Consider the following 72089-nt stretch of genomic DNA (forward strand, 5'->3'; position numbering starts at 1 on the left):
TGGACAGGTGATACTCATTGTTTGGAAAGTAGATGGTGATGGTAGAGTTTGAGAACAATCTGTGCTACGGACTGATGTTGAGTTAGCTTACTTCCATTAGCTTAATGGAATTATTTTCACACTGTATGCTATATATGTAAGAATTAACAGATTTCTTAATAGAAAAAAGCCTTTGGGTGGTTACAGGATTGGCTGCAAGAGGGAGGCAGATGGTTAGCATAATCCTTGCTGCTCAAAACAATTAAGTTTAACAAAGATCCCAGTTAATTAGCAATACTTCCAATGTAATACTGCTGGATCAAGCAGGGCGGGGGGCGCGCGGGGGGATAAGGAAGCAAGAGCAACAACAAAATCCTCCAAAAACGAAGCTTATGGAGGCAGTACTTAGCACAATCCAAACCCAACATCCATCAGGATGTGTGAGTTTGGAATAGGGAAGTCTTGGACTGTCCCAGCTGAGCTAAAGTTATGCCAGCATAACTCCAACATCCTGGCTCAGCTAGTGATATCCTTCATCCAAACACAGCTGGAACTTAGTTGATTCATCTAGGGCTTAGCTGGCATAACTTAAGCTTGGTGGCATGGGGGCATGGTGGGGGCAGGATGGGAGCAAGGAGAAGCTCACGTCATTTCTAACCACCTTTCAGCTTGGTCACATGACCTAGTTACCCAGAAAAACCTACACTGGCGAAAAGGGTGGGGTCAGTGAAAGACTATTTTCCCGTCTGCCGACTCAGCTGGCAATAACCCCATGCCCAAATGGAATCTGGAGTAGGGGTAAATTACACTGGCTTAATTTAAGATGGAATAAATTCAGCTGGCTTCCTGTACTTAGAGTTGCTGAGTTAGCACCCCTTTTATTGCACCAGGCAATTTGTCATCCTTTTTTTTGCTCAGATTCATCTTGGAAAGTTACTCTGTTGATGGCCATTCGGTGAACCACACAGGAGTTCAATGGGGGGAATTAAAAAACAACAACAATCAAAAACAGACAAAAAAAAATCCAATTTAATTCAGAAATTATGTGAATATGCTCTCATTGTGCTCATGAGAGAATGTGGCAGGGCTGCTTCTTATGGCATGAATTCAAACTTCAGGGGTAAAGAGCACCGTCCTTTTTTGTCTGTAAAGACAGCATGGCTAGAATGAAAAGTAGTCTACATCACCTTGTTCCCATCACCTTATTTCATCTCCATCATGGCTGAAGAAGGAAGAGATAGGCCTCCCCCCCCGCCCCAAGTACTGCAATCCCTTTAACACACACCTCTGAAAGTATTTTTTTTTAAAAAAATTGAGACCTATATGCTTGTCACCTATAGGTTGACCCTCAGGCAGCTTCCTTATTCTGTCTCATGATAGGGCTGGCTCCAGAATTGCATATGAACTGCATGAGAGCCAAAAGCTGAGTAACATGTTCTATTTGCCTTGAGGATGTCACGGAAAATTGTATTCTTGTAGCGTGCTTCCAGGTTCCTTGTCATAATATTTAACATCTACCATTGTGTGAGTTGTCTACATCAGAGAAAGCATTTTTGATACTGTTTCACAGCAATGATAGCATAAAAAGGCTTTGTCAGGTGCAGGGATTGTATCTAAATTAGGTTGTTACTTAGAATAAATGTGGTATGAAACCTTGCTCAAAATGGAGGATAGATTTTGAGAATGGAAGTTGGGTGAAGTCAAGCCTTGAAAGGTTTGTGCTCGGAAGCAAACTTTCAAGCCACCTTGGCCTAAGGTCAGGATGTGGTTTAGGTGTAACTCTACATAAGGCATAGAGTGGAGGCGAGATGTGAGCCAACCAAGGATGCGGTTATGAACTGATGAGAGTCTGACGTCAGCAAGCTAATGTCAAGGCCTTCTGACCTTCTGAATTGCCTGTTATCTTGATGTTCCCAAATACAGCTGGATTGGTTCTCAGAAATGAGACTAATTTGGTTTATTTTTGGCAGTTATTGTACTTTAACATTCTAGATTTGTGGTTTTGCCCTCTAGGAAGGGCAGTCAGGCCCATATTCAATTAGCTTCACTTGAACCTGCATTGGTGACTCCTCCTCAGCTGAGAAAGGGAGGGGGGAAACCACTGTTGCATTTGATAATGTATGAACAGATTTGACCAAGTTAATAGAATATTTCCTGAAACTTTAGCGTAAAATGATAACCATTTCTTATTTTTAACTGAGTTCCATAATTTCTGTTTGCTAAGTGGATAATATCTCTCCAAGAACACACTCAACCAAACCTTCAATCTTAGAAGCTTTATTTAGAATATTATCTTTTAAATGCTAAGCTTGATTTTATCTTGTCAATTATTTCTGTTTCTTGGGGTATTTAATGCTCACTTTTTATTTGTAATGAAAACATTAATTGCTGTATTAGTTCATTCCTTTACATGTGTAAGCTTCATCCTTCTTTCATATTATTCCTTGATTTTTCATCCTTGAAAATGTACAGACCATTGAAAAGTGTTTGAAGTAGTGTGGGGGCTTCCTTTTCTGTGAGTGGCACCCATGTGGGTGGGGGACATTGAAGGACAAACAAAACGGCACATTTATTATGTTAATACAATTAACATGTCTGGTTTTGTTATATAAATAGCAGCAGTAGGGAGGCCTGAGTAGCATCAGTCTTGCTCATTCCCTCCCCATCTCATTTCCCACCCCTCACAAAATCACCTTTAGAAATTTACTATTTGCATTTCAGAGGAAGCCTCCATTGGTTCCAAGACCAAAAATTAATTCTGAAACCTTTTTTTTTTTTGAGGGGGAGGGTGGTGCAGACTAATTTATGAAAAATAAGACACAATTAAAATTAGGCAAATTTGCTAAAAATTGCATGATTCACATGGGTTGAAGAGTTTGGATTTCCTTTGGCAGATTTTGGATTGTCTGGGTGTAAACCCTGCTACTGCCAACTGCATTGATTGATGGGAATTACTGAAGAACAACTGAGTGAACACAGCTTCTCACATACGGTATAGTCAGCTTTGAAATTGCCAAAGCAGTGGTTTGTATCCACTCAACAGAAGCTCTGCTTCCCATGTACACCTTCCTTCTGCAGACCCTGAACATCACCTCTGGAGAGTTGGGGTGGGCTGGGGGAATCCTCTGGAACAGAGTTGCATGCGGTGCAAACTACTGCAGGATGGAAAGGGAACAACTGAAAAGTAAGGGCACCCTCCTCTTCTTGAGTGAGTGGAAGTGTCTTCTACAAGAGCACCCAAGGCATCATATGTGGTTTCATTTTTTAAGGACTATACAGTCGTGGCAACTTTTTCAAACCTCCTGGTAATTAGTGAAATGTTATCAGCACATTCCACACTCTCACTATTTACATTTTCAGCAAAGAGATCTGGCAACTAGACCCAAAGCAAACCTAACTTTGTGCCTGACACCTATCATTTCCTTGGAAATAACTTTTATTGATTTTAAAAGGAAAATTACTTCCATATCAGGTTTTTTATTGTTGTTGTTCAAATACTCATCTGTATTGAACGAAAGTCAAGAATCCAGTGATATAATGCATGAATGTTCACATGACTTCTGGAAGGGAAATCTGATTGCCTCAAACTGATGTTTCATATAAATAATTTCTCTGGGAAAAGTTGAGTTGCGGAAAAGTCAACAGTAAATCAGTTTGATTTCCACGTGTCCTGATTTTGTGCTTTACATGGAGGAGAGGGTCTCCTCACATTACTACCAAGTTATGCGCTAGCCATGAGAAGCAGTCCAAATCCACAAAGGCTGGGTTCTGAGCCTAAATGAACTCTTATTCTCTCTTCAATGATAAACACTCACTCCGAGCATATCTCATTGGCCTAAACAAGAAAACATCTGTTTGGACTCATGGGCTGCTAGTGGGCCAATTTATGCATCAGAGGGGCTAAGCTAGAATGCGCACCAGCCCTCTCCTTGTTTTTAAGCAACCAAACATTACCCTTGCAGACATTAGGATGCACCATGGAGAGTAGCTGCCATGAGAACAAATGAACTGAGCACACAGTCATAAACAAATGTTAACTGTAAGCTATGTGGGGCCAAAGCAAATGTTCTTTTAAGAGTGTGACGGCAGTCAAAAATTGTTTATGTGTGGTTGGGGCGTCACATCTCTGCAAAATGGTTCAAATGCCTCTTCTCCTGCAGGTCTGTTGGATCACTTGGGAAGTCTCCATGCCAACAACATGAATAGGATTTGTTTCTCCCTCAGCTAAAGCATGAGAATTTTATTCACCATTTCATCTCTCCTGTGTACACGGATTAATAAATCTGCCTCTTATACATTAAACTATTGACTACATGTGGCATGTAACACAATGGAATACAGAGTGATTTTATTTATATTCTAATGGAAGAATCTTTCTAAATGTGTAAATGATTTGCATGGCAAGTTAATAATGAACAACTGAAATATTCAGTTACTTCCCCCCTCTAAAAAGCATCTTGTTTGTCATACCCATGTCTTGTAACCCTATTGATGATCCCTTGACATGCTATCTGAGGGAGGGGGAGCTAGGAGTGGGTTGCCTTGTTTTGATATTACAGTGATACCTAGGGTTACAGACACTTCAGGTTACAGACTCCGCTAACCCAGAAATAGTACCTTGGGTTAAAAACTTTGCTTCAGGATGAGAACAGAAATCGTGCAGTGACGCAGCAACAGCAGGAGGAGGCCCCATTAGCTAAAGTGGTGCTTCAGGTTAAGAACAGTTTCAGGTTAAGAGCGGACCTCCAGAATGAATTAAGTTCTTGACCCGAGGTACCACTGTACTGTTGGTCTTTAATTACCAGGTTACAGCCTAATCTAAGGTGGCTCACAGCAGCCACAGTAATGGCCACACAGTGAGAAGGGCCACGACTCAGTGAGAGAACATCTGCTTTGCCTACAGAAGGTCTCAGGTTCCGTCTCCAACATGGCCTTCTGCATGCATGTGCTCTGGGGTGCCGTTTTCAGAAGGGAACATTGCACAGTTTAGCCTCAAATATTAACTTTTACATCTCTTGTGTCTATAGCACAACATTGCTAAGCATTTTAGAAGTGACCTTATGAGGATGACCTGACACAGTTCCTGAAACATTCAGAGAACAAGCACAGCTTTATTATGTCTTCTTCTCGGAATTCATTTCCCGCCTTCAAAATCCAGTGGGCTTTTCCATTGCTGCTGGGGAATCTCTTCCTTACTCTTTCTAGGCAGGATGTTTCAAAAATAAAGATCAGTGTTTGTTTTTAAATAATTGGTGAGATAAGTGTACTTTTATTGATCCCTCGGGGGCGCTGAATCATATGTTCTGAATGGGTTTGCCAGACAATAAGACAGATATTCCTCCCTATTCTTTCACTTCTTAACTGCTTTTTATTCTGGTTATAAACTAGGACAGGAGGGGCCCAAGGAACAAGAAGTTAAATGGTCTTGTGGTTGTTGTGGCAAGGACTGCCAGAATGGATGCTTTTCAAACACAAGTCAAATGATCATGAGCAGAAGCAAGCAAGCGATGCCTTTTAGTTTCAGAAATGAGGGAATTTTGTAGGCGGTTGCTTATCAGGGTGACATTTTAAAACAGATCTTTCTGTCATTGTTTCAAATCATCGGGAGAAGAGTGTTGCATACATTATTTGCTGCCCTCTAAAAGGGGGTTACTTTCCATGCGAGTACCAAAGTTTGTATAATCTACATATTTGATATGTGCTAAAGACAGTTCATTAATTTCCGTGGGCCTGCTCTGAGTAGGACTAGCATTAGAAACAACCCCGTGTCTTGGATCCTAAAATTTTGCGCCATGAACAGTGAAAGGAAAGTTACTTTTAAGAAAGGGGTGATCAGAAAGTGTATTTCCACAAGTGCTTGCCTCCTTCCACAAATGGGAGATCCTGTCAACCAGCCTTGGGAGGGCCTTCTTGGCAGTGGCCCCCTCCCTGTGGAACACCCTCCCATCAGATGGCAAGGAGATACACAACTTTTAGAACACATCTGAAGGCAGCTCTGTATTGGGAGGTTTTTAATGTTTGGTGTTTTACAATGTTTTTATATGCACCGTAAGCCACCCAGAGTGGCAGGGGTATAATAACTATTATTATTATTATTATTATTATTATTATTATTATTATTATTATTATTATCTTCTGGAAACCACTGCCATTTGGTTCCTCCTTTCCTCATGCTTTCCCCATGCTGGTTGGCTGTTATAAGAATTTTTCAGCATTAAAAATTGGTGCCTGAGTTTGCTTATTTTCCTTCTTCCCAATTACCTCTTTTAGCTTAGCATGAGGTCAGAGACTTGGTTGTTACTGATTTTATGCGCGCTATTCTAACAGCCCTTTTGACTGAAGGGCGGGGTAAATATCCATAATGAACAAACAATGGTGGCATATGCAGTGGTTTGTTGCAATCATAACCCTGATTCTTGGATTCTCTCATTCCTTTCCCAACTTCTTCCTGGCATGGTTCAGAGTGACATCATGGTAAATCGTGGTTTAGTGTCATGGGAATCAACTTGCCTGACCTCCAGGCTCACGTTCTCTTGTTGCACCCACACTTTCATTGCACAAGGAGAAGACTTAAAGCTTCTGCTTTCACTTTAGAAATAACCACAGTTCCATCTGTTGTCTGAAGTCAGCAGACTATTTATGGTGTTAGTTAAGACAAACCAGGATCAAACTTTTGATTCATAGCCTGGTTTGTTAGCACCCAATGGATTGTGCCCTTGACATATCAACTCTTGCATTGGGATTTATAACCTTCCTCTTTAGATGTTTTACCTCCCACCACCATATAAAAACATTCACAATAAATATTTTAGGATTGATTATATTGCTTTAAGATGATGAATCTCCACTTTGGACCTACAGAAAATGGAAAATTTGGTAATACTGTATATTAGAAGATTGATGGTAGATTTCAGCTGCCAATCCTTCCTTTTCTTTAAGCAGTTTTGAAAATGTTCCTTTATTGAAGTCTTGAAGCAATTAACATTGCTATAATATCCCCAATGCTTTTTTATTATTTTAAAAAGCCTTTCCCTCTTACCATCTTGTAGAACAAAAAAACAAGGATCAGAAGTCATTTCCTATGGAAAAAACAGAGGGGAACGTTGGAGCTTAGAAGTATTTAATAGCTATGGCTGCATTCAACATGTAGTGTTATGTAGCATATTATTGTACCATACCATTCCAGAGACTGTTCTGGGCTGGGTTGGCCTGACCATGAAGGCTAGGTGACACAATTGCCCCAGGCAGCAGAACTGGCCTCCAAGGAGCTCGCCACTGTGGCAGGCATCTTCTCTGCACCTGCCTTCCTCCTCCTCTGTGCCCAACCAATGCCACCTAGCCCCACCTCACTTCACTGTCCCACACTGTGGAGGAAATAGTGATGGTGGTGGGAGTTGCAGAGGAAGAGCTGGGGAGGGGGGGCAGCAGTTTCTGTTTCGCCTGAGGTAGCAAAATGTCCTGGGCCGGCCCTGGCTCTGGGCACCGCCTGCACTCAGAAGAACTCTGAGGTGCCTTTTTAAGACTTACAAATGAGTCTAGGCTGAATGTGCTTACAATGAAGTCTGATTAAATACTAATAAAATGCTGACAGCTTTCATAGACCGCACACCACTTCATGCATCTGGAAAAATGTATACCATAGTGCATTTGCTGATTTTTAAGGTGTCACAAGTGTCTTTGGGTGAGATTCACCCAATGGCACCCATCAGTTTCCACTGTGCACGGACTTTCACTTGCATGCCCCTGTGCCCCCACCAAATTGGCTCTGGAGGTCAGGAGAACCCCCAGAACAGCACACGGATGAGGAATCATTCCACTCGACAAGCTTAAATGCTTGCTCAGAGAGAATGTTCATCATAGGGTGACGTTGAATCCCACCCATTGTTTCCTTTCCAGTAGACTAACATGGCTATCCCTGAGGAAGTAACTCTGGATAGTATCAGTCACACACTTCTATATTTTCAGGCAAGAAATTCCTAGGAAGTCCCAGCCAGAATTTAGCTGATGCATGCCTCCGCCTATTAGAAAATAATTCACGGGGTTCTGCAACCAGTTGCTGGGAATCACAAGTGGGGAGAGTGCTGGTGAATTCGAGTTTGGCTTTCTGGCTTGCTATAGCAGCTAGTTGCTCACTGGCAGAACAAGATGCTGGAGCAGAATGACCCTTGGCCTGATCCAGCAGGGACTATTCTTATGTTCTTAATCTTCTACCACATACCTTGCATGCCTAGTTTTTGCTTTTTTAAAGATCAAGTGTCATGTGATTCAAAAATGTGGCAATGCATTATAGGTGGAAAGAGTTAGGAGAACAGGGGCAAACCAGTAATTGTTAAATATGAGTGAGTTTTATTCATTAAAAACACGTTATATATGCATGTCTGCATGGCCTTGAATAACATTTATCATTGGATTAAGATTGATCAAGCTCAAGGCCTCAGGAGGAACAACATGGCCAAGTTGGCCAAACAACATGATTCTTTCTAGCATGACATCACCTGGCCCACGAAGACGAGTGATGCTGATGTGGGAAGTGACTGAGACATACAGTATAGTTGATGGGTATGGTTGTTCCTTAGAGATGCTGGAGGAATTATGTGGGACTGGACCATGAGGAAGTATCACCCACACTGCTCAAGGACGTTTAATGCACAAAACAGCATAGCAAAACATAGACGATAATTGAATTGATGCTGCAAGCATTGCATTGACATGCCACCTGTTCACTTTCAGCCGTCAGTCTTCTTTGAGCAATTTATGTCTTTAGTCCCACTCATGCGGGTTTATTTTGGACAAAGCTTTCTTTCAGTTAGTGACTGCACTGATCTATTCAGAAGCAGCAGACTTACTTTAGAAATCCAGGTTCATAGTATTCATTCCACTTCCCCAATAAATCACTTGCAAAAAGTAATTAGCTTAGCTGTTAGCAATTTAATGCTCCAGGCAATGTACCGTGCGCCTAGTATAAAACTCCCTTGCTCTTGATGAAATAGTGCAATCACTGCCTTTCTTTGATTACAAACTGATGCATGCTTAGGAGCAAGGTATATTAACTCCATGGGGCTGACTTCCGAGTAGGCATGTTTAGTACTGCTACATTCAACTACAGATTCTGTTGGGAATTAGCTTTTTTCAACTAAAAAGGACTCTCTGTTCCTTGCTTTAGTCTGCCTTATCTCATCTGTCTTTCAGCTGCTGAGTCTTTCCCCATCACCACTGGTTTATAATGCTTATATCAGAGCCCATGATTAATTGCTAACATCTCTTATTCACTTGGAATGTGATCTACCAAGCATTACAACTGAACAATCCCTAGTTTCTTTAGATGGAGTTTCCATGGGGACAGTTCTCAGTCAATTAAGATATTTGCTGACCAGCAGTTTGCCTTACTAGTTGTTGATGTTCAAAGCTGCCCTGAGAAGGTAACGTAAGAGCATTGTTGGATCAGAATGAAAGTCCACCTAGACTAGTATTTTGTCATAGTGACTAACAAGATAACCATAGGAAGCCCACATGAGTCCAGTAGCAGCCTTCCACTATAATCCCAGTTACGTGGTATTCAGAGGCATTCTTCCTCTGATGATGGAGATAGCATATAGCTATCATGCCTAGCAGCCAATAAAACTATCCAAGATGGCATCTGTCACTATAGCTTATGGTAGTAGAGTTTAACTCTGCATTGTGCAGAGTTTTCATTATCTTCTTTTTCATTGGGTGGTGACTGGTTTTAATATTAACACAGGGGGGGACACCTACCCAATGCTTTCATACACCTATATCCTGCCCCCTTGCTCACTTTTCCTAAGCTACCCCCACAAATTTTCTTCAGGTGGGAGGGTAAAATAGCATGATTGGGTTGAGGGCATCCTTTAGGCATCAGCTGGTGCTTAGGCCTAGTGGACCTGGGTAGGGGTGTTCCTGAGGGCCAGGCATGCACACTGCAGGGGAGTGCTTGACAGTGCCCCCTGGACCCTGGCTGGGGTCATTCTCAAATATTATCTAGCAGTGATTGAGTCATTTCCTCCTCATCTTTACACAGGGAGCTGCATGCCCAGATGTCTGTAGGGCAGTTTTTCCCTACTAGAGTCCTCACTTGCCCATACTTCTTGGAATTTGGTTAAAGATTGGTCTGCAGTTCCTCTAATTTGTTATTTTTTAATACATATAATCTCCAGTTATGTCTCTGAGTCTTGTTTCAGGATGGGTAACTGGTTTAAAGATACTGAAAGTGTATGCGTGTGTGTGTGTGTGTCCACTACAATGCTGCTCTCCTTCCCAGACCATATGCAGACATTATATGCAAGTACAATGGTTAGAAGAAAATAACAAAGATATCATACTGGATGGCACCCAGAGTCCAGGAATGTTGTTTCTTTTACTGGGGATAGAAATGCAGTGCATGACAGGCTACAGCTTATCATATATTATGGAACTTTAAAGTAGTAATCCCCTTTGTTGGAGTTTTATTATATCAAATTAGGCATTGGGGCGCTAAGTGAGTTCTCACTTGTGGATGCTGTGTTTGGCTGCCTGCCAACAGTCTGGGCACACTCTAACTTGCAAAAAGAAAAGAAAAGCAAAACCTTGGTTTTGAGAGGGATAGCCAAGAGAGAGATTCTATGCCACTGGAAATCTGCCCATCTCCCATTGATCGAGTTGTTGGAGGCACTGTGGTCATTTGCTAAAGAGTATCTGTTCTCTTGCAGCCAAAAGGATAAGTAGAAAATATTGGCACAATTTACCGAATGTTTCAAGGGAAAACCTAACACCTCCCTTCTTCTATTTCCCTTGTTTTACCTGCTATTGTTTTGCTTGTTATTATTTCTCTTAACTTCAGGACCAGGTTTTGAGTGTAAGGCACCTAAGATATTTGTGTGTCCGTGACCTTTAGGCTAGACTTGCAGCTTCCACAACACTCAGTGAATAAATCCGTCAATATTTTATTATAAAACCAAGTTTGCATAGGAAAAGGCATATATAGTAATGATACTTTGCAGACTAGATGTTCTATCTCTGGAAAATTGCTGTTTAAGGGAAATAGAAATTGGCAAGAATTTCCCCTCACCTACTCACCCTTCCAAGTATGTTTTAAAGACAAAAATGAAGCTAGATGTTTAATTTCTGAGATGGAGATAAAACATTCTGCGTGGATTTTATATTTGCATTGTACAGATTTATGCATGATGTCTGTTCCAACATTCCATGAAACCCTTCCAGTAAAACACAGGATGTTCATTCTAATTCTGTTGTTTGCTGATTTATTTAAGTAAACAGACTTAGATGTTTTCTAATACTATTAAGCTGTAAAGATTAATAGTCTCTAAAGCAAGGTTAAGGCTAGGGTTGCTATACGAAACTCCATAGTGTATTATTTATTAAGATTCATGTATGGTTTGCTTTGGAATATCATTGTATTATTGTAACCATTTCGCCTTTTCCCTGTTCCAGTATGTAACACTGTCTTCTCACAAGGGATTCCAGAAGAGTAATGTTTAATTTAGAAGGTATGGACCTCAGCGTGGAAGGTTGGCTACTAAATTCCATGCCTAATTGAATTGGGTTCCAAAAAGTGATTTATTTATTTTTCGGATAGAGCAAGTATCTCCAGTCTTTTCAGACCCAGCAGCCACTTTGAACCCAATCATGCATTTGGGAACCCATATCTTAACCTTCTATCATATATTGGCATGATAGTACTGCTCTTGTTGAGACCCACCTTGGTTCAGGTCATGACCCCCTAACAGGTCCCAACACACCAGTGGATTAGAGAAGTTAAAGGATAGAGACACTTTCCTTCACCTTCTCTTTGGCAAGAGTGATTCATATTTCCCCATAAGCTTACAAAGTGCGTGCATATGTTCTCTAGAGGATTTGTAGATCCCATTGCAATTTTTCTAGGGTGGAGACATTCTTGCTGGGAGAGATACAAGCCAGGTGTAATGCAGCAACAGCTCCATTTCCCTGGATGCCAGACTTTGGTAGTGTATTGTAGTAAAGACCGTGTTCTTTGTTCTTGTTCAATTTACATAAATGAATGAATCAGAGACAGAGCTAAGCAAAACACATGGAAAATAATTTAAAATACATCAAGACGCAACACTGGAAAAGAGACAAAGGAGAACTATTGCATTTGGGGTCTGATAACTTTTTCAAGGCTGATGTTGCCTGATTGGGGCTTGCCTGCTCCCTTGTACTCAATGTTATATTTTAATAAACATATTTGATTAACTTGTATCTTTATTAATATATAGGCATTATGAAAAGACCATTACAGTGGTACCTCGGGTTACAGACGCTTCAGGTTACAGACTCTGCTAACCCGGAAGTAGTACCTCGGGTTAAGAAGTTTGCTTCAGGATGAGAACAGAAATTGCACAGCGGCGGCAGCAGCGGGAGGCCCCATTAGCTAACGGATCTCCAGAACGAATTAAGTTATTAACCCAAGGTACCACTGTACTAGGATCCAAAGAGCTACACTGGTTCCCAGTATGTTTCCGAGCACAATTCAAAGTGTTGGTGTTGACCTTTAAAGCCTTAAATGGCCTCGGTCCAGTATACCTGAAGGAGCGTCTCCACCCCATTGTTCTGCCCGGACACTGAGGTACAGCGCCGAGGGCCTTCTGGCGGTTCCCTTGCTGCGAGAAGCCAAGTTACAGGGAACCAGGCAGAGGGCCTTCTCGGTAGTGCCACCCGCCCTGTGGAACGCCCTCCCACCAGATGTCAAAGAGAAAAGTAAATACCAAACTTTTAGAAGACATCTGAAGGCAGCCCTTTTTAAGGAAGCTTTTAATGTTTAATAGGTTATTGTATTTTAGTGTTTTATTGGAAGCCTCCCAGAGTGGCTGGGGAAACCCAGCCAGATGGGTGGGGTATAAATAATAAATTATTATTATTATTACAACCAGGTGTGGGCATACCTAGTTGCATTCTTTCCATCCCCTACCCTGTACTGCTTGAACAGGAGATCCTAATGCCATATCATACAAATGATTTTGAACTTCCCTTCAGCCTTAACAGCCTTCAAAAATTCCTTCCGTATGGAACAGGGGGAACTGCTTTCTAGTGATTCAGACCATTGGCCCATCTAGCTCAGTTTTGTACGTGTTTTGTATGCAACGGCTCTCCAAGATTTTGGACATGATAGCCTCCCAGCCCCACCTGGAGATGAGATGAAACCTGGGACCTTCTGCATGGAAAGCAGATTAATGCTCTACTCCTGAGCTATAGCCCTGCTCCCAGAGGTAATGTCTTAGATCTCAGTATTTCAGCCCCCAAATATCTCTCTCTCTCTCTCTCTCTCTCTCTCTCTCTCTCTCTCTCTCTCTCACACACACACACACACACACAATCTGCTCAGGCTAACTGATCTAGAAAAAAGGCTACCAGGAAAGCTGTCTACCACTATGGGAACTGGGAAGCATAAAACAGGATGCAATCATATGCACATCAACATAGATCTTGCTGAATGCATTGGGGCTGATTTTCAATTAAATAAACATCGGATTGGGCTGTTGAAGGGCTAGCCTGTTTAGGGAAGTCTTTAATGTTCAATGTTCTATTGCTTTATTATTATTAGTATTAGTATTATTAGTATTATTATCATTACTAATATCTGTTGGAAGCCGCCCAGAGTGGCTGGGGATACCCAGCCAGGTGGGTGGGGTATAAATAATAAATTGTTATTATTATTGTTGTTGTTGTTCTTGTTGTTCTTGTTGTTGCTGTTGTTTAGTCATGTCCGACTCTTTGTGCCCCCATGGACCAGAGCATGCCAGGCACTCCTGTCTTCATTATTATTATTATTAGCCACATAATCCAGAGAGAAAACCCCCACTGAACATAGTGAGGCTTTCTTCTGAGTAAGCTTGCTCAGGCCCACACAGCCAACCCAGTAATCCAGTCTTGTTTCATAAACAAGTAGCCCAAGGATGTTATTAGAAAAACCAGTATTGGGTCTGTGAGAAACCTTGGCATGAACGGGGCTGATTTCCCCCTTTCATTGGAGTTTTATGTTATTCTTTGCAGAACGCACATATTCCCTGCACGACTTGACAAGTCAAGTAACAGTTGGTGCTTTATGGACTTTTTCTTTTTTTTTTTGGCTTGGTTTTTATGACATTCTAGAGCTTCAGTGCTATTGTTGTCATGTTTTGCCAATAGTTTGGAATACGAAAGAGAGAGAGAGGAAAACATTCAAAATTAACATATGCGGCTTGTTAATAATGTTTGCATGTGGATGCTGGCTAGTGATTTGCGCTATGAAATGTTAGATGTATGGTCCAAGTTTATATCTGTCATAAGGTAAAAATATCTTCCTTGGGTGTTTTTTCCCCCTACCAGAGAAATCTGGATGCAATAAACACAAAGGTGCTTTACATTTTCTGATTTTAAAGGGCCAGCTCTGTGATCTACAATATGACACATCATTGAGAGAGGTTCTCAAGTGCAGCCTGTAACCACTTCAAGTTACATTCAACATTTGCTTGTTATATCTTCATGACAGCAAAACTTAGGCCTTTACAACTTTTCATTTGTTTTAGAACATACCGTATTTTTCCATCTATAAGATGCCCCCATGTATAGGAGGCCCCTATTTTGGTTTGAATCTTTGCGACGGGGTGAGCTCTTGTTGCTCGGTCCCTGCTCCTGCCAACCTAGCAGTTCGAAAGCACGTCGAAATGCAAGTAGATAAATAGGTACCGCTCCGGCGGGAAGGTAAACGGCGTTTCCATGCACTGCTCTGGTTCGCCAGAAGCGGCTTAGTCATGTTGGCCACATGACCCGGAAGCTGTTTGCCGGCTCCCTCGGCCAATAAAGCGAGATGAACGCCACAACCCCAGAGTCGGCCATGACTGGACCTAATGGTCAGGGGTCCCTTTACCTTTATATGATATTGAACGACAGAATAATTTGGCCACAATAAGGAAATATTGTCCATGGTATGATTATTTTCCACCTAGTCATTTTGAAACGTTGGCACCCTATTTGCAAAAATTGACAATTCCAAAATACAGATGTGCTTTCACTTATGCAAGATTATATACTGCCTTCAGCTGTACTTGAGGGTCAATTTCAAAACATTTTGCTGGAAAAAAAATGGTGATGTTTATGTGGAGATGTCAGTATTGAATCAGTAGGTCATGTGCTTCTAGCTTGCACTCTTTACAAAGATTTGAGGAGTGAGATTATTACCCCTCTACTACTATCCATACCAGGTCAACTGAACTGTTGCTACTGTGTCCTTTCTTCTAGCAGATCAAGATAATCAGATGACAGCAAAAACTGCAAAAAAAGCAGGGGCAATTAGAATAAGATCTATTATTTGATTACTGATGTAAACCTTCAGAATGTATTTAGTATAGTTAAGTTTTTACCTCTTCTGTCTCAGATGTCCACTTTCACCCCAACCTTCTCAGGCGTTTAGCTCACACCTCCCTCTCCTCAACTGACTGTGAAAAGTCATATATTTATGGAGAGAGAGAGAATCATTTTTAGATTTCCCATTACAGAGAATGGGGAGGAAACATTTTAAATAGATCTAAAAATCATTTTTAATAGATCTAAAAATCATTTTTAATAGATCTAATTTGGTCCCACAGCTCATGATGAATGGAAAAGACACAGTAGAGCACCAAAACAGATCGGGCTGCTTCTCCAAGCTGCAGATATAGATACCAGTCAAATCTCTTGACACAATGCTGTCTTTTGGGGGAAATAGCAAATGTTCTTTACCGTATATTTAAACGTATCAACTCTGACTCAGTTCTGCGGGTGATGTATTGACTTGAATATCAAAGCAATTGAATCACTGCATAATATGTATTTTGTAATATTTGGAATGTAACTGCTGACTCAGCTTGCCACCGAGCCTTCCAGAAGTTGTGGAGCTGCTGTCAAAGTGATGTACAGGTATACTTTGATATGCCTTACCTCATCCTGCCTGGGGATATCAGATTGTAAATTAGTTTCCAATCAAGAACATAAAAAGTGGCAAGGATACTAGGAACAGCTGGATCCGTGACTAGTTTCATGTTTGAGACAAGGAATGTAAAATCATAAGAAGAGCCCTGCTGGATTGAACCAAAGGCCTATCTGGTTCAGCGTCCTTTTTCCACTGTGGTTAATTAGATGCCTATGGGAAGCCTCCATGCAGGACCTGAGTTCAATAGCCCTCTCTCACTCATGATCCCCAGAGAAACCTTTCCTCTCAGGGGAGTTGCTCTGACCACCTGATCATTCTAGTTGCCCCTTCCTGCACCCTTTCCATCCTGGTTTCTGATTTGATCCTGGAATGTCCCGCTTCTCCTTAGGACGTCCCTATTTTCATCAGAGAAAATGTTGGAGGGTATGGTAGGAAGCCCCTATTGTCATTGGAGAAATCTTGCAGGGTGTGGAGTTATTCAACCCCCAGGCCATCTGGAGGCAGTCCTCTGTGGGAAAGTTTTAAAAAATGTTTAATGTTTCATTATATGCTGGAAGCCACCCAGAGTGGCTGAGGTGCGGTATAAACAGTAAACTTATTATTATTATGGAATAGGACATCCCTATTGTATTGGAGAAATATTGGAGGGTATGTACTTGTGGTTGAACCATAAGTAAACTCACCTCCAAGGAGCTGTAGTCAAAGGATAATGGGTAGCATCATATATAGCGATGCACTATACTTGTCAACTGACAAATATGCTATATAAGTGTGCTGAGTTTTTGGCTAAATAATGTATGCTGGCTAAGATTTATGCCAGAAGTTGAAAGCGACAGGCAAAGGTGGGAATTTTCTTGCCATCATACTCAGGATCGTGGATTAGATGGATTACTGTTCAGATCCATTGAGGACTGCTCTTATTCTTTTAACAGTGTCTCCCTCCTATTCAAATGGGCTCCAGGTGCTATAGCAGACACTGTCAATCAAAATCTCTGTGCCATCAAAATACACACACCTCTGCTCTCTTTTCATTCTTCCGCGTCCCTCTTTCAATATGACTCGTTTTCATTCAGTGAATGATGGAGCTCTCACTGAACAGTTGCAAACAACACACCTGTCACATTTTAGAAAGCTGATAGGTGCACTAATTGACTATTTTGACAACTCTGTGAATACAGCCGCTGTGATATTGTCAAGGAATTGCTGGTAGCATCTTGCTAAAGCACAAAAATTAGTCCCTTCAAATTAAGCAGGGATCATGACCAAGTCAGGAAGGAAGGGTCAAGGAGACTGTAGGTCAAAGGCGAGGAACGTTTTTTTAAAACTCTGAGGGCCAAATTCCATTTTAGGCAACGTTCTGGGCACCACATGCCAGGAGATAGTAGGACAAGAGAGGAAAAAATGGGTGAAGCATTGATTGTGAGTTTAACCTCTGTAGGCTCATACATTCCTCTCTATCCTCCATGCAGGCAAGCAAGAGGCATTATCAGAGTTCAAGGACACATTCCAGCCAGGTAAAAACACTCCAAGAGAGTACAAAACAAGGCCAGTGAGCAATGTGGCTCAGGAGGGTATGTGGCCTGAGAGGAGTCCGGAGAGACTGATAAAGAAGCCTGGAGGGCTACATTTGACATTCAGGCCTGAGTTTCCCCACCCCGGTGTAGATTGTGGTTAAAAGCCCTTATATAATAATGATCTAGGGATGACTTGTGGGCTAGCAAAGCAGCAAAGTGCTTTGTTTATCTGCTTGTTATTTCTAGGATTTTACTGCCAATTAATAATTGTTTTAATATGCTATTTATTGTTGAATTTCTTTGTTTTGTGTGATGTGTACCAAACTCTAAGATTTATATAAGGGGAGGGTATAAGGACACTGGTGGCACTGTGGTCTAAACCACAGAGCCTAGGACTTGCCGATCAGAAGGTCGGCAGTTTGAAACCCCACAATGGGGTGAGCTCCTGTTGCTCGGTCCCTGCTCCTGCCAACCTAGCAGTTCGAAAGGACGTCAAAGTGCAAGTAGATAAATAGGTACCACTCCGGCGGGAAGGTAAACGGTGTTTCTGTGAGCTGCTCTGGTTCATCAGAAGTGGCTTAGTCGTGCTGGCCACATGACCTGGAAGCTGTACGCCGGCTCCCTTGCCCAATAAAGCGAGATGAGCGCCGTAACCCCAGAGTCATCCGCGACTGGACCTAATGGTCAGGGGTCCCTTTACCTTTATAAACATTTTACTAGGTAGATATCTTAGGCTACCTACACAGTTTTTGGGGAGGGAGGCTTGGGGACAGGGTACCAGTGGGACCCTTGTCCCCTTGCTTTCCTCCTCTGCTTCTGGTCTCAGCCCATGTCTTTTCTGCTGTGCTTCTGTACATTCTCAAATATTTCTATCCTTTTCTCCCTCCTCATCTTCTGCTTCCTTTCACCTGCTGGCAGCAGAGACTAGTCCACTGGGGCTACTGGGGTGTAGGCCTCCCACAGAAGATGTCAAGCATTTCCTCCTCATAATCTTAAAATCACACACTCTTTCCTGTCCCGCACATATTTTATATTTTCTTGAAGCTCTGGAAGCGCTTTTTGTCAATCTCTTGTTCTCTGACCAATCAGCTCTCTGCACTACTCAGCCAGTTATAATCCCAAAAGCATAGCTATGGCATATATACGTTGGTTCCAAGCATGATCAGAACTGTTTCCCTGATGGCCAGAGAAGCAGCAGAGAGTGTTTCTTACGATGATGAGCTTTTTTGTTTGTTTAGCAGTCATAATCCCCTTACTTCCAATTTAAACCTGCTGGTTTGGTTCTTTCCCTCTGAAGCAACAGAAAACAGATTTGCTCCATCAACCATCTGACAGCCCTTGAATATTGCTTTTGTGGCACCTCTTAATGATCTTTTGTCCAATCTACACATATTCAAGTAATTTAACTCCATTGATTTTAATGGAACTAAATTAGAGAATGACTAACATGAATGATCACTCTATCATTTTTCTTCTTCTAACAATAAGAATAAGCAACCAAAGTTGACTGTACTGAGCAAAAATCCATGTTTAAATCCAAGTATACAGTGATGGTATACAGCCATTATAGCTCCGTAATATAACTTTAATGGGGTAAGTCAATATGATACAATAATTTTTATTGCATTAGGTATCAAAAGCCATAACATTTTGATAAGAAATATTCATATTGGACTCTCAATACTTGATAAAAGGGAGAAAAATATATACTTTGCTTTCATGGAAGGGTTAATAACAAATATTTACCAAAGTCCACTGCTGTCTTGAGTCTCCTCAGATCCGCATATTTTAATGTTTTTGCATGTCCAAACCTATATTTTTTATTAATAATTAATTGCTTAATGTAGAAAAACTAAGGAACTGACATAAAAACAATAAAAATACAAAATCTATTTAGATTTAATTAGTTTAGATGTACTTAAAAAATAAAAATCAAAGCTTAAATTCTCATCATTTTAGGAATGCCTTCTGCTGAATACTTTGCAATGAGGATACAAGAATTTGATGGTGAACAGGAGAATATGGATTAATATGAGTGGATAGTATTCAATTAAGTTTTGCTCAGAGTGGATTCACTGAAATTAATGAACAGGACTAAGTTAGCTCCATTAATTTCAATGTGTCTGCTCTGAGGAAAAGATAATTGAATACCACCCAAAGTGTTCAGATGGGAAGGTGGTAAACTTTTTCTATCCGCCTATGGAGAAGGATAATTTTTGTTTTATATGGCTATGGATGCACAAAAGCTGAAGAGCTGGTGGCAAAAGCCACAGTGTGTCGCAAATTTACAGCCTTGACAGCAATGACTGTTGTGGGGACCCATCTTAACATTTGTGGTGATGGCAGCTGGAGGCTGTTGGATATCTGCAGATTAGATTTCGTAAAGGACAGCATAAGCTTTTTTGAGGTCTTTCTTTCCAATATGCAATAGTCATTACAATGCAGATGCCTTTATGCCACAGGAAAAATAAACTGATACACATTCGTTCTGCTCTCCAAAATGCCATTTAAATAAATGAGGATGGTTAGAAAAAGGAACTTCCAGGCTGGTGTAGGTAGGCGTCATTTTCCTTTCATCACATCATGCCATCCCCACATTCCATCTCCTAACAGTGACAATGAGAGAGCAAAGAACCACCCTAGCTATTTTTACAGCATGAAAGAAGCAAAAAAATACCCTGATTCTCTGAATCCTACTGCAGGCAGAAGGCAAGTGAATTATCTGATTATGTTTATATAAGGTTTGAATTTCTTACCAAGTTTCCAGTGACTATGGAACTGTCGGCACCTGCCAACTAAGTGTTCAGGGTGTCACAATCACTTTGTCTCACAAATGTCAAATGCTTCAGAGCACAGAGAATTGGACAAACTCAATGGTTTTATTGCCAGCTTGCAAAAATTAACCTTTATAGCTCCAACCTGACCTCAAAATGTTATAGACATCTGTGAATATAATATATATATATTGCACTTTAGATAGATAGATAGATAGATAGATGATAGATAGATAGATATAGATAGATAGATAGATAGATAGATAGATAGATAGATGATAGGTAGATGATGATGATAGATAGATAGATGATAGATAGATAGATAGATAGATAGATACGGTAGATAGATATGATATCAGACATACACACAAATTTGAAATGGTATGAGCTGATTTTCTTTATTTCTAAAATAATTATAATAATAATGTTATGTCTGCTTGATAGCAGCCATTCATTGGAACTGGGGATCTACTTATGGAAAAGAGGAATGATCCCAAATCATTTCTCAGTCTACAAACCATTTCATCAACAAGGAAAAGTGGGTTCTGTGGCTGCTTTTTGTAAGAAAAATTATTAGGTTTTAGTGTGTATTTGGCAAGAAAAAAGCACACATATATTTTCAGCCAATAGCTATCTCAAGTCTTATTTTTTCCCTCCTTTTTGTGCTATGATTGGACTGTTAATGTCTCCGTGGACCTGGCTGGGAAATAGTAAAAATCAAAACTTGGTGAAGAATACATATATCAACATAAACCTTCTGTATTTATTAAGCAAGTAAATTTCCATTGTATTAGCTGTCCTCACATTTTAGTAGCGAAGAAGAGGACGGGTGGCCATTTTGTGTGTGTGTGTCTCCCGGATCTCATTTACAACGTAAACCTGGATGCGTCTACTTTGAAGCAATTTCGCTGTGATCAGTGGGACTTACTTCCCAAGTGTGCATTTGGCTGCAGCTTTAACCGTTTCCACATTGGTTGCTAGTGTTACATTGCAAAATGCAAAATTTATAATGGTGCTTTAAAGAAAGAACACAGGAACTTATTGGAGTTGGAAGTGTACTCCCAGCAGGCTCAGACGTATTCAAGGTAACAGCTTATCAGGCTGGTGAGGTAATGGGATTAACTGATGTTGCCCTCACCAGTCTCCCAGAGCTGTTTTCTTCCTTCAGCCAGTCAGGTTCAGACCCATGTGCAGTGTGTTTGACTAAGGAACATCACTATGGATTGAGTTCATGTAGCCCTGAAGCACAGAAACTTCAGGACTCATGATCTGAGGGAACATGATGCAGCTACTCAAGCTAAGCAGGCTTGGTTCTGGCCAGAGCTTGGATGGGAGACAGCCCGGGAACTCCTATGTACACCACACTCAGTTTCATGATGGGAGAAAGGAAGGATCTATAGGTACTAAAAAAAGATTACAGTGGTACCTCTGGATGCGAACGGGATCCGTTCCGGAGCCCCGTTCACAATGTGAAGCGACTGCAACCTGCATCTGCGCGTCTGCATGTGCGCGGGTCACAATTCATTGCTTCTGCGCATGCGTGTGACATCATTTTGAGTGTCTGTGCATGCGCGAACGGTAGAACCCGGAAGTAACGCGTTCCATTACTTCCGGATCACCGCGGAGCGCAACCTGAAGCAACTTTAACCCAAGGTATGACTGTACTGAAATAAGGAAAGGAAAGAATATGTTTGCAGAAGTATACAAGAGAAAATGAATACATTGCAATAATTTGCTGGATGGCGGCAGTGGTGAGTATAATAAAGGAGAAGACAGTTAGTGCAAGCTTACTGCTCCCCTTGGCAGAAATGATTGGGCTGCCCCATTGTTGTTGGCATTGTGTAAGAAGTAGTGGGGGTCATGGTCCCATCTCCAAATTTTCTCCAACTAAAGCGTCTTTTCCTGCTGCGTAAGCAGGAAGAGCAGATGTGGGGAAACCTTGGCCTTACAGGTATTGCTCAACTGCAACTCCCATCAGCCCCAGCAAGCATGACTTGTGGCCAAGGATGATGGGAGATGTAGTGTGGCAATATCTGGAGGGTGAAAGATTCCTCACACCTGATCTAGACTGAAAAGCAGGGGCTGCAGTTGGAGAGGTTGTGAGCAGAATATATCCCACTTGCCCTCTGTACTTTGTTATCCTAAGGTTCTGGGATGGAGGAAATTCTTTGAGGGCTTTCCAGAATAGCCTTTTGCCTCCTCTGTAGCCCTGTCCTGCATACTAGGTTAGGTTGGCTCTTGGGGGAAAGGGTTAGCTGAAAGGCCACATAAAATTTGTCATAAAAGGATTTACAGGTTGACAGCAACATATGGTTTAGTGAGTCATGTATTCATATGCCATAATTTACCAGGCAGAAGACTGAACCACTGATCATTATAAGATGGATGTGGCGGAAGTTATCCAAGGGACTGAATATGAATCTGAAGGTTGGTCAGATGGCCTGAAAATGCAAATGTTGTTTGTGGAACTGAAAAGCGGCATTCAGTTCAATGCCAACAAAAATACAGTAATGTAAGCCCACAAAAGCTTTATGGCAATATAAGCATATGTGAGGCTTATTTATAGCAAAGGCTGAGGTGGTATCAGGCCACACACACCCAACCGACTCTAAACCTTCAAAGCAAGGAAATAACAACTTACACTGAAAGCTTTCCCTGCCTTCTGCATCTTGCATACATCACACAGTGCTCTGTGGACTTTCATTCCCAGATATTGAAAATCAATATATGCACAGTGCTTCTCTGACTCACAATGAACATCCACATTCAAGGCTGTTCTGTGTACTGAAACATTTGCTCTTTGGCACTCTCCTGTCTTAATGCTACTGAAAATTGCTACTTACATTATTTACAAAGCTTGGAGAGTGTGACCGGAAAATGAGAGAGTCGAGTAAATTATAAACCAGTCATTATAATACAGGGAGCAGTATATCACTCTTCAGCAGAGATGGAAGATCTGTGCTCACAAAGGGCTTTAGGTGCATACATTTATTATTTTTTTGCAGACCTTTTTATTTTTTGCAGCAAACAAATGTACGTTGATAGACATATAATTTTAAAGGAATTGAACGGAAGACTTTTACTCCCCACCCATCCTTCTCATCATAGCAAAGTCCATCTGTTAAGTTGGCTAGCTACACTAAAGTTGGGTTAGGCTTCTGAAAAACTCCACAAGGCACTTTTTAGCAAAGAGATATTAGCAAAGAACAATATCAAGTGATTCCTTTCGACTGCCCTAAACATGAATCTAGGCATCCAGGAAATTCTCATTTTATTTTACCATAAATGGTATTTATTCTTTTAACCAAACCAAAAACCAACACATCGAATTTATGTTATTTTCATTAATACATTCATTTTGTGCACATGTTATCCTAGCATATGCATTTATGTAAACATTGTTTGCAAAATTTGGAGAAGTATGATTTTCAAAGGATGGCTGAGCATTAGTTCACTTTCAGAAAGTGTAAATTAGTCAATTCTCCTTTAAACGCAAACTGAATTTCTTCTGTGACTCCTTGTATCTGTGACTCCTTCTGGGGCTTATAAACCCTGGGGCTTTGCAGCTTCTTACATCCCCCCTCTTTCCCACATGAAAACTGTTTGAGCTGATTGGGCTATTTGTCCAGCATTTGGTCTAGGAAATTCTTCCTTCCATTCTCCACAACCACCTGAGTGCATTTTTAAGACCAGTCTTTTAATATTTCCACAGCTGTACGCTGAATTTAAAACACACAGATAAAAGCATACTGATCTGAAGTTCTACTTAATTTAAATTGACTCTATTCTTCTTTCTGCTTAGAAGTGGCATGCTCTGAATATCATTTGAAAAAGAGAACTGACTATATGGTCCACTCTGGTCTTTAGACGTGGTTCTGACTCATGTCTGCTTTGGCTGAATGAGTATAACAAACTGTGGCCAAGTTTGATTTCATAAAACCCAATCATTATGGCAAAGCTGGAGATATGACTTAGAATAAGATGATCATTTCTCACATGCCCTTTGATACTTTCGCATCATGGCTATTTATCCAAGAGTGTTCTCTAATTCAAAGGTAGTCAAACATCTAAGTTCTAGATCAGCGTTAAGCAGAGCTAATGGTCCTATAAGCTACTAGCATGAGTTTGATCAAACTGCGGGAGGCAGTGGAGGACAGAAGTGCCTGGCGTGCTCTGGTCCATGGGGTCACGAAGAGTCGGACACGACTAAACGACTAAACAACAACAACAACAACAACAATGCTCCTATGGTCCATCGACTTGCAACTATTATGAATCACCATCAAATGCCCAATTTTGCCTCTGTTTTTGCTTCAGGTGACATCTGAGGGCAGGATAAGGATCTTCAACCAACCAATTTTGCAGGTCCTATTGGAACTTTTCTGGCTTATGTTGAAACCCTTCAAACACAAACTTCTTTAGGTGAATTTCAGTGGCTGTTTTTATTTTTATTACATAAAATGTATATCCTGCCTTTCCTCCTAATGAGCCCAGGGCAGCACACATTTCAGCAATAAAAATACAGCTAAACATAAAATGAGCACATACCTTTTTATATACGTTTGAACAAGAAACAACAAAAACATCTGAAGGAAATAAGAGACAGAACCAAATCAGTCATCTGGATAGACCCACTGAAAGATATAAGTTTCAGCAGGCATCTGAAATAAGACACTGATGGGACTTGCCTGATGCAAATAGGCAAGGGTCTCTGAAGCAGAGGTGCTGCCATCCTAAAGCAATGACTCCTTGCAGATGTAGAATGGACCTTGTGTGGCACTTACAGAAGTGCAAGTTCTGCAGATCAAAGTGATCAAAGGGGCACATATAGGCTAAGGCCATCCCTTCAGTAAACTGGTCCCAAGACGTTAAGGGCTTTACATGCCAACAATGGTACATTTGAACTCAGCCTGGTAGTGAACTGGCAGCCTGTTCAGATCTTTGAGCACAGGTCTAGTATGCTGATAGACTTTCACTCCTGTCAGTCATTGTCCTGCAGCATCTTTCACTAACTGGAGTTTCCCAACCAAGCTCAAAGGAAGTCTCATGTAGAGTGCATTGCAGTAGTCCTGTCACAAAGTTAACGACAACTAAACCACTGCGATCAACCCATCTGCAGTCCAGGAATGGTCGCGCTTGTCTTTCCATCTGAAATGTTCTCCTAGCTGCTGAGGCCACTTAGACCTCCAGTAATTAAAGTGAATTTTCTAAAGCTGCACAGCAAACTGATTACCTTAGGTTGCTTTTCCAGTGGAAGGATATGGTAATGAATCTTTGAAGTAACACCAGTGGGCACCTGCAACATTTATTCCTTGCAATAAGCCAGACCGCTAGGCAGGGTCAACGGATGATTTTGCTCATTCCATGGCTGGACTGTAGTAGCACAATAATGCCTGCGTGACATTTGGGATACAAACATGAAAGGAGAACAAATCATTATTAAAAAAGTTACACGATATTCTGTCTTGGCTGTCACCTGATTTGATTATGACTAACCAAACCTCTTGACAGTACAATATACTTCACAGGAAACTAGGAATACAGCAAGGAATTTTGCTATGCCAAAGAAAGGAAAGGAAAATAGAAATATACATTGGTAGCCAAACGCTTGTGATTTGGAGTTCTCCATATAATATTAGCCAGCTTTCCTTTTCCAATCCAAATGTCAGCTTCCAAATTCTCTGCTATCTACATTTTTGGGATAAACTTCAGGCCCAGAAGCATATTGGTGAGTCCGTGGAATTTCTTTCTTTCTACCTTGACATTTTAGAAGGCATTTCCAAGTAATGAGCATAACAGATTTTGTATCTTTGTTAAGTTGTGTACCTTTTCTAGAAGTTGCAATGTGTTTTTCATATTGTGTGCGTGCACCCGTGCATGCACACACATTCTTTTGAATGCTACAAAGAACTAAAGCAGAGCGTGCATCTAATTCTAGAGTATCAAAGCATGCCTGCATGTGACTTTTTCAGTGGTTGCCCGGGCTCATTGACCTGGGTTATACATTCATGTTCATCACTTGAGGACTGACTGCAGGGACTTGCATGTGCAAATAGGCCATTGCTGACATAACACGATAGGTCAAGCTTTCACATCACCTCACTTCTTAGAATCATAGAATTGTAGAGTTGGAAGGTAAGTCTGGAGCCAAGTGAGGATTCCCAGGTAAGATCGTCCCTCTATTGTGTGGCCAGGTAATCCCTCCCCCACCTGGCCTGGTCTCCTTGGCAACGCTTCCCCCAGGTGGGATTGGACAACTGACTGGGGTAGGCGGAGACCTCCAGGTGTCCCACCTGAGGGAAGGCAAAGCCAAGCCTATGCTGAATGGGGCCGCTCCAGAACCAGGGGCTGCACGCGTCCATGCAAAGGGCGCCCCCCCCCGTTTTATGCGGGGAGTGGTCATTGCTGATATAACACGATAGGTCAAGCTTTCACATCGCCTCACTTCTTAGAATAATAGAATTGTAGAGTTGGAAGGTACACTGAGGGTCATCCAATTCACTCCCCTGCTCAAATGCATTTTTACCTTAGGAAGTCAGCTCACTCATACTTCACAGTCATCAAGTAGAAAGAGACCAAGTGACACGCATGCAAATGTGAACCAGTATGAGGTTAAAAAAGAGCTGAGCATCTGGAGCCACAGTCAACACATTTAACAGTTTTCTAGTGCACCTTCTGGGCATTCCATAAAGCCATAGGGGAGACCCTAATTTGACCAGGAAATGATTTTTAAAAAATAATCTGCATTATCCCAATCCAGCCAGAAAGCCCATCAACAATTTAGTGGATGGTACTAAATTTCTGTTAAAACAGAGTTTGTGAAGAGCTCCAAAAGGACTTCTCCAAACTGAGTGAAAGGGCAGCAACCTAGCAAATGCAATTCAATGTAAATAAGTGCACAGTGTATGTTTGGGCAAAAAAATTCTGCATTTCAAACAAAAAATTATGGCAGTGATTGACAGGAATGAGATCTTTGGGTCATAGCAGATATAATTATAGATGAAGACCCTGTTCACACTTCTGCTTTCAACCACTACCTTCCCCTGGGAAAACCCACTGTTGGAGCAAACAGCAACCAGGTTTTCTGCAGGTTTTAGCTCTGAGGAATGGGTTTTCTGGGTGAGAGTGGTGGGACAAAGGCAAAACTGCTCAGACCTGTGCCTAGGAAGCACAGGACAAGCAGAAGTGTGAACAAGCCCAAAGATGCTGACCCAATGTTCAGCGGCTGGCTTTGAAAAAAGCAGATTTCATGCTAGGTATCATTAGGAAAGGGACTGAAAATAAAACTGTTGATATCATAAGCCTCATTCCGTGCCCAGTATCCATGAGATGCCTTTGCCCGGTGGCGCTGTGCTCCATAGATTGCAGCAAAATACAAGCCAAGGTTTTGCTTAGTATCCTCTCTGTGTGATAGGCTCATGGGAAAAAGCTGCCCCATGAGCCCTTGCAAAGGGGAGGGGGGACTCTATCTAAGGCTGCTTCCCTTGGAGCTCAGGGCCATTTCGCCTTGAGTTAAGAGGATTGATTCTTTCCCCATGTCTTTCTTCTAACATGTAGCTAGACACATTTTGCACAGTGTCAAAAAAAAAAGAAAGAAAGAAGTGAAGTGTGAAATAGGTTTTTATATAGTTGGGCATATTGGATTTATAAGGCACTATGTAGTTTCCATAATAGACCTACATGGGGGGGGGGAATTAAAAAGTAAGAAGAGGAACACTTTTTCCTTTCATATCTTCATAACTTTATAACTGATTATGGAATTAATTATTTGACTAGACTCATATTGAACTCTAATCAAACAGCCTGTGTTTGTATACAATAGTTACACACCAGTGCAAAGCAAACACAGAAGATTACACAGTTGTCCCATGGTGCCTCATCTCACATTATGCATGTTAAAATTTCCTTTGTTTTGAGATGTTCAGATTGTCACAATTTGGGACAGTATTGTGAGCAGTTCTGCTTGCAAGCCTCTGGGAAAAAAATCAAATCCCTCAAACCATACCTGCTCTCTTGCTTTAGCTGTGTTCTGTGCTCTCTCTTTTTTAATCCACAGGAGCACCCCCACTGTTCAGCCCAGACACGGAGGTCCAGCTCCGAGGGCCTTCTAGCAGTTCCCTCACTGCAAGAAGTGAAGTTACAGGGAAGCAGGCAGAGGGCCTTCTTGGTAGTGGCACCCACCCTGTGGAATGCCCTTCGGTCAGATGTCAAACAGATAAACAACTACACAACTTTCCAAAAACATCTGAAGGCAGCCCTGTATTGAGAAGTTTTTATGTTTGATGTTTTGCTGTGTTGGAAGCCGCACAGAGTGGCTGGAGCAACCAAGTCAGATTGCCAGGGTATAAGTAATATACAGGGTGAGTCCTTTAAAAGAGGCCCTGTGGATATAGAGTTACACATGTTCCATGGGGCCTCTTTTAAAAGACTCACTCCTTATTACTATTAGTAGTAGTACAGTGGTACCTTGGGTTACGTACGCTTCAGGTTACATACGCTTCAGGTTACAGACTCCGCTAACCCAGAAATAATACCTCGGGTTAAGAACTTTGCTTCAGGATGAGAACAGAAATCATGCTCCGGCGGCACGGCAGCAGCGGGAAGCCCCATTAGCTAAAGTGGTGCTTCAGGTTAAGAACAGTTTCAGGTTAAGTACGGACCTCCAGAACGAACTAAGTACTTAACCTGAGGTACCACTGTATAACAAGCCAATGATAGTCCCAGATAAGGGTGTTAGATTGCTGACAAGCAAATTAATGATGGCATAAGTTTTCATGGAGTAGATGCCATAAAGAACAAGGCATGAAGTATTATCCTCAAATGACAGGGTAATCCATCTCCAAACAACTTACTGCTTTTAATTTCTGGTTGGCTTCTGGTGTTATTTTTCTCTTTTTTTGTTTTTACGGCAAGTTATTTCACTGTATGTTGAATTTTTTTTGGTTTTACTGTTTGCCACCTCAGGCATCTAGCGTGGAAAGGTCACTTTTTATAATAAGTAAATAAAATAAATAGTTTGGGTATGACTAATTTAAAGAACAGCAGTGAAAGTATTTGCCCCCAAACTGTGGTCCTTGATGAGAATTCCTTAGGTGTCCTTTAAGATGAGAATACCAATAGTTGTCCTGTAAGGCAGCCCAATGACATTTTTGATAACGACTTCCAACTGGTAGGCTCTCCTTCGTCATTAACACAATAAATCTCCTTAGACATTGAGTGGTTAACTTAAACAAAAAGGAGGTTTTGATGGAACACCCGTTGTTTGTTTTGCTAAACAATCTCTACTTCATACAAAGAATTAATTTTTATCCAGTTAAAATAAATTCAGTGTCCACAAGGAGTCATGAGGTTTCTGGTCTTGGTTTCTTCTTACCTTAATCCCACCCTGATGTAATACAGTTGGCTACATTGGTGTAAGTGAGAACAGGGTCGGCCTGGTTTTTTGGGTTTTTTTAAAGACTCATATCAAAATAGAAAGTAGTTCAAATGGAAAAGTTCATGTCCTGTTACTGAGTTGCTTGTGAGTCACTGCAGAAACCAATTTAGCAGCTATTGCCAAGAGTACTCTGACCTGGGAGTTAACCCATTACATCCTTTGCTAGCTCTTTTTAAAACATGGTCTCGCCGAAATACAAAATCTTGCAGAAATACACAATTTGCTAAACCAAATTTTAGTGTGGCAGGTCCTGCCCTGTGGAACTCCTTACCAGTAGAGATCCAGTCTGAGTCATCCCTGCCTTCTTTTATGTCTACTGAAAATTCGTTTGTTCAGATAGGCCTTTTTCTTATTTGTTTTAGCAAGCAGTCTTTACTGTTTTTTAAAATGATTTTATCATAACATACATAATTGCCCCGTTTTAAGCAGGCCAATGCCAGTTTGATTCCCGGGTGTCTCGTTTTTTCATCTGTCACTCTGCTGTGAGTCCTCATGCTGGACTCTCACCTTGACACTCACCTTGTCACTTGTGAACAGGATCACACCAGAGTGCCGAAGGTCCAGCACTCTGGCATGACCCTCTGATGAGACCAGCATGCCTTTCTGTCTAGCTGTCAAGCATTGGGGAATTCTTTCCCTCCCTCGATGGCAGCAAGAAGCAGAGAAATAACAAAGAGTTCTTACTAATGAGTTTATTCAAATATCACAGAGAGAGACAAAGAATGCCGTCTGTCTCTCTTAATGGCGTTGCTCCAACTGAGCTCCTTTCCCCTCCCTTCCTAGCAACAACACTTCCCCTTATGGTGGCCAACAGGGGCGAATTGTCTCTGAGTCCTAATCTCTTGCCCTCTCAACGATTGCTGAAATCTTGGAGAAGGGGGGTCGGGAATACTCTTCAGTGACAACGTATCAGCTGGCTGCTCTGTCTCAGTCCCTCCATCTCTTCTCCCAACTCTTCTATTCGCCTGTCTCTGAGCTTTGACCTTCTTCAAACTAGTGCTGTAATTCAATACTGCCTTCCTCTTCTCTGGAAGCTTCAGGAGAAGGAGGGGGGAAGCGATCTCCACCATTCTTCCTCCATCTCATCACCTTCAGTCCAGTCCCTGACACTAGCTTTGGAGTTCTGGGCTCAAGAGTAGGGTTGCGCCACAGTGCTAAAGGTCCATCATTCTGGTGCAACCCTCTGACAAGCCCAGAGCATCAGTGCTGTGTTCTCTCTCGCTCTCACCCTGCTTTTTTCAGGGTGAGAACATGGCGCACTTCACATGACTTGCCTGGGAGCGACGTATGCCCTGATTTCAGGTAAGAAAAAGTTGGACAGTATGTCATAGTGACTTTATTTTATTTTATTAGTGTTATATGGCACCTTGCTGTGTTTTTATGAATCTGTGGTCTGTTGTTGTTTAGTTGTGTCCGACTCTTTGTGACCCCATGGACCAAAGCACGCCACGCTATGGTCTATAAATATTTAAATGAATGAACCATGGTTTGCTCCCCTCTCATACTTGATGCATGCCATTCTAGCATTCTGCAGTATGCACACTGCTATGTAGAGGGGGACTGGGGGTTTGGATGGGGCCAGCAGATATGAAAGTACTTTTAAAGGCAGTCTCCTCCATAGCCATTTTTAAGACAATTCATTAAGTGCATTAGAATAATATCAGGAATAACTCTCATTTGATAGAATAATCAAACACTTGCAAGTTATTTTATGACCACCCAAAGAACACTATTCTAGGAGAAAATGACTTATAATGTCTTCTGTTTCCAGTAGACTCTTGAATATTGCTCCATTGAATTCAGGGGAACAAAAGAGAAATCTTTGAAGTGTTCAGCAGCTAATTCTACGGTGCGGTGGGCCAGTTCATTCTTTTCTTTTAGTAATCACTTCAGACAGCTTTGGAAAATTATCAGTGTCATATGGAGCGCAGATGAAAATACCATTTTCTTGCTCTTGCTTTCTCAAATAAAATCATCAAGATATAGTGTCTGCATTTGCTTTGATTCCCCCCCCCTTCAAAAGCACTCCATCCTAAACACATTTACTTGGAAGTAAACCCTAGTGATTTCAAGAGAGCACAGATGGACTTCCCTGTGTAAGTATATTTGTCTAGGCTGGATGCCAGGGTTTTTTAGGTTCAGCAGAATCAAATGGAAAAAGTCTAAATTGTATCACTTAAGGCAGCAAGTATGGGATCAAATCATGGCGGAACGTTTCCCCACCTAGAAACCACCAGCAACAAACTTCATGCATGTTTAAAATTCAAAAGTTCGGAAGAAACGGGGGAACTCTCCAGTGTGCTGTGCTGACCAGCAGCATGAAGCAGCACCATCAGCAAAAAGGTATAGTAAGTGATGTTCAGTTCCAAGCATCACATCTATGGAACATAAGAGCTGCTCTACAGTGGCGTAGCATGGGTTGTCAGCACCCGGGGCAAGGCAAGTAAATTGCGCCCCCTAACCCGTGGATTTTAGCACTCGAGTGCGAGCGCCCCCCCAGATGTTGCGCCCGGCCCCCCTGCACCCCCCACGCTACGCCACTGGGGCTGGGGGCAAGCGAAGGAGCCAAGGACCCCCCCAAAGGCTCAGCAGGAATTTATTAAATTTATTATTTGCGGAGCCCCCGTGGGCCGAGGCAGCCGAAGCCCCCTCCCCTCGGGCGCCTCCCCGCCCCTCCTCTCCTTGGGCTGTAGGTGGAGCTCCAGATCCGGGCTTGGCGAGCGCCTCTCCTCCTCCCGGCCAGGTCCGGGGGCTTTCAGCCGTGCTCCGTCCTCGCCCCCCCCCCGCGGCTGAGACTTGAGCTGAGAGCCGGAGCCAGCGGCGCCCCCTTCTGCCGGGAGACCCTCGCCCGCCCGCCGGCTTCCTCTCGGAGGGTTTTGGGAAGCGCAGGGCGCGGCGAGGCCCCTCGGAGCTCTCCTCCCTCCCAGTCGGCAGAAGCAGCCGCTGCCTGTGGCTGGGCCGAGGGGATGGCGGCGGCGTCGGGGTGCGGAGGCTGCCCGTGCCCGGCCAGGCGTCGGTGGCGGCGTCAGCGCTGCTACAGCGGCTGCTCCTCCTGCAAGCAGTGAGTGGAGCGCAGCCGCAGCGGCGGCGGGGGGCGCGCATGCGCTAGGGCGCAAGGCTGGCGGTGGCGGTGGGGAGCCCGGCGGAAGAAGGAACTTGTCCCTTCCCTCTGGACTCGCGCCCCCCAGATGTTGCACCCGGTGCGGCCGGCATCCCTGGCACCCCCCACGCTACGCCACTGCTGCTCTACAAGGGCTCCTGTTGCTCCTGAAAATGGCAGGCTAGCACTTCATGGAGCCTGCGTTCAAAGAAGCAGATCATATAGCAGTGTGGGAAGCTGGTTTAAGTTTCTGGCTTGTTCCAAATTTGGTAACCATAGTTTCATGATTTGGACAAAAAGGAAAACGGTGGTTAAGTGAAGATTTCCTGGTTTTATCACTGCATGTCTCACAGGGGGAAGCAAGGGGACTGCATGCCCATCTGAAAGGCTCCTTCATTCCTATTAAGTTGTGATATTATATTCCAGAGACTCATAAGCAGTTCATGACAGCATCCGTTATCCCTTCATATAACTTATCTGCATCAAGTAATCTGAGAGCTAGTGAAAATTAAGGCTGCCTTTTTAGGAATCGCTTTAAGTTAACATTCTTGCTCATTTTATTTGTGCAGAGGAGAAATCAGGTCCAAATGCTCTTAGTTGCTTAGAGCCTGGTGCTGATAACACTAAGGTTGTAGGTTTGATCCCCTTCTGGGACAGCTGCATATTCCTGCATTGCAGGGGTTTGGACTAGTCACATGATGATCCTCAAGGCCCCTTCCAACTCTACAGTTCCATGATTCTGTTATTCCACGTTGATTTTCAAAAGCTTTTCAGGTTTTCGTAGCATGAATAAATGAATGAACTGGGATGGCGAGGGGAGCTTCCAAAGTATGTCAAAATGAAACGACAATAACACTGTTACTTGCTCTTCGCATTAGGAATTCCAGGGGCATTTAAATGGCTTTGGGTGAGAGAGTCCTGTAGACCTATGATATCTATATAATATTTGCTTCACTTACCTGCTTTCATATAAGCAAGTTGAGCACTTTGGAAGGAAATAGGCACTCCTAAAGCAAGGAGTCAACCTGTTGTCATTCCTTCACCACATTCCAGAGAAGCCCTCCCTGCACCATAAGGTATTTTGCCAGCCAATTCTGCTAGTATATGATTCTTTTTTAATAAATACCAAATTGTATCAAACCAGTTTAACCACCCCACCCCCTTTCAGTAGCTGGAGGGTGTCACCTTTCTGAACTCAGATGTCCTAGATCTCAGAGCTGGAGAAAGGTTCACAGCCAGCCATCAGGAGAACATTTCCTTGTCATTAGCTTTCATTCATCATCAACTGCTCAACCTGGAATCTTTGCAATCCATCTTCTTAACAAATAGATGGCCATTCAGCATCTGCAACAATAGGAATTAATCTTGCATTCAGTGCAGATTGTAACTCATCTATGTTTAAATGCTCACAGATGTCAAAATTTTGAGGTAAAAAAAAAAGGTCTCTGGCAGTTAAATATAAAGATTAACCTTTATCATTTTCATGTCAGCAACCTTGTGTCATGAAATTCTGTTGATATATTATTATGTTTATTTCATTCATGGTTCAAATCTAACGCTGGAGTCTGATATGTTCTTTCTGCATCACAGACATTTTCTCCTCACTTGGCCCATTTCATATAATTATTCTGATCCCCCCCCCCTTTCCTTTTTGGCAAGTTTTAATCACAATGTTTCTGCTATAGCTTCTTTCACGGTGCATCTCTATTATAACTAATCTTGCAAATTCCTTTGATGCTCTCCTAGTTATGTTTGCATTTGCTTCTTCTATGTTAGTAAATATCAATAAAAGAGAAGCAGCAATAAGAGATTCCCAAGCAAAGAAAGTCTAGTTCAGATATGCGTCCAATTCTGGACACACATGTCTTCTGCTACCACAGTTCACTTGATTCCATCCTCTTTCAAAAATGGAGAAAGATCACAGAAGTCAGGTTTACACACCCAGATTGTCTCATGGATCACCTTTACCACAGTAATGGGTGTATGGTTAGGAGCTGATGGCTTCTGGGGTTAGTTTTATGTAGCATGTTCATCACACATTACAATCAGCACATTCATCCATTCTATTTATATCCTATCCAGGGCAACAGACACACCAACAATAAATAATGTGTGTGTGTGTGTGTGTGTGTGTGTGTGTACGCAATCAAAAACCAGTTTCTCAGTGTTGCCAAGAACAGTGTCTCTCAGCAATCCAGTGTGTGGTTGTGTAAACCAGAATGCTTTTAAATTTATCCTGAAAGAGCTGCTAAACTTTTAAAATGAAAGAGGAGAGCTCACGTTGAATACCAGTGGGGCACAGCATGCAACATGTTCTCAGCTTCTATGGAGGATGATATTATGTTTTTTTTAAGAATGAATTATTCCTTCCACCAGCCTCCAATGAAAATAAATTGGTGGAAAAGGCTATGGTGTGTGCTTGTGCCCATAACAGTTGCTTTGGTGTGCAAATGTGCCCATAGGTCTAAAAAGACTGGCAGCCTCATATAGGCATATTCTGATTAAATCCATGGAATGTATTTTCAAGGGGCAGGGGCAGTTATGCATAGTCTCTTCTCTCCCTTCAAACCATGCTTAGTGGAAAAGTTATGTTGTCTGTTTCTTATTGTCTACTGGTTTGTAATAAATAATTAGGAGTATGGCCTGCAATAAGTCTAAAAGATAGTGTGTCAGTTGCTGTCAGTTGCTGATTAGGAAAAAAATGCTGATTGAAAAGAAATATATGTTTAGTGCCGATTCCATAGCTTTGACCCCAACTTTGTGGCACTTTGCCTAGCATGTGAAATCTAGCCCAATGATAAATCACCAGAATTTGTACTATTTGACTTTGTTAAAGCAACAGTCTGTTAAAAGCTAAGACCACCAACTGGGTTTTTGTTGCTGCATGCGTCTCCCATAACTAAACCACCATAGCTTTTAAAAGCAAAGTTATTACTGGTATTATGGAGTCCATTATTCAGCAAGAATAGAAGTTGTGGTGTTCATTACCCAACAATCTGTCCTTGATTTTCAGTACTACCTTATCTAGTTTCTCCGACACATGTTTTGCCAAACCCTATTGGAAACATATTGAGCTGATCTCACATGGTATGAATTTTATAATAAACATTTCCCAGGGGGTGGGGGCCAGAATGCAGTGCTAAAATAAAGTGTTATGCAACTGTGCTAATGTGCTTGGCGGTGGGGGTGATATTGCTTGAACATGGTATAGCTAGACGTGGAAAGGATGAAGAAAGCCAGTAAAGGGCTTTGAGGGCTTTGGGTAAAATGTAAAAATGGAAGAGCCTCTTTTGAATGAGGCTGTTATCCAACATCTTACGCTCTGACCCAGGTGTAGTCAACATGGTAGTTTCCAGATGTTGTTGGACTACAACTCCTATCATCCCTGACCATTCACCATGCTAGCTGCAACTGACGGGAGTTGGAGTCTAGCAAGATCTGGGAGTCCATTGTGTTGGCCAGCCCTAGACTGATCAGTAAAACTATATTTATGTCAAATGACCAAGGACTGGAATCTGATCCACCAAAATCCATACCTGGCCACATTCTCTCTCACTGTCCCATCTCTGTTCCCGACCCACCAGATTCCTCCAGGCTCTGACCCTAATGCCCAGTCTGCTGAATCTGATTTGGTGCCACACCTGACCCCCTCAGGGAGCCAGTATTTTTGTAAATAAAAAATAGCAACCCTCTCTCTGGATCATGAAGATGCATGGCTTGATGACCACTCATCACCTTTCCTGACTTGTCTCCCAAGCTATAATGGACCTCCTTTGTATCTTCAACTTTGGCCACCAGCTACCTGCTTACTCAGCTAGCCTCTCCTCCTTGGTTACACTATCCCTGCTAATAATTTATAAGTGGCTGAATCAGCATACATTGTGGGTTGAAAACATTTGATGTTGCCTGAGGCTGTTGAATCTTTCTCAGCTCATGCCAAACTTGTGATTTATTCACTTGTGTTAACACATCAGGAACCAAAGTGTGTTTAATGCCATCACCCAAGACAAACACTGTTTAAATGGGCTCAAACAAAGGAATGAATTTATGGAAAGTGGACTGTTTTCATCAGCCTGTTGCTGCTATAAATATCCAGTCTTGTACTTCAAAACACCAGTCCCAGATCTCTTGCGGCAGCATTTCACCAAATTCACTAGCAACAGCAGTGAGTTGAGGGAAGGACACTAACTGTCCCTTAGTCACTTGGCGATGTCCAAATGCATTTGTGGAAAAACAGCACGGCTTCATCCTGAGATGAAGATTCTCTCCTCTCTAAGCAACTTTGACACAGCTGAAATATCAGGGGGAACTTCAACCCCTTAAGTTTGGCAACCACTGACAAGAATATGCCACCAGCCAATCTTTCCCCAATTTTCTAGGATTTCTCTATTTATCAAGGTGGTCCATTCTAACCTTACTCATACAGAAGAAACTTCAGCAGCAACAAACACCCCGGGCTTCCTACGGAGAGCTCACGTACAGTGTATTCCCAAACAAATGTTCAAGAGCTGCAAGACTTATTTGAGGGCAAACTAACAGTGCTGCATATAAGGTCTTTGTGGGGTTGTTTCTTGGGCAGCAAGATTATAAGATCAGATGTAATCAGATATAAATGGGGGGGGGGGATACTGGTACCTGAAATATTGAGGCAAGTGAATTTGAAGGACAGAAGGATGTGTAGGTAGAGTCATAAAGAAAGACTTCTCCACTACATCACAGAAAAAGATGCTTCACATTTATCCTCCCAGCAAATTCTATCTTTTACTATTGATGACAGGACAGCCAGAGTAGTCACCATGATGCCTTCAGTCAGGTGTAACAGATGGTGGTTGATGAGTGAAAACTGGTGTAATATATTAGATGCACCAAGACTTCCTGCATTTTAATTGGCATACCTCCTGTATTGTTATACCAGTATGGCTCTTCCTTGTTCTATTGCTAGATCTTCCCAAAGCCTTGCTGATAATGAACACTGCTGAGGTAACTGAAATCTCCCATCACATCGACTCCCATGCTCCCCTGCAGAGTATGAGTCTGGAATCCAATACAAACATGATGCTTTAGCTGTCAATAAAACATACAAATGATTCTTTTGTTCGTCCTATTAAGAAAGAGAAAGAACAATTAAGTCAATGAGTCTGAGTTCTTTCCTTACACATTAAATCAGCGAAAGTCTTCCTGGTTGCTAATGTCTCCCTTCCTTAGACTGGGGAAAATCTGACAACACTGCTGAATATCCACTCATTTAATGAAGCACCACAGCCGTAGCTAATGATGTACTCCTAATCACATCAGGGTAGACTTTGAGCCAATTCTACTTTGCTTATTTTTGTACACCAAGCATGTGGGAGATATTACTCTGGACCATATTTTCAAGCGTGCACGTAAAATATGCATGTCAAAGTATTATGTGTAAACATTGCTGTTTCTACTTCCAAGGAGCATTTGCTTGCTTAAAAGCTAGGCACACAAAGAACATATGGCACATCAGTAGCTGCTCTGTTAGCACAAATGGTGCTTGCGTAAATACAACCAGAGCTTATACAAATGCAATGTACACACTGTCCTCATGAATGCCCTGCCATCTTCACTTTCACTTGCACTCTCGGCTTGCGACTGAACATTACATGTTTGTTTTTGTTTTCCTTCACCATAAATGGATTTACAAGCCATCATTGATTCAGTTTGGAGAAAATATGTCAACACGATTCTTTGAGTGACACGACGAGCTAATGATACTAATTAAAGAAGAATTTGCCCAAGCCACATAGAGAGTGATGAAATGTAACCACTTCTTAAGATTTGACTCCATTACGCTGTTTATCCAGCATAACGGTTTGCTCCTGGGTAAACGGATTGCTCCTTTAGTGCCAAAAGTCAAACATACCTGAGGCCTCAAGATGAGGAAAACAAATATTTTCAAACAGTGGCTGCACCCATGCTCTCTTGGGTTTCTTATTCGCACAAGATGGATGCTAGGTTTGATAGGGCCATGGGTTCTCTGGGAAATACCCTTGGAGCCAGGGCCAGATTTAGGTTTGATGGGGCCCTAAGCTACTGAATGTAATGGGGCCCTTTATATGTCCAGCTGTCCTTTGTCAACAACAAATTGTCGCTGTTTTTTGTGTTGAATATATGCTATGTGGTAATTTATGGACCCAATAGGTATCTAAAGCCATTTGCACATAACAAATAGGAGCCTGCACAACACAAAACACCGTTGCTGTATGTAGGTTTTATTTTATTTGTTTTTTATCTTATATTTTGGAAATGTGCATCCAGGTTTTTTCCCTTTAATTTTTTTGGGGGAGGCCCAAGAGAGTGGGGCTCTAAGCTACAGCTTGTTTAGCTTATACATAAATCCAGCACTGCTTGGAGCTTATGTTGATAGGCACCGACGGTGGGCAGCAGAGGGATCAGGTGGGGGTATCACCTTTCTTAGCCCCAAGGCCTCTGGGTCCTGCTCTCCATGTGTACATAGACAGTAGCAGACCTTGGGGTCTCAAATTTCAGTGGCACCCTATGCAATGCCAAAATTCAGAGCCCCTGCGTCTCAGATTCCATTCGACATCGTAGTTGCGGTGCCCCCCCCCCAGACTCCATGCCCCATGCAACTAAACTGATTTCACGCCCCTAAATCCACCTCTAATACAGAGGCAGAGCCCAAATGCAGTGAACAAAAGGAAGGTGCAGTGGCTGAAAATTTGCCTACCTTGGGGCTTCTCTTTATAGTGCAATAGCTAGGCAGATGCTACCATTACATACCCTCCAACATGCTGATGCCAGAAACTGGGATGCACATCTCCCCCCCCCCCATCACAATACGTTTGGCATCAGCTTGGTTGCAGGAGTTGCCAGAAGAAGGTGTGCAATGTGCCATCCAACCATCTTTGGGACTGCATTCTAGATTTGTGTAGGGTTTACTGCTTAGCCTTTTCTTCTTCCAAATACATCCTGCCTTGCAGTACATCTCTGAAAGTTTTCCTTCTCCTAGATGGGCTATATTCTCAGGCTGATGGGCCCCATCTGCCCCTCACTTCCCTCTACAGCATCCGTAGAAACTGTCTTGATCATTGGCGTCACTATTGGTCTCATCCACTCAATCTTCCTTCCATTCAGTCTGTCTTCACATGTAAGGGAAGTCTCTAACTCACCAAGGGTTTGAGATCCATTGGCTACCCTTACCTGGTCAAAGCCATTTCCCAGGGTGTGGCCACTATCACATGCTGACAGCTTCTGGAAGCCACAGGTGAAAGCTGATTGCAGGGATGGGCAAACTATCTCAGAAGGATCATGACGTGGCCACGACCAGAGGTGCTACCTCTACACCAACAACCCTAACACCCCATAAGCAGTATGTAAATTAAGAAATATTTGATAATAAGAAGTCTGCAATTGTTCTGTGCATACCTTTTGGTATTGTGAATTGCTTTGGGATGCCTCATGGGAAGCAATTCATTAATGAAATCACCACCATCATCACATGCTTATCTTTGAAAACCCAGCACATTTCTTCATAGCTTACCCACATCAGGCATCCCCAAACTCAGCCCTCCAGATGTTTTGGGACTACAACTCCCATCATCCCTAGCTAACAGGACCAGTGGTCAGGGGTGAAGGGAACTGTCGTCCCAAAACATTTTTTTAAAGCCAGGGATGAGGAACCTTTTTCTGCCAAAAAGCAATTATTTCCTCATGGCCCATCTTCCAGGAGCTGCCTGCCAGTAGTGGGCGGGGCCAGAGGCAAAGAGGGTGGAGCAACAGGTGTGACCCTAACCTTGTACAGTTGGCTATGCTGAAGCTATGCAAAAGTCTGAAGTTTCCACGTGTCTTCATGCATTCCAGTCAGACAAAAGCAATTTTGGTTGGGTGTAGAGCAGGGTAAATGAGAAAAGTGACCTGGTGAGGGGGTGTTGTCTAGGGAGAGTACCAAGGGGTTCTTAGCTCTTGTTTTAACCCATAAAGCTGATCTATTAGCCTACTGATATTCCGATCTCTTCCCATACTTTGGTTTAGGCACAGACAAAGAGATGCCGTGGAGGTCTGAAAAGTTGCGACATCAGTGGTGTGTTGTTCCTAAGAATGGACTTAGGCAAGGCAGAACCAAACCATAAATGCTTAAAACCCTGCCGTCGTCTTTCACTGAAAAGGTGTACATCATCACCTGCCCTATGACAATGTGGTTTAGTCTAAGCTAACCACACCTAGTCACAGCAGTTTGGAAATACTGGGAAGTGGACAAACCAGCTGCAATGATGAGCTTTGCAGTAGTCAAAAGCTTCTTTGGTGGCTCCTAACATCTGAACTGGAGGTCTGGATGCATATATTGAGCTGGCAATTTAGGTTCCTGTTTGTTTGCTTTTTTAAAAAATGCTAGTTCCTTTAGGGCAGGAATGTGAGACCTGTGCCCTCCAGATACAGTGGTACCTCGGGTTACAAACACTTTGGGTTAAAAACACTTTGGGTTACAAACTCTGCTAACCCAGAAGTAGTACCTTGAGTTGAGAAATTTGCCCCAGGATGAGAACAAAAATTGTGCGGCAGCAGCAGTGGGCGGCCCCATTAGCAAAAGCGCGCCTCAGGTTAAGAACGGTTTCGGGTCAAGAATGGACTTCCGGAACGAATTAAGTTCATAACCTGAGGTACCACTGTATTGGTAGACTCCAGCTCCCATCAGGGCTAGACAACATGGCCAATGATCAGGGATGATAGGACTTTCAGTCCAAAAACATCTGGAGAGAGAGTGGAGGGAGGCAGCTTTACCGGTATAGAACCTCAATATTTCCTGGTGAGCCAACAAATGACCAGACAGAAGTGATTCAGTGTGATATGTTAATCACAGGAGGTTGCATTTGACTAACTGCTATTCAAAGTGCAGTCACTTAATTTAATGGACCTAAGGTAGTCATGTTCATTAATTACTATGGGTCTACTCTGAATAAAGCTTAGTTGACTACAACCCAGGGTAGATATGTATGTTTGTGTGTTTATTAAACTTACTAGTTCCTTGTCACCCAAAGGTTCTCCCAGGAACTAACAATGAAAAAAAGTGCATAAACAAATTGTACCAAATGTTAACATGAAGATCAACTGACATATAGGCCCAGCAGTTTCAGATTACTGTTCATGGCACGCCAGATGAATACTGTACATATAATCAAAATATTCTCCCCAAGACCATTCCTATGCAATTCTGTTTCAGTGTTAGCTAGTAGAGTTGGGAGTCCAGGCTCTGAAATCCATGGAAACTTCTTACTTTCAGGACATCTCAACATGTGGCCACATACAAATGACTCAATGTGATGTATGAATCCATCAAATGGCAGACAGGTTGCATATTGGCTAGTTGTATTTGATTTCTCCTATTAAGGTTCATAGCAACAGCAGTAGCACCAGAGATCCTTAGTGGTAGTGGCACCAGCACCTGCAAACTTAGATCTCATGTCCTAATTACAGTGGTGCCCCGCAAGATGAACGCCTTGCGAGACAAAAAACTCGCAAGACGAAAGGTTTTTTCGTTTTTGAGTTGCTTCGCAAGACGAATTTCCCTATGGGCTTGCTTCACAAAACGAAGCTTGCCCCCGCACCCCAGACCTCTTTTGAAGCAAGGGGCGGCGGGGAGAAGATCGCTTCTCCCCGTTGCCAGCCCCGCAATCTCCGGGGACAGAGGGGAAGGTGCGCGCCAGTGTGGTGTAGTGGTTAAGAGCGGTAGTCACGTAATCTGGGAAACCGGGTTCGTGTCTCCGCTCCTCCACATGCAGCTGCTGGGTGACCTTGGGCCAGTCACACTTCTGTGAAGTCTCTCAGCCCCACTCACCTCACAGAGTGTTTGTTGTGGGGGAGGAAGGGAAAAGAGAATGTTAGCCGCTTTGAGACTCCTGAAGGGGAGTGAAAGGTGGGATATCAAATCCAAACTCTTCTCTTCTTCTTCTTCTTCCCCGGACCCCTTTTGAACCAAGGGGCGGCAACGGGGAGAAGCGATTCTCCCCGCTGCCCCTTCCCTTGCTTTAAAACAGGTCCGGGGACAGAGGGGAAGGCCCGCGGCGCTTCCCCTCTGTCCCCGGACGGTCTCCATAGGAACGCATTGATTGATTTTCAATGCATTCCTATGGGGAACCGTGCTTCGCAAGACGAAAAACTCGCAAGAAGAAAAAACTTGCGGAACGAATTAATTTCGTCTTGCGAGGCACCACTGTAAATACAACAGGTTTTCCTTTTTTCATGTGTGAGGGGAAATATTTGCAAACTACTGAATGTTAACTTCATAGTGACCAACGCCTTCTCCCCCCCCCCCAATTTTATAATGGAGGATGTCCCTTGAAAGAAGAGTCTGATTTAGAAAAGCATGCTTCTGTGGGTGATCCCCAGCGATTACAAATGACCCTAGTTCAAATCCAGGCAGCTCTTAGTTCCACATCCTTTTAAGATCTTGAAGCCTCCTGATTTCTGCCTTGCAGAAATACTTAAATCATACAACAGGCAATTAGACACAGTTAAGTGGGCTGTAGAAAGACAAAAGCTTCCAGCGATGCAGAGCCATCTCTCGAGAAGTGCAGAGAGTAATGCTTTCCAATTGAAATAAATGGCATCCCATAATCTCCATGGTCCTCAGCCTTGGGCCGGCAGCCATATTCAGCATATAAGATTTGAACTGGTTGGGGGATCAAATTTCAAAGGAATGGCTTAAGGGGAGATATAAAGTTCTGGCAATAAAGACAGGTTTAATCAGCAAGGGATGAAACATTCACTCTCATATTTTATTTGGCAGAGGTGTTGAGATATTGTGCAATATCATTTCCAGGGCTTCATCGTTAGATTAGTTGAGTAGCGTGATATTTACAATAAAAAAATGTAATTGCTGGGGGTTAAAAAGGCTCAGCTTGCAGAAAAAATTCTCCCTAGAAGTAATTTGGTTAATGTTCATATTATTGCTGTATTTTGGAAGTGTGCCTGACAGTTTTAGTCATGGACTATTTTATTGTAATAACATTTAGCTTTTGAACTTTTTATTGCAGAAGTGAAAACAGTAGCTTCCTGTGGTGAATGGCAAGAATGATACCTTTGCCCTTTCTCTTTCTCAGCTCCCATATAGCTTTGGTTCCCAAGGTACCACAGAAACCCAAAATCACCGTTCTCATCTCTCTCATCAACACAGTTCCCAGAACAGCCACTTTCTGTCTTCATAGCTCTTCTGGGTGTCCACGCATTGCTGCTCTACTCTACTAACTCAGCTCATGCCAAGCAACCAGGCCATAGGACTGTGGCTGGAATTTGAACTACACTCAAATGTATAACTTCTAGGTTTTATAATGGTTCAAAGATGCCATCTTTCTTCTTTCACTAGTGTTTTCTATGGATACAATATAGGAAGTCAGGAAACAGTTGTGTAGGCTTGGAATACCTGTGGCCTTGCCCTTCACTAGGACCCCATCTGCATTGTATATTTAAAGCAGTATTACACCACTTTAAATAGTTATGGCTTCCCCCAAAGAATTCTGGGAAATATAGTTTGTTGAGGGCACGCAGAGTTGTAAGGAGGCTCTATTCCCCTCACAGAGCCACGATTCTGAGTGCCTTGACACCCAATCTTTCTTTCCAGGGAATTTTGGTAATTACAGCTCTCTGTGGGAAATAGGGGGTATCCTAACAGCTCTCAGCACCCCTCAACAAACTATACTTCCTAGGATTCTTTGCAGGAACTCAAGACGGTTTAAAAAGGTATAATATGGTTTTTAAGGTATAGAGTAGATGGGGCCTATGACAAGTAACAGAAAGGCTAGAGATTCTCAGAGGCCTATGGCAATGGTGTCTTTTTTGACATATTCTTAGAATGCAATGGCCTGGTGTGGATGGAACAGTAAACCATATTGTAGCAATATGTACACAAGTCTGCTCCCTCCATTTACTTACCTCTTCCCATAGAGATTGAGAAAGAAACTTCTGTTTTCAGCTAAAGTTTTGACATTATGTCCAACCTAGAAACTGTGGTTAGTTTTAACTATGGTTTCTCTGAACAAGGCAGGATCAGAAATCATGTTTTGATATTTGACAATCCATTGTTTAATAATCACATTTTGCCCTGATTTGAAACAAGAGAGAGAACAAGCTATGATTAGTTGAAAATGGAAGTAGATTTTTCCAGCCTCCTCCCATGCCAGTGTAGAAGAGGGGTTGAGCACACAAGTCTCAGGCTTGTTCATGTAACACTATACTATGGTTTAGCACAGTGTTCAGACATGGTCCTCTTTTCCAGCTTCGCCAGTTATGTGCAGCAGGGCATTGGTCACAGTAACTTTCCTTTGCCCTTGAAATTATACCTATGAATGTGTCATAGCATTGCCAAATCAGTCATGTCTAATTTTTTTAGATGGATTTAGCTTCAGGTACAATCTAATGTTAGGTAGACTGGTAACCTTCAAGTGATTTGTTTTCCTTCCTTCTTCCCACTTCCCTGTTCCTCCTTTGAACTGAAATGTCACCTTACTTGCCTTTAATTTCTTTGTCTAGAATTAATAAACAAATAAGATGCTACACAGGTGCCCACACAAAACAAATGTTAAGGTTTTGCTAGGAAATGTGTAAGGAATATATGAACATTTCCTTCTGCTCACCACTCACTGATGATGAATAGAGGGATTATGACTTCATTTTGTACTACAAAAGAGAAGTGTTCTAAGGTTCCATGGCTAAACCATGGTTTAAAATGGGCATTTAGCACAACATTGGTCCAAAGATAGATGAAATGCTTGTATTCATTCCTTAGCTTAAATTAACGTGCCAAACCCGACTCTGCCGAAAGAGCCCAGGAATAACTGTATTGCATTTGTTGCTGGTAATGTTATCCTATTGCAGGGTAATTGATTTCTGGTGTGCAGGGAGATGAAACCTCAAAAACATTACCCTTGCATTAAAAGGCCAGTATAACACAGCTAAGCTATACAACTTGTAAAAACTAGTTCAGACTTGGAGTTAAATTATTTTGAAAGGCACCCACAAAATATAAAACCAATTTTAAAGTTCCTTAGCCTAACTTTTGATACTAATCAACTCCATACTTACTGATTTACTGTGGATAGTGAAAGCAGCAGCTGAAACCCCTTGACTTTTGTCAAATCCCATTTGTTAGCTTATTGTGAAGAATGGACTTTCATTTCAAAGTGCATTAAAGCAGCCTATGTTCTTTCAGTAATTAGGTTGGGAGGAAAGCAGACAGGGCACTTTACTTCCAAGTTTCAATTGTCCAGAATCTTTCTGGAAGTCATATGGAAGACTCTGACCCTGAGCTTCTTTGTCTTTTCTGACTTAAGGCTTATTCACATGTAGAGATGGGGCAGAAATTCAATTCAGTTCACATTTAAAGGTGAAAACTACTTACTTCACACTTTCTGGAACAGTACACAAAAGGAAACAGCCGTCCTTTGAAATTCATTCCCCCCCCCCCAAATTTTGCAATGCAGTTCTCCAACCAGTTACAAAAATGCATATACTAGGGTAAAGTCTGCAGAAAAATGCATTCAGCTAGGGCAAATTGCTTTGCAAAAATGTGCATATTAGAATAAATATGCACTAAAAAGCTGATGGCTTCTTTTTAAAAAATCTTACTTCACTCTGCTTTCTAATTCATCACAATAGTCTTCTGGGGTGGGGTGGGGTTGCACTGCATAGCTTGCTTTCTCTGATGACTGGTTTGTTGTTGTTGTTGTTTTGTCACCCAGAGGTTTTTAAGACCCAATGATCAATTAATGCAGACAAAAACTATAGTACTCCCTTCGAAAAACTCAGGCTCCAATAAATCTTGTCCATTCTTCACCAGCACATCTGCTTAGGATTCCCTGCCCAGCCCTTATTTTTCACAAAAAATGAATCTGCCATCTGTAGCATATATCAGCAAATAATCTCAGGAGCAAATCCTTTTACGTTCTGTCTTAATTTTTAAAATGTCTTTTCCACTCCAATGTAACTGATCCTGATTAGGAACGGGAAAGCGACTGAGCTCAGGAAAACAGATACCTCTGCTTAACACCAATAAAACCATTAGACTTTAGAAGATAATTGGCAGGACGATTACAAAAGGGGACTCACACTTCTGCCTGTACTAAATGCACAAAGCACTATCTGATTTCATGTATTTGTCAGCTGAACTGGTTTTTAAAAGTGGCTTTGGAGTTGTCAGAGTACCGTTCATTTTCCACATTACACCAAGAGATGTTAGGCTGGAGTGCTGGAATTCTGGATCCATTTCTCACAGCAAGGAGTGGGAGAGCAAGTTGACTCAGTTCACAGTTGAAAGTAAACCTATCTCACCTGTACTTTCCAAAACAATACGTGAATAGAAACACAGCCAGATGTGAATTTTGCAATTTTCTGAACCTGTATTTTGCCAGCCAAGCAATGTGTACAAGAATGCATGTACTAAAGTACAGTGTGTATAAAAATTGGTGAAAATAACACACCAAAATGTGAGGGAATTAGGTGGAATGGCTTTGCAAAGATGTGTGTATTATGCAAAATTGCATTTAAAATGTATAGATTGGAAGTAATTCACACTAAAATGCTGATGAATTTTCATAAGGACTTTTTAAAAAGAAAAATCTTAAACTGATGTGGAAATATGGACAACTGAAGAATGGAATAATGATAATCCAAAAGAAACTGAAATGGACAGATTCACCTATCTGTACTTACAGTTAAGTAAGAATTGGAAGATATTTTTGCACTTGCACATCTTGTTCCTCATATTGTTAAATTAGAGCACAAAATATTCTCTTGCCTGATGAATAAGGCAAATTGCAGTAATTTATTTGACACTCTTTTAGGTAAATAATCATTTCAGTTTTCAAGGCAAATTAGAATCAATCTCTCTGACCAGCATTAGGCTACCCAAGTTTACACACTTTTGATGATTTAAAAGAAGTAGAAATATTTCAAGGTTTTAAGTTCAAATTGATTCCCTCTGGCTTTGACCTCACAGGTTTGCTTTCACAACTAATCCAACAAAAATCTAAATATAACTGACTGAAAAGGCAAGGAATAAAGGATTTTGTGACTTGAAGTGCTTACTAATAAAAGGTGAAATTGCTGAAAGGAACATTTTTAGGGGAATGTGAAGATAGATCTATTTTGTGAGGTAAAAAAAAAAGCAGACATGAACAAATAGTGCAGATCTTCAAATTAATTTAATGGTCAAGAGCAGATGCAAATACTTTTTGATGCCCGTAAAGCTAGCATACTGATAAACCAAGGGTGTTGATTGCATATGTAATCCTACACATGCATCTCTCAAAGAATAGGAGAGTTGCTAACACATGTTTCCAGGCAGAAGTGGTTTCTAAATAGCTTCAGTGAAGGGGAACATTTGGGCAGATGGAAAACAGCTGGAAAGATTTTTTTTAAGCAGGAAAATTAAAAAATCACAATGTGTCTAAATTGTAACACGCCCTTAGCTCTAGGGATAGAGTGGGCTAGATATCTTAAGCATGAAGTAAATCCATAAATAAAATTTACCCCAAATGTTTTGCTGACCTTTGCCACTTGCACATGCATTTAATCTTACATCGCAGCACCATTGGAAGATGGTAAAATGTACTACAGGACAGAATTACATGAGTGCCCCTGAAGTATTCTTGGGTCATATGTGAGCCAATACTTAACTAGGCAAGCTGAGACAATGGGAAACATATATGGATTTTCGTTTTAAAGCATCCTTTCCTGACTGTTCTTCCTTATGGTTCTTCCTTCCTCCCAGTACGTTTCCGAGCACAATTCAAAGTGTTGGTGCTGACCTTTAAAGCCCTAAATGGCCTCGGTCCTGTATACCTGAAGGAGCGTCTCCATTCCCATCGTTCAGCCCAGACACTGAGATCCAGCACTGAGGGTCTTCTGGGAGTTCCCTCATTGCGAGAAGTGAGGTTACAGGGAACCAGGCAGAGGGCTTTCTCGGTAGTGGCGCCCGCCCTGTGGAACGCCCTCCCTTCAGATGTGAAGGAAATAAGCAGCTATCTTCTTTTTAAAAGACATCTGAAGGCAGCCCTGTTTAGGGAAGTTTTTAATATTTAATGCTGTATTGTTTTTAACACTTGATTGGAAGCCACCCAGAGTGGCTGGGGAAACTCAGCCAGATGGGCGGGGTATAAATAATAAATTGTTGTTGTTGTTGTTGTTGTTGTTGTTGTTGTTGTTGTTGTTGTTGTTGTTGTTCCAAACAGCCAAAATTTCTCCTACCGTTCAATCAGGCATGATCTGGAGATGCTACATACATTTGTGAGTGATCGCACTGGAGATACTATGGAGGCCAGCCTATGATATAAGTGCCCAAAGCGGAAGACTGGACAGGAGCAGAAGAGCCTATGTGCCTGGCCTTAGTTGCATAGCTGTCAACTTTTCCCTTTTCTTGCAAGGAATCCTATTTGGAATAAGGGAATTTCCCTTTTAAAAAAGGAAAACGTTGACAGCTATACTTAGTTGAATCTGGCCTATGGACCAGCCTGCTCTCTCCACACTGCCTGATAATCAAAATCACCTAAAGCAAATCTAGCCCACCCTTCATGGGCCTCATTTGTCCTACATGCTAGGCATGGTGAGGGGAAAACAGCCTTGTGGGCTCAGTTGGTATCCCTGGTAAGTCTAACTTGGGCCAGAAGTTTCCCACTGCTGACCCAAAGGCATGAGGGCCTGGAGAAGTGCCCTGAATTTGCTATGATATGATGTCCCCAGAGAAGTGTGCCCAGCATCACTTTCCCTATCTCTTGGGCAATAGGCAAAAAAAATTTAATCTTGATTAATTCACCCATTTAATTAATTGAAACATTTTAATTAATTTAATTAATCCACCCATTTAATTAATTAAAGCACTCAATTGCATTTTAATCTCCTTCGCTTTTAATTGTGCTTTGGCATTAGTTCTTAAGAACCAGCACGTGCTTGTATTCTACCACAGGGAAGCACATTTTGGCCCCATCCATCAGCCAGAGAACTCAGGGCTACTGGGTTGTGTACATTTTTGTTCATTTCTTTTAGGAACACAGCAATTTGCATTGTACCTAAACTGAGCCAGGCAGTTGGTGCAACTAGCTCAGTATTGTTTATGGCAGGGTTAACCCACATGGTGCCTTCCAGATGTTGTGGACTCTCATTATCCCCACCAACATTGCCAAGGATCAGGAAAGGTGAAATACATAGTCCACATTTGAGAAGCTTTCACCTTTCAGATGTTGCTGAACTAAAACTCACACAATTCTTGGTGTTGCCCATGCTTTGTGGGTCTGATGGAAGTTGTAGTTCAGCTCATATGAAGGGCCAAAGCTTCCCCGCACCTGGCCCACAGTATTTGGAGGCACCTTGTTGGCTACTCTTGGTCTACATCATGTTAACCACAATGAAGATGCTGGACTAGATGGACTAAAGGCCTGACCCAACAGGCTCTTCAGATGTTCTTATTTATCTCTAGAATTTCAGGCGAGAACATTTCCCATTCCTGCCTGGAGACGCTAGGGATTGAAATAGAGAAGTCCATTTGATTTGAGAAACACAGCACATTTCGAATCTGAATCTCAAGCCTTGGCCCAGATGAGCCGTTTTATTTATTTTTTATTTTTTTGTTCTAATTCCGCCCAGTCTGTGACACTGCTGCTCTAGCTCAAGTGCACTGGACTGAATTTAAATAAATTAGATGTGTCCTTTCAGCTTATAAAGTCATTTGGGTGTGGAGGTGATCTAAATCTTCATGCACTGCCAATCATTGCATTATTTCACAGAAGAATGATGAAGGGAGCACAAGAACTGGATCAGAGAATACTTAAACAGGAAATGTCTTCTTTGCAAATCCTGGAAACTAATTTTGTGATTTGTTCACAAGGTCCAATTAGCTTTCTCCTTCTCAAACTGAAGTCATCACAAAAGTCCATTGTTTGGAAATTGCGATTGAGTGTGATGGGAGAACTGGCTCTAAACAAAAATTCTAAACAGTTGTGAAGAATGAGCAATGGGAGACATTTATAGCAACACAAGCATTCACTCGCATGTCCTTTGAAGTGGATGCTCCTTTGTTTCTGAACCAGGTGTTTTTGCAGTTTTGCTGGCCCCAGATTTCTTTTGTTGCTTTTCTCCATTTTGCCCATCAACTTCTACTGCAAACTGTGGAAGCTGCAACTAAAGAACCAGACCAAATACACAATGCGTTTTCTCCATTGAAAACTTTGATTTTAATAGCCATGCAAATGGGATCCTTATACTATGAATACTGATATAAGTACGTGGAGAGTGAGTCACATTTTCTTCAATGTAGGTCAGGCATGCATGATGCTGCACCTATTTCAGCATCATGATTTGATCATACCTACTGGGATTATGTTGTTGTTTAGTCGTGTCCGACTCTTCGTGACCCCATGGACCAGAGCACGCCAGGCACTCCTGTCTTCCACTGCCTCCCGCAATTTGGTCAAACTCATGTTCGTAGCTTCGAGAACACTGTCCAACCATCTTATCCTCTGTCGTCCTTTTCTCCTTGTGCCCTCCATCTTTCCCAACATCAGGGTCTTTTCCAGGGAGTCTTCTCTTCTCATGAGGTGGCCAAAGTAACTGGAGCCTCAGCTTCACGATCTGTCCTTCCAGTGAGCACTCAGGGCTGATTTACTTAAGAATGGAGAGGTTTGATCTTCTTGCAGTCCATGGGACTCTCAAGAGTCTCCTCCAGCACCATAATTCAAAAGCATCAATTCTTCGGCAGTCAGCCTTCTTTATGGTCCAGCTCTCACTTCCCTACATCACTACTGTGAAAACCATAGCTTTAACTATACGGACCTTGTTGGCAAGGTGATGTCTCTGCTTTTTAAGAAGTTGTCTAGGTTTGTCATCGCTTTTCTCCCAATAAGCAGGCATCTTTTAATTTCGTGACTGCTGTCACCATCTGCAGTGATCATGGAGCCCAAGAAAGTACAGCAAATAACAGGGAACGGATATTTCTAATGTGTCCACATGGCTCGTATGTGGATACTACCTCTGTATCTTAGATAATGCTTGCATCTCACACAAAACCCCAAATCTACATGCAAAGAATCATCCACAGAGACAATCGTGTGTGCACACAGTCACGTGCACACACTGGGGATCCAACGTTTCATTGATTGCAAAACATCACAAAACATTCCCAGCTGGGAAAGAGAAAACAGGTAAAATATGGAAAGGTGCCACTCTCCAAAATGATTTCTATAATTTGGGATAGTTTTCAAAGAAAACCAATCACTCATAAAACATGGAGGACATTTCAGTTAAAGACAGAGGTTCCATTGAGAGGGAATGTAGCAACTCCTGTTTTTTTAAAATATTGCTTTGCCTCTTCACCTTTCCTCTACCTTTCCTCTTAATCAGGCAATACAGTCTGTGAATTTCAACATATGTTGTGATCAGGAATAGGGTATTGGTTTCCCAGAAGTTCTGTGGAAAATATCAAAATGTTGGAGCATTGGGTAGAAATTGTTGCTGTGCATTGTTTCTAATGAACCCTTGTCTAGTGCCAGGGGAAAATCAATTCTGTTTAAAAGACCTACCAGTGATTAATGAGATCATTCTACATTGTGTTCTTATATATGAAGCCTGAACAACTTGTGACCCATTTAACCTGTTGCAGCCCACTAGCCATGTAGTGTGGTTTACCAAGTGACCTCTTGTTTCTGTAGTCCCAAGGAGAAAAAGCTCAAAACAAGAAGCTTACTGAGCGCTGAGAAGATCGCCATCTATGGTTGGCAAGCTGCATTTAGCATGATGTTGTACACATCTAATGCCTAGCTTTCCAAAGACATGTGTCCACCAGTACAAAGTTCCAGGAACCCAGGCTACTTGATAGTGTTTTTCTATGGTGTTTTTCAGGGCATTTTGATCATGCCGATTGTGTATGACATTTGTTCTGCATTTGTTCCCTGCCCCAACTCCAAGTCCCTAGTCCTTAAATTACTCTAAGGCTCTTTCCAAGACATGGATCTATACTGTCAATATGGAGTCACGCTGGCTGCACTGTTCACTCTCCAATCGGCAAGCCGCCTGCCAAAGACAAAGTATGGACAGCAACGTCCAGGCATCTGTAACAGTACTTTAGCGACTTGCCTCTCAAGCTCCCTATTGTTTTATGGATTTTGTACTTCTATCCAAGTAATAAATCACCCTTAAGAGAAAGGTAATGTAAGGGCTATGATTTCAAGATAATATTCCTGAGGAGTTCCTGAACTATTTACAGTCCTTATATAGTGTGAAAGGTATTTAAAGAATGTTTATATCTACAAAGACCATCTTGCGCAAACAGTTCCAGCCCCATTACTGGACAGGATGGGAAAAGCTGGATACAGATGATCCTTCTATTGTAGTCTTCTTTCAAAGGCTTCCTTGTTTCTGTGTGAGACTGTGATGAATATATGGCGAGCATGTGGAATATCGAGCCATTTGGCTGTGTTCATTTAATAGTAAACTCAATTATTATGCTGGATTTTATATTGTAAGGTATGCTAGAAGATAATAGTTCATACTACAGAGATCAGTGAAATGGCCCTGTGTGACACGTGCAGGATTCAAAATAAAAACGTAAATTAAGGATATGTTTACATCAATTGGTGATATAAAGCTTTCTGGGAGGTCCAGAGTTGCTGCTGGGCCAAGGTCACTCAAAGCATGATGACCCAGAAATGTAGGAACCTTCCAGTGGTCCTGCCACGGCCATTCACTCAATCACAGTAGCTCTGAAAAGCCCAGTGCATTTCACACCTTCATGCATGCCTGGCTGGAACTACAAGTAACCTTGGTGCTCTCAGAGGCAATTGGCCACCTGAACTTTCTGCAGATCTTAACCCTATGCTGACACAGTGAAGAGGCAACAGAGCAGAGGGTTGTGCTTTTGTTTCCCACCACTGCTGCATGTTCACCTGCTCTGATACTTGGAGCTCTTGACACCCTGTGAAGCAAGTGGTCATGGGCACTGTTGGTGAGAAATCTTTATATCGGGGCGGGGAACCTCAGGACCAGCTTTTTTTGGGAACAAACCCAAATTGTGAAGCTTTTTTGAGCTCTTTCTGCTGCTTTTTCCATCACGTTGCCATACAAATCACACACCCCGACGCCATTTTAACATTCGAAAACCAGGACATGTCAGGAATTTTCCTGACATATGACAAACCTAGAAAAGCAGCATTGTGCTCTATCTTGTATACCTTACTCCTCTTTGAAAATGAATGTAGACAACATTTTATTTCCTGTGGTTAATTACTTACCCCCGCTTGGACAAACTGTCAGGCTTTTTAAATGTGCTTGAGCCAAGATGCAGGAAGAAACATGGCACTGGAATAAATGACTAGCCCTCTTTGCTTCTGGAAAGTATCTCACTGAGAAGGCATCAGCCTCCCACTCCCCTTTGTTAATTTGTAAAAGTAAGACAGCATCTTAAGCTTATGCCGATAGTGTTCCAAGTACCAGGAAAGGCCAGAGTTGCCTTGCCTTTGTTCAGCTGACAGTTCCTTTAAATTTCCATTTCTCTCTCCTGCTTGGATGCCCTTTGCTTTGTTGCTGCACTTTCATTTGACTACTGCCACTAACTACATGTGTTTGTTTTCTTAGCAGACAAACAAGTGCATATGGAAAAAGAAGACAGTGTCGGGAAAGATTAAAAAAGCGCGTGCGCACACACACACACACACACACACGAAAGAAACAATGTAGAGGATGTTATGCATTCTAAACTTTCTCTGATCTGAGTTTCTACTTTGCTCTCAGGCTCAGCCAAATGCTTTCAAATAAAGCTCACAGCATCACAGGTAGATAGTGATGGCGGCAATGGCCTGTTGTCTCATTTAGAGCTACTCTGAAGTATGGGGTTGTCTGTGCAGTTTGCCAGCATTTTGGGGGTTCCTGTACTTACGGGAAACTGTGGGTGTCTGGAGGCAGTAATAGGTTGGATGGGAGACAATAAACTGAAGTGGAATCTTGAAAAGATTTTGGTGCTGCTGGCAACTGGGTGAAGGAACTTTTCTGGTTTGTCATAAAACAAGAAGAGCTTGCTGGATCAGGCCACCTAGGGCCACCTAGTCCTGGTCTCACAGTGACTAATCAGATGCCTGTGGGAAACTTGCAAGCCGGACCTCAGAATAACAGCCCTCTCTCCTCCTGTGGTTTCCAGCAACGGATATTCAGAAGCACACTGCTTTGCATGGTGGAGGAAAAAAATACCCATCAAGGTTGGTTGCCACTGATAGCCATTTTATCCTTCATGAAGTTGTCTAATCCTGTTTTAAAGCCATCCAGGTTGGTGGCCATCACTGCCTCTTGTGGGAGTGAGTTCCAAAATTTAACCATGCACTATGTGAAGAAGTATAGGGACACGGGTGGCACTGTGGGTTAAACCACACACCTGGGACTTGTCAATCACAAGGTCGGCGGTTCGAATCCCCACGACGGGGTGAGCTCCCGTTGCTCGGTCCCTGCTCCTGCCAACCTAGCAGTTCAAAAGCACACCAGTACAAGTAAATAGGTACCGCTCCGGCAGGAAGGTGAATGGCGTTTCCGTGCGCTGCTCTGGTTCGCCAGAAGCAGCTTAGTCATGCTGGCAACATGGCCCAGAAGCTGTACGCCGGCTCCCTCAGCCAATAAAGCGAGATGAGTGTCGCAACCCCAGAGTTGGCCACGACTGGATCTAATGGTCAGGGGTCCCTTTACCTTTATGTGAAGAAGTACTTTTGCTTATCTGTCCTGAATCCTCAAACAGTCAGTTTCAATGGATGTCCCCAAGCTCTTGTGTTATGATGGAGGGAGAAAAATGTTCTTCTATCCACTCTCCCCATACCACACATAATTTTCTATGTCTCTTTTTGCTCGCCTTTCCTCTAAACTAAAATGCTCCATGTTGTAACTTGATTGTTTTGGTTTGCCCTTTTCTGACCTAAATCCATTGTGCAATAAGTTTCAACCACTCATAAGAAGCTATCTTCTGGATCAGACCAAAGCTCCATCTAGTCTAGAAACCTGTTTCACCCACTGGCTGGACAAATCCTTCTGCAAAACACATCGGCAGGACATGAAGGCAATAGCCCTTCCACCTTGTTGAAACTCAGTATTCGGAAGCACCCTGTCTCTAAACATGGAGATTCCATTTAGTTATCATTGCCCATAACAACTGATAGATCTGTCATGTATGAATTTGACTAATCCCCCTTTACCACCATGCCCACAATTTGTGGTAGGGAATTCCATCAGCTAGTTAGAGAAGTGTATGATTTATTTATTTTTTTATCTATTTACTGCAAATTGACATAGGAGGCTGCCTTATACCAAATCAGACAACACGACAAATCTGCTTTTCCAAAAGGCTGGGCTTATTGCAATAAGGAAAGTGATGGGGAAATTCACTGGGAAGTCTGGGATAATGTTTGCTTTGACAGATCATCTAACCTCCCCACAAACAAATCAGAATGAATGCTCATTAAATATCCAACATCATCTAAACTTCTTGCCAACAAGTCAGGATGAAGTGTCCTGAGTGAGGGGGAGGGAAATCACTTTCCACTTTCTCCACAAAACACACTATTTGATGAACCCCTCTCATGTACCCCTTTGGTCAACTCTTTTTTCTAAGCTAAAAAGGATCCAAATGCTTTAGTTTTTCTTTGTACAGGAACTGCTGCAACCCTTTGATCATTTAGAACTATTTTTTCCCTTTTTCTTTTTCCAATTGAACATCGATTGTGAGGATGTGCCTCAAGACTTTATGCAGGATTTTTGCCCATCTTTTTGATTGTGCTCAAGCTTTCCCCTAGTCTCCTTATGTGAGGTGTTGTTTAAGCAGGATGAAAGCTACTGGAGATGTAAAAGATATATTGAATTTCATTCTGCCAGTCCCATGGACAGAATGAAGTTAACTTTGATTTTGCTTGGTGGGGATTCAAAAGGTCTAATAAGCAGCAATGGGCTTAAGATGATCTTCAAAAGAAGGTAACAGCTTGCAAATAAAAACCATAGCACTTGGATACATTTGATTAAGTACTGTAAGAGTTATATACTTGCCAAACCAGTCATTCTGGGAATCCCCCTTTTCCTAATAAGGGTTGTTTTGAAGTTTCTTAATCTTTGCAAAGTCACTGCATTTAACGTATCCATTTCCCTTGGCTGAAATCACTTAGAGAGGGTATATTAACATCCACCTTTTGCTGAACAAGCATTTTGGTTTCAGGAAAAATGCAGCCTATGATTCTAAATACAATTTCTTGGAAGCCGTTTACAGCAGGAATCAGAGGAGCATAGCATAGCTTCAGTGTGTTTAAAAGTGAAGTGCCACTTCTGCAGGTTTCAAAGAAATCCTGTGACTTTTGCAAATAAGTGCACATGCTTTTCCTTTATAGAGTATATATTCTATGCGCTTAGGACTTGCCGATCAGAAGGTTGGCAGTTCAAATCCCGTTGATTGGTCCCTGCTCCTGCCAACCTAGCAGTTCGAAAGCATGTCAAAGTGCAAGTAGATAAATACGTACCGCTTCGGCGGGAAGGTAAACGGCTTTTCCGTGCGCTGCTCTGGTTCACCAGAAGTGGCTTAGTCATGCTGGCCACATGACCCGGAAGCTGTACGCTGGCTCCCTCGGCCAATAAAGTGAGATGAGCGCTGCAACCCCAGAGTCGGTCACACCTGGACCTAATGGTCAGGGATCCCTTTACCTTATTCTATGCGCATCCATTGGCTGTGTTTGCATCTCAAATAACAAAATGAATTGGGGTGATTTGGCTCATGATCCCATGTCCCCAAGTCAGGTTGTACCATCAGCAAAGTGTCCCAAAGCAGATCAGGAACCTCTTAAGCTTCCCAGCTGCTTTGTGACCTCACTTTTTCTGAAAAGTTAAATACAGAACCAAATTTGATTGGAGCAGCAGTGAAGGCAGATAGGCTCCTGAGCCCTTTTGTTTGGTGCTGTTTTCCGGGTCTAAATCTCTCCCTACCAAAACAAAACAAAATGAAAATTCCCAGTTGTGGGCCTCATAAGAAGGAACGGGGAAATACAGGTTAACAGTGACTTGGCAGAGAGGAAAGGCATTTAGATTGGGAAAAATGGTGCTGGGGAAAGGGCTTAACACTGTTTTGATCAATTTAGCTTACCCCTCCCCACTCATGGTTTCTTTCAAATAAAAACAAAAACACTGGGAGATCTAATCACAAATCTCCCACATAAATGTGTCGTTTGGTCGACATTCAGGAGCTGATGAACACCGATAAAAAAGTGGGACTGCATCAAGTGACTATATGGAAATTTAGCTGGTAATACCTTCTGTCTCTGAAGCTCACTGTTTAATGATGAGATATCTTTATTGTTCCCTTTTCATTCTGCAAGATGTTTTCACTGAAGTGCTTGATGTTTTGCTTCGGGGGAGTTTTGTGCGTGTGTGCAAACTCTATGGCAATAAACTGTGAGAATAGTTCAGTTGGTAACAATTAAGAAAATGTTTGTTTAATTATTAAAATTTAGTTCTGTTGGACAAAGTAGAAGCAGGGGAAGGAGGAAGAGAGAGGCATTATTTTAATTTTTTATTTAGCCATTGCAACACCTTATGTGTTCTGGGTCACCTTACCCTAATCAAAGACATAAGGGTGGCGCTGTGGTGTAAACCACTGAGCCTTGGGCTTGCCAATCGGAAGGTTGGCGGTTCAAATCCTCGTGACAGGGTGAGCTCTCGTTGTTCGGTCCCAGCTCCTGTCAACCTAGCAGTTCGAAAGCACATCAAAGTGCAAGTAGATAAATTGGTACCACCCCGGCAGGAAGGTGAACAGCGTTTCCATGCGCTTCTTTGGTTTCGCCAGAAGCAGCTTAGTCATGCTGACCACATGACATGGAAAACTGTCTGCGGACAAACATCGGCTCCCTCGGCCTATAGAGCGAGATGAGCACGCAACCCCAGAGTTATTTGCGACTGGACTTAACTGTCAGGGGTCCTTTACCTTTACCTTTTTAGTCAAAGACAGAGGTCTGTTTCACAGAGGCATATACATCATATGATTTCTCAGAATTTGATTACTGTAACTTGATGACTAAGCAGCGGCAGCTGCTGAATGTGTGGACCCTGCCTGGTCTTCTCCAAGCAGCTGCTCTGTAGGGAAGCTATTCGCAAAAGAGCCCCCTGAAGAATTGACACCACCTCACTCTTGGTAGAGAGTGGCTGGGGGGAGACAAGGAGATGCAATATTTCCTTCTCTGACCATGCTCCCGGTCATATGTTTAATTGAGGACCCCAGATCAGGGCCATGGGCCAGATGGGGAGATGTGAACAGCCCTATTCTCAGCTCCATTAACAGACTACAGTTGACTGTTCAAAGTGGTATGAAACTGCTTAAAGGTATAGTGCAGATGGGGGCCTTAATATGCACCTCATTTCTGTGCAAGGCAGGGATAAGGAACCTGTGACTTTCCAGAAATGGCTGGGCTCCTGCTCCCACAAGCTCCAGCCAGCAGGGGCAATGATCAGGCATAATAGGAGACATTGGTCAATTTCCCTGAATTATAGGAAGTCCATAAGCCAGAGCTTTGAAAAACATCCTTTGTGTTTGCATTTCAAAGTCAAGAGCACGTATTAGAGACTGATTGATTGCTACCCAAGAAATTAAAGCAGGAAGAGCGAGATGGGATTAATCCTAATGAGTGCATTTCGTGTCGCTCACATGTAAGCACCGTTTCATTTCGTTTCCCTTTGGTGTCACTGGAATGGTTTCATCAAGATGATCTCATGGAAAATCATCTCTTTGGCTACATTTCTTCCCACTGCTTCAAGTTTAAAAAGAATTTAGGTCATTCATAAACACAGAGAGGTGAATGATGGGGAGGGGGAGTGCTAAACGACATTTGTTTCTCATTTTTAAAGTCCCAGATTCAAAGCATTTTTTAAAAATGTGGTTGATATTCCAAGTGCACCCTATCTTCCAGGTGTCACCCTATTGAGACTGTGTCATTTTATCAGAGATCCAGTTCTTTCAGGAGGAATGCGAGTGACTTGCAAAACACTGGGAACCATGCCAGTGTAGCTGGGAAAGAACTGCAGAGGTGACACAAGAGCGGTGGGTGGGTGGAATAGCAAGAAAAATAACTAATATACCATCTTCATATTTACTGTTTTTCTTGCCCCCCTCCCTTGTCTCACTATTTTTGCCCCTTGGATGAAATTGCCAATTTCAGATTCTAACCTTTTCTCATTTTTCCAATCTTTGGTTCAGGTCTCCACATTTCCATATCAGTTTGCATTTTTAAAAAGGGTTCTCATGAACATCCACCAGCTTTTTAGTGCAAATTTCTCCTAATACACCCATTTTTGTATGAAGAGGTGAGGGAGAATTGCTGGAGATCATCTCAACCCATGTTCAGCTAGTGGACAACTCTGCTCTGTCAAATAGTTTTTCATCAGAAAAGAGGGACACCAAGAGGTGTGCATCATTAACACAAAAAGTGTCTTGATGCAATTAGAAATGCAGTTACTTCAGGATTGTCCCTTTTTGCAGGGTTTTTGAAAATGCATGTGCACATTAGTAAGGCAGAGGATGGAGGAAGATGCACACGAACCCATGTAACTAAGCATGTTCCAATTCTGGAGTTAATTTTATAAACGGTTCTGGTTGCACCAGTATTTTGGAGGGGTGGAAAAGGAGGTATGGCAAAGCAGCAGGACAATAAAGGAATAGGGGGAAAGGGTATCATTTTATCTCTTTCTGCGAAATTACGAGGGATCTTGGGATACATGCGCACTGCTTCATAGGCACCCCTAAAATACTGCCAGCCCAGCAGGGTCTCTTGTGCTACGGAGGTTCCTGTCGCGTAAGAGCCAATAAAACAAACATGTGTTCCCCATAATGGTAGCTTCTGCCTAATACCAAAAGACAGAGAAAAAATAGGTGTGTGTGTGTGTGTGTGTGTGTGTGTGTGTATATATATATATATATATATATATATATATATATATATATATATATTTGGAACAAGTATAAGATGATAGAGGTGCAAAATACACATAGGGATAATGTCCGCCCTTGCATGACCTGAATTTCTGTATGTACTTTCAGTTCCCAAAGTAAGCCAACTTGTCACTGTAAAAAATGGACTGCATATTTATATTGTGGCACATCTTTGAAACTGAGAAGCAGTGAGATTTTTACCATGCACAGGCTGATAGTAATAACGTTATTTCTGCAGCACCCTAACATCTGCCAGATGATGCTTGAAAAGTTTTCCATAAAAATGTGATTATACGTATGCAATAAAATCTAGCCATACAGCCAACACATAGGATTTACTGGATCAGAGTGGAGGTCTTCTTGAGGCTATCTGGTCAGCTAGATTCTTCAAATGCTTTAGCAGAGTTCGCACAGGTAGGGCTGGCCCTACCATAGGCAGAATGTGGCAGCTGCCTCGGATAGCAGATTCTGGGGATTGGGGTCTTATTGCCGCTCAATATGGGGAGGATGTCGCCTTCTTGAAGAAATAGTCAAGGGCCTGTCCAGTCAGATTCTGTAGGTATAAACTGGCTTGCACAGTCTTGTTCTTTTCTTCAAGCAGCAAAATGTCTTGGGCCAGCCCAGCATCCTGTATCAGCTCTGCTACTGCGTTCCACAGCCAATCCCTGCTGGAGACGGTGAAACCCAGGGTGCAACCTTACAGCCGGATCCAGCTTCCTAATCTTGTATTACACCTTGTGCTGATGCTTTGGCAAATGCCAAACTGTACCCACAGAGGAAAGGAGATTTTGTTTGTAGCCCATTAAAAATAAGAATTCAGTTTCCCCGCACAAACATCCTATTGTCCTCTAGCAACAATGTAAGTCTTACGCTCATCCTCCATGTGGTAGGAAGAGGGTTAAATAATGTAAAGCAAATCAAAAAAGAGCTGAAGACTGGATGTATTTACTTTTCATCTATCTGCAGACAATACATACAATTTGGAGGATTAATAACTGGAGCCTGTTCCAGAACAGTGAATCCTCTCATATTTAACCAAGCCTGAAGTAACTTTATTTTTACTACCCTCCCTGTGAATAAGAAAAATATGCACTCAAGGCACTCTCACATTCCCCTATCATCATTCTTTCATCAGGAACATTGGGACAATTCTTAGATGTTTTTAGTTAATACTATGATATGGTACAGTATCATTTCAGCAATGTATGTGGAATATTCTACTGTGGAATATTGTACCCTGGCCAAACTAGGACCTGTGCTGTAGAACCATTTATTTGGAATTTCCCAGTGTAAAATGTCAATTTAATGGGAACTTGTGCTCATCTTACTCCCTTTTGTAAACTTTTTAAATTAATTGTGGCCTAGTGGTTGCCTTCTTATTGATCAATCAATAACTAAAACTGGTCAATTTGTGGTAGGGAGGGGATGATTTTATGACCAGAAGAATAAAAAATTGTTGCAAATGAAATAATATGGCTCATGCATTAATTCAGCATTGGCCCCCGAGTGTAGCAATCCAACTCTCAATATTAACCTTTCAAGCATATTTAAGGATCTCGGAAAGCTCAGTTTTTATATGTCTGCATTCACTTCTCATTAAATCATTCTGCTCACTTTTTAAGAGACAATTTGCAAAGCAGGATAGAACTGTAAGCTGCTGAATGATTTCAAAAAATATACAGGAGTCTGGTGAACCCTTTACATTTTCAGTACCCCAGAATTTCATGTGCATTAAAGTGCTTGTACAAAATTTAAGCATAGGATTTCACAGACCTAGAGTCAAACCAGATGTGTTGCTAGTCACATCATTTGACTTTGCATATATATATATATATATATATATATATATATATATATAAAAAACCCCAAACAGACAGCATGGCAGCCTTGAGCCGAATCAGTACCATGTCACGCTGGACATGCAATGGTTGAGCTATAACACTTTGCCCCTGCTGAAACCCTGGCCTAAATCAGAAGGGTGGGAATGTTTACTATTGTCAGTGGGACCAAAGCACCCAATGAGTGACACTAATGAGTAGTTTACTCCCATTGTAAACAGCAGGTACAAGAGGCCCTGATTTGGAAAATGACCACAGTGGAAGTGAAGTGAAGCCCACCTCCATAATCCTCATCCAACTCATCCCTTACTGTGCTGGCTATTTCTTTATTTAAAAGAAGCCCACAAAGCCAAATGATGTGAGTAACATCACACCTGCTTTGGCTTTTAAGTACAGGGTTTGCCACCGAAGCAAACAAGGGACTGCTTGTGGCCCATGAACACTACTGCCCTGCTCATAGGGAATGCTCTTATCCCCTAATCCTTGTGTTTGGTAATTTTTCTGCTCATGACAAACAGTTGTCTGAATTGCTCACCATGATCCAAATAAATATCAGTCCATATTTGCAAGGTTGACAGTGGCATGCAGAATAGCAGCTGTTGGTCATGGTCAACCATTTAGTTAGCCCATTCACTAGAAGTTGGAGGGACAAGTAAGTAGCTACCACAAGCAGAACAAGGATATTCATTTACATTTCCATGAGGGTCTTATGCACCAATTTTGAGGAGGACTTACCGTGTGAACTGTACAAGTAGATGTGATTGCAGCATTTCCTACAGAACTTTATGGCGTTACCACAGTCACCAACCATATTGGTGTGTGCATATACTTGTGGGACCATGTGGCATCACCTCCACACAACTGGGTGTGTGTGCCTGAGCCTGGTGGTAAACCAAAGTGAATTAGATATTGCCAAAGAACAAAATTCATTGCACCTGAATGAAACCTATGCTGACTTTGGGCATGTTGTCACTAAATTTGTCATTACATTAGCACTGACCCAAATCCAGGTGTTCCTGTAAGTTCTCTGCAATTTATTTTGCTGGAACATTGCTAGTCAATTACCTCAGAAAGAGTTTTGTGGCAACATTTGTTAATTGTTCAGATTCTCAGCTAGATTGTGAATGTAAAACAAGGTACCATCTGGGAATGCAGCCATCTTGATGACACACACACACACACACCCCAGTGGAAAGAACAAAGGAAGGGTGTGCATTTTGTCCATGCCTTTTATTTGTGTAGGAAGATGAAGAGACAGTTAATACGGCTAGCAAGTTAAAGCTGTTTAGTCTGCCTGGATTCCTTATCTCTCTCCACTGTTAAACCCTATGGCAGTCATCCCATTGACTTCAATGACAGCAAATTGATAGATAAAGGAAGAAGGGTAATATATCTGTAGAATAAAGGTATTGCTGGGGCTGGGAGAAGCTGAGATTGAAAGCAGCTGCAGTGAAAGTGAATTATTAGCATCTGTGTTTATGTTGTTTTAAAATTGCGCAAATGAAAGCATATGTTTCGCTGTACTCTTGTACATTGCCAGTTGCTTTGCCCTTACTTGACCTGGTTGCGTTCATTGTTTTACACAGTTTCCAATTGGGAGAACTCTAATTCTTTTAATACTGGTGACCTTGTCCAATCAGCACAGAAGTATCTGCAAGCCCATATCCAAACAAGTAGGTAGATGGTTCGCAGAGGATGTGAATGGTGATTTGTAAGGAGACGCCGTGGATAAATGGTGTGCATGCAACAACAACAACAACAACAACTATCCCTCACAAAGGCATTAATATCCTCCGTATCCACATCCACCCAATCCCAATCTTGTTCTAGGAAAACATTTCAACAAAGATCCACTCACCAGCAAAAGTTACGGATGATTAAGTACCATTGATTCGAATGAGAAATTTGCAGCATGTGCTTAACTCTCCCTCAGTAGGACTTTCAAAATGATCACTGGCAATGTAATGTAACCTCTGGCTGCACAGGGTTCCTAATTCAATTCCCCTTCGGACCTTCTGCCTGAGCAAAAGTCTGGGATGAAGCCAGTGGGGAGACACTAGTTGCAGGCCCAGAGCATATATGCCTCTCACACCTCCATGCATTCTTAGAATACACTGTTAGAGCAAATGGGGCCACACCACAATAGATAGGCCCTATCCCACTAACTTCAGCCACCTTGCACATGCCTTGCCCCCACATGCTTCTTATTTACAACCAGTCCAGGGAGTCTCCTTAGTCTCAGTGCTGCTTCTGCAGAACTCCAAAAGAAAGGTAAGGATGAAGGTAGAATCAGCTGGTTCCATCTGTCATTGACTGTGGCTCCACCTGTCGCTGGTACCCCTGACTTCTCCCATTCCAGGCCCAATGAGAGCCAACCACCACTGGAATGCATAGCTTCTGAAGCGAGGTAATAAAAGGAGGAAATGAAGCTCCCCTCTTGTTCTTGCTGTGTCATTTGAGGCACAACAACAGAAAGTACAGAATCAGAATTTATGACTATTGCTTCATACAGTCACATTTTCTACAACCTTATCAGACATTGACTTGAAAAATTGCACAGTGCAGGTGATCCTGAAAATCTCTTAATCTTGCTTATATGAACCCCTTTCCAGCTTTGCTTTGAACAGTGGGGAGGTTTTGGAGAGTTTGAATTAACTTCAGGCAGAAATCCAGGTGTTGTGATGGTTCTTTGAATGAAACCCAAGCCCCGGACTTAATGATTTACCCATGTATGCTCCACAAAGGAAATACAGAAACTTTAGATCAATTTATTGAGACGCTCTGAAAGGCCAACAAGAATGGCTTTTGGATCTCTTCAGCCTCGTTTCTCTAGTATTTCAGGCGGGCGGCAGTGGTGGGGAAGTTAGGCATGCAATTAAATTTCATACCTTTCAGTCAAAGGTTTCAACTTCGTATAATAACAACATTCTTTCAGGAAACACATTATTTCACAGGTAATAACATTAGAAACCATCAAGAATGAGCCATGAATGTTGCAGTAAACAGAAATATTCCCCTCGTGAGCATTGAAAATTAATGTTGTCACAGGCCCTATCAAATCCAGCCACAGGTTTCTGTCAATGGCAATTGGCAACAGAATATAATGTCCTATTTTAGCTATAAATCTAAACTGAGTTTGGCAGATGTGTCACTCACTACTAGGGAGTGGTGAATCTGCCCATTTTGGTTTTCCTCAGTTTCTCATTTTTCCAATCTGAGGGCTCGCCCATGCTTTCACTTGTTCTATGCCTAGAAATCATGGGTCCAAGCGGTTTCCTACTTGTCAGAGTGGTTTTCTGTTTGCTTTGCTGCTTTCACCTGGAAAACCTGTGGTTTAGTGCTAAATTGGAACAAATAGCAACCTGTGGAAAATCCTAGTGCTGCTGGTACCAATTCAATGCTAAACTGTTAGTTTTTTTGGGGGGGGAAGCAGTGGGACAAAGCGAAGTGTGGATAAGCCCTTAGATCCAGTTCTCCACATTTCCACATCAGTTGTCCATTTTTTTAAAGTCCCCATCCAAATTTAGCACTTTAATATGAACTTATTCTAACATACACATTCTTCTGTGCAATTTGGCCTAATGCACACCTTTTTGCAAAAGCCTGTTTTCACCCTAATGTACGAGGTGTAATTCAACATTGTGCTCTTTCAAGCATTCCATCTGTGCAAGTATTTCAGCTTGCCAGCTGGAACAATTCCCTCTCCTCCCACTGTGTGCTGCTCTGGGGGTTCACCTGACCTCTTCCAAATCAAATGGAGGTGGCGCATGGGGAGAAGAGAGAGAACACCCCACTGTATAAGCAGGCTTTGTACAGAGTTTCTGTTGACAGGGCTGGATACAATTATCCCACCCAATGTATTTATGTAAGTCATTTTCACTAATATATGCATTATTTTTGCATCCTTAACCCCAGTATGTGCGATTTTTACACATTATTTGGCTGGAGAAGGGCTTCAGAGAAGTGTGGATTTTGAAGGGTGGCTGGGCTTCAGTTTGCCTGGTTTTTGAGAAGTGTGGGTTAGATAGATTTGCATTTCATTGTGAACGGAATTGAATTTCTCCCCTTTCCCCACTCAATACTATCCAACCCATATGTAATATCCTCAGAACAAAAGGGAGAAACGTGCTAAGAGGAAGGCACGTTTGACAAACCCTCACAGAGAAATGTGCAAAGAGGAAAGAACGTTTGGCAAACTCTCACCATGATCAACTTCCGCCTGGAAACCTATGTTCCCACTGTGGAAGGGCATGTGGATCCAGAATTGGCCTCCACAGTCACCTACACACACACTGTTAAGGCGGTGTTCATGGAAGACAATCTTACTCGGCTATGAATGATCACCAAAGAAGAAGAAGTTGCAGTGATAACAGATGTGCTAGGTACAAGAAGAATGCCTTCATAGAATCATAGAATCATAGAGTTGGAATAGACCACAAGGGCCATCGAGTCCAACCCCCTGCCAACCTTCCTTTAGGTTCAGTTTCTGATGAAGTGGTATTCAGCCATGACTGACTGAAGTTCATTTATTTCAGCAGGTCACCTCTGTGTATGACTTCACCAGGGTGCTATGAGGCAACAAAGGGACAGAAGGACTTTCTGATTTAGCAAAACTGACTCATGGACTTCCCCAGCCCATTACACTGATGGAGAGGACATCACAATTGTTATCGGAGGTATTTTAGTACGGGAGGAAAATGTATAGACCACATTTCTGGGAACATTTCCTTTGGGTATAATTTTCTTGGAATGAATGGGATCTCTTTCCAAGTGCTTTTTTCTTTATTTTTAAAGACCTTGAATGTTAGCAAGTAAACAGTTTAATGATATGGTATTAAGTCATATGAAGATTCAAAAATCCATCCTTTATCTTGTGGTGGTATTTCTCTCTCTCTCTCTCTCTCTCTCTCTCTCTCTGTCTGTCTGTCTTTCCCCTTCTACATCTTGTTTTCATTTCCTTACTTGCTTGTTCTAGGGATGCAGATTATTTCCCCCCAAAAAAAACTATTTCCAAAAAGCTTTGCTGTTACTGTTTGTCCCTTTTATAACAGCCAAATGGTAAGAATTGCTTGTGAGCAGTTTTCAAGTAAGTTCATGCTTTCAGAAACCATCTTAGAGGCATATAAACTGCTGAGATTGTATGTTCCATTCAACAAAACGATTGGTTCATGGAATGGGAGAAGACTACTTCATATATATCTACTTAGGACCCTTTCCTTTTAGCCAACTGCAGTTCTTACTTTTTTATTATTATTGATGGAGCTCTGAACCAGGCTTCCACCATACATCTTAGTGACTGAGGGAGTTACATTGCAGTGTGCACTAGCTAAAGCTGCTTCAGGCTGAAGATCTTTGAGGCTGAGACCCTAAGGTACAAATGTCAGAGATAAATTAATAAAACATCCAAGCTGTCTTCAAGAACAGCCTCAAGTAAGGTACAATGTCACTATCAATCATAGCACGGGTCACAAGGACAAGGACCCTGCTTTTCAGGAAGGCATGCAATCAGTATATCAGTAACGGCAGCAGCAATGAATTGGACAAACCCGCACACAGCAGAAAACCTTGGTTACACACTGTTTCTGAATCAGGTCAAGAATAGTAAACCACACCACAAACTATCCAGAAACAGTCTTCTGCATGTTGTGTCCCTCTTTTACCTGCTGAAAAATGTTGTACTTGGAAAAGTAAGGTGAACCCTTATCAGATCCACATACATTTGATTTCTTTCTTTTAAAAGAAAAAGAAAAAAAGAAATGCAATCCACTTTTCTGCATTATTGTAATCAGGGTGGTTTGCAACCCATAGGACTGGCAAATAGCCAACCAAGGTCACATTATCATCCCATCACAACTCAAAATAAAATCAAGAATCCATTTCACATGCAATATTATGAAATACCAGCAAAATGGCAGTCAATGGCAGTAAACAAACCCACCCCTACAAAATCCTGCTGGCACTGCAGAAAGATCAATGGAGCCACGGGTCTTGTGTGATCTGTTTAGTCACAGTGGGGTGACCAGGCCATGGTACCCAAAAGCTCTCTTCATGTTATTCGCTCCATAGATTGAGGATCAAAATGAGTTTGAGTTAGAACTGCAGTTCTTGGTATCACAGCATCTACCGTATTTTTCGCTCTATAAGATGCACCAGACCACAAGACGCACCTAGTTTTTGGAGGAGGAAAACAAGAAAAAAAAAATTCTGAATCTCAGAAACCAGAACAGCAAGAGGGATCGCTGCGCAATGAAAGCAGCAATTCCTCTTGCTGTTCTGGCTTCTGTGATAGCTGTGCAGCCTGCATTCTCTCCATAAGACGCACACACATTTCCCCTTACTTTTTAGGAGGGAAAAAGTGAGTCTTATAGAGCAAAAAATACGGTATTTCCCACATTTCTCAGAAACCCATTTTATTCCATTAATTGTGCAAGAGTTTCTGCATCCATAAGAGCTCATGAAGCATTTTTCTCTCTGTAGTTATCTGCCTTGCAGCCTCTATCTAATAGTGCTATACACTATTAACAATAATTCCTTAGACATCTGCAGTACTGTCTAATATTTTCACTGGAACGCATTATTCCATATCAGATGTGATTCAGTGTTTCGTTCCAGTTTGAAACTAGTTTTTGTTATGAGTCTGTTTTCTAAGAGCTCGGAATGACCTTGCCAGAGGATAAAAATGCTAGGATTACCACCTTATTTCTTGGCCGTCACAGTTATGAAGTGGAAATATTTTTGTTTTTTATATATTTTTTCCAAAATACTCATACCTGTTGTCCACGTATTTTATTTCTTTTGCCCTTCAAGTATGTTTATGGACTTTGCTCACAAGCATCTCCAGGCGTTTGTAAAAAAAAAATCTCCCTCTCTTCATGAAATTGGTGGCAATATCAAAAATGTATGTAGGAACTGTGATTGGCTGAAATGTGCAGCATTTCTGGGTAAGAAACCTTCCTTGTGTCTCCATTTTGTTCCAAATCTTCACATCCAACATATATGCACTCACATCTAGCTAGAATCCATACATGTACAAAAGATTTCTAGGCACAGATCCTAGTAATGTCAGCATTACAGTCATTTTGGGTGATCTTGGCACAGCGCCATTTTAGGCTTACCTCACACAAGATTCCACATATGGAACTCCACAGCTTACTTACCACTGTGCCAAACCTATTATAATTGTCAGATCAAAAACTGGAAGGATCCATTTTCTGAATGTACATCCAAGATAGAAGAAGAACGCCAAGCTGAAACATGGTTTTGGATAATCTTTTTTTAAAAAGGTTTTAAGTTTTCAATTGTGTCCAATATTTAGAAAAATGAGACTTTAATTTGGCAAATCTTTATTAGATTTAAGAGTTATGTGTGCAAGAGAGCCTCCAATCCAAGATCAGGATTAGAACATGCTTTCGAAAACCTAATTGGGCTCTTCAAAAAATAACATCTACATTTCAGTCATATGTCTTGTTCCAATCTGATTATAAATTCTTCCTAATTGGAAATCTTGTCTGTAGTTGCCATCCTACCAGTCATCATTTTACACACAGTTTGAAAGTTTTCCTAGGCCTTAGTGTAATAGTTTCACAGCAGCTATTTGACAAATGCCATTTCTCTCTCATTTATGGTGTTTTCTTTAAACACACTAGTGATCTGCAGTTCCCAAGTCCTCTTGTCATGCTGTTCCAGAAGGGTCTCTGAAGAGAGAAGGGGGAATCAGTTAAAATCACCTGTATCCCTTTCCATTCACAGAACTTCTGTTGCATCAAAGAACCTTGAATGCAAGGACACAATTGGGTACAGCTCATTGTATCATCACAGTTCAAATGACCTGGTGCCCTGTTTCTATAGACTGATTGGTAGGAGAGAAAATTCAGATCTGCTGGAAATTTAAAAAATCACTGCTTGGGTGAAGGATGCCTGTGTTTTCCACTATATATTTGTATTAGTGGATGAAATGTTAGATCAGTAATCAACTTGTGATATATCAGTTCAAATGTAAAATAATGTTTTTTATAAATGGGATGTGCTGCTTAGCAGTATGTACCATCACAGAGAACACAGGGAGACCCATTTCCCTGTTGCTGAGAAGCTTAATGCTGACAGATCCCTGGCGGGGCTGTACTGAGTTGTTGAGACTTGTAAGATGATATTCCAGGATCTCCTTTGAAGCATAAATCTTGTTTATGCTCAGGATTGCCTTCTTTCTTCACATTCTTCCATGAGGAAATACATTGCTGCGGTACAGAAGCAAAGAAGCAAAAGAATATGGGAAAACATAACTAAAAGCAGAGGCAAAAATAAAATAAATCAGTTTTTCAGGGCCATGATTTGTGAACTTCCAGAAGGTTAAGGCACAAGGAAAGGCAGAGCAGTAGAATATGACTCTGCTTTTGCTAGAAGGTTTGGGGGCAATGCTCAAAGCATTGGCTAAAAGTCTGGAGATTGGTTTAGTGAATTAATGAATCCTCAACCCAAACTGCCCAGTTTAGCTAAAACACAACCCTCTTCTATAAGCTTGGTAGCTAACAGGGCCATCCCCAAAAGGAAGGAGCTACCCCCTCTCCTTTAAATGAGTTATAATTTGTTCTGTTTTAGGAAATGGAATATAGTGTCAGCAATGTCTACTCTGGTCCTCTCTACATATTTATTAAAGAGATGTTACAACAGATAATGTTCTTACAGTATTTATATGCAGTCCAATGGTGAAAGTTCTCTGGACAATTTACAAGTAAAAATTAAAGCTATGAAAATGAAACATAAATGTAAAATCTAAAACAGAATAGAACCAGAGTAAAATCAGCAACAGAGAATGATATAATTACAAAGGGCCTTGAAAACAAAAGTTCCATGATTGAAAAGCCCAGGAAAGTAAAAGGGTCTTCAACTATGACTTCAGCTGAACCTCTCTGGAGAGAGCCTTGCATAAGTGTGATGTCACCACTGACAAAGCTTTCTCTTTAGCAGCCACCTGCCATGCCTCATTTTGCAGGGACACTCAGGTAAGAGCTTCACAAGATTATCTGAAGGTTCAAATAGGTGTATATGGGCAGAAGCGGGTGTTTAGGTTACTTGGCCCAAACTGCTTAGGGCTTTAAAGTAATATCAGCACCCAGAATTGGCACCAGAAATGGACTGAGAGCCAGTGTAGGTGGCCAACTCCTGGCATAATGATAGTATGAGTCAGTCCCAGTTAGAAATCTTGCTGCCCTATTTGAACCAGCTGAAGTTTGCACTAATCAGAATTAGAGGCAGACAACTGAAGCAAGGCGATCTCTGTCCACTTAGTGTCACAGTTAATCTAAGATGATAAAAGGTCCTCTTAGCAACAAAGACCACTCGTGTCTCCCGAGACAGTGCTGTATACAAGACTTAGAAATCTAATCCCTCTGGGGAATGCAGCCCCCTCCAAAACACAACTAAGCTGGGCAGCCCTGCAGCCTACAAACAACACCTCTAAGGGTTTGTAGCCCAAAACATCTAGAGAGAACCATGTTGAGGAAGGTCAGTCTTGAGTCTACATCCTGACAGGGCTGCTGTCTACTTAAGAATTGCATGGAAAGGGATTTCTGATCTCTGAAAT

Source organism: Podarcis vaucheri (genome assembly GCF_965113315.1).
Source record: "Podarcis vaucheri genome assembly, chromosome: 3".
Lineage (NCBI taxonomy): Eukaryota > Metazoa > Chordata > Lepidosauria > Squamata > Lacertidae > Podarcis > Podarcis vaucheri.